The sequence below is a fragment of the Vulpes vulpes genome, chromosome 9 (assembly GCF_048418805.1).
Source record: "Vulpes vulpes isolate BD-2025 chromosome 9, VulVul3, whole genome shotgun sequence".
NCBI lineage: Eukaryota > Metazoa > Chordata > Mammalia > Carnivora > Canidae > Vulpes > Vulpes vulpes.
In genome coordinates, this window is record NC_132788.1 from 40,423,748 (window position 1) to 40,491,195 (window position 67,448).

At 44.6% G+C, this 67,448-nt stretch overlaps 3 protein-coding genes across 11 annotated transcripts; 2 read left to right on the forward strand and 1 right to left on the reverse strand.

The window, feature by feature from the left end:
• The first annotated feature begins 29,886 nt into the window (after window positions 1-29,886).
• Window positions 29,887-42,568, forward strand: GTF3A (general transcription factor IIIA). Of its 2 annotated transcripts, XM_025996588.2 has the most exons (9): window positions 29,887-30,226; window positions 32,888-32,988; window positions 37,130-37,226; window positions 37,606-37,694; window positions 38,699-38,772; window positions 39,743-39,826; window positions 40,558-40,787; window positions 42,021-42,074; window positions 42,309-42,568. In XM_025996588.2, the coding sequence occupies exons 6-9, from the start codon at window positions 39,748-39,750 to the stop codon at window positions 42,471-42,473; spliced, it is 528 nt and encodes a 175-aa protein (XP_025852373.2). In that variant the 5' UTR covers window positions 29,887-30,226; window positions 32,888-32,988; window positions 37,130-37,226; window positions 37,606-37,694; window positions 38,699-38,772; window positions 39,743-39,747; the 3' UTR covers window positions 42,474-42,568. The 2 variants fall into 2 exon arrangements, with proteins under 2 accessions (XP_025852373.2, XP_072575979.1); XM_072719878.1 differs by lacking the exon at window positions 32,888-32,988 and having other exon boundaries at window positions 29,914-30,226.
• MTIF3 (mitochondrial translational initiation factor 3) lies at window positions 41,736-56,758 on the reverse strand. 8 transcript variants are annotated; one of them, XM_025996705.2, is made up of 5 exons: window positions 56,638-56,758; window positions 50,800-50,874; window positions 46,270-46,736; window positions 43,666-43,823; window positions 41,736-42,766 (listed from the first exon to the last, which is right to left on the reverse strand). In XM_025996705.2, exons 3-5 carry the CDS (start codon window positions 46,733-46,735, stop codon window positions 42,551-42,553), a joined length of 840 nt encoding a protein of 279 aa, XP_025852490.1. In that variant the 5' UTR covers window position 46,736; window positions 50,800-50,874; window positions 56,638-56,758; the 3' UTR covers window positions 41,736-42,550. The 8 variants fall into 8 exon arrangements, with proteins under 8 accessions (XP_025852490.1, XP_025852487.1, XP_025852485.1 ...); XM_025996702.2 differs by lacking the exon at window positions 56,638-56,758 and adding an exon at window positions 56,058-56,166; XM_025996700.2 differs by lacking the exon at window positions 56,638-56,758 and adding an exon at window positions 53,648-55,720.
• Window positions 46,791-59,510, forward strand: LOC112918632 (uncharacterized). The gene is made up of 6 exons (XM_025996699.2): window positions 46,791-46,830; window positions 54,470-54,645; window positions 55,296-55,465; window positions 55,552-56,077; window positions 56,365-56,564; window positions 56,651-59,510. Exons 1-6 carry the CDS (start codon window positions 46,791-46,793, stop codon window positions 56,907-56,909), a joined length of 1,371 nt encoding a protein of 456 aa, XP_025852484.2. The 3' UTR covers window positions 56,910-59,510.
• The last annotated feature ends 7,938 nt before the right edge of the window (window positions 59,511-67,448 follow it).

Here is a 67,448-nt window from a genome sequence, read left to right on the forward strand (position 1 = left end):
AATGCAAGGAAGCCAGCCCGAGCCCCCGAGGATGCACAGGTGACCCAGTCCTGGGAAAACGGGACGTTTTAAGCAGCTATGTAAAAGCAGCGTCTATCTTAGCTTTCCTTTTAACGAGATTAGTCGTGCTTTTCCCCTCCTCTTTATTTCACTGTCTGCAGGCCACCTCTTGGCTCTCATGGTAATGTGATTAGCTGGCCTGTGGCCCACACCGAGGCCACTGTCACAAAGATCTCTGCTTACTTGACTGCACCCCTTTCCTGAATGCAACATCTTGTGTTTATAGTCGCAGGGGTATTGTTAACTCTGGGATTCCAATAGAATGGGATATTTACGACCTCCTCTTACCTCCCCCACCCCCATAAAAGTTGATTCAGGGAGACATTTAGGGAAGAAATAGACAGAAGACAGATGTGTTTCCTTCCCCAGATGCTGAGGAGCTTCAATTGTTCTGCATATGTAATGACTTTTTATGGCTCCTTGCAAATGCCTCTTTTGACTTTTAAAAAGGTGCCAAAGTCAAATATAGGTAGTTACTGAGAACATTTTAGTAATCTCACCGGACGCTCCAGCTGTCTAGAAAAGCTCTATCACAGGATATATAATAAGCATACATGCCTTTCCCGTTTGAAGAATACAACCGTGGTTTCTTTGCCTTATATTTGAAACTGGAAACATACATACAAAAAGCCACAGTGTCTTATCTGGGCACCAAATATCTTTCATAAACAGTTATGGTTCAATAACTTTTTAAAAGCACTTTCTGTAGTTACAACAAAAAGGAAATTAAATTAATGGAGAATGTAGACCTTCACTTTTTCTTTTCTTTCTTTCTTTTTTTTTTTTTACAAATATGTTATTTTCATGTTTCTGATTTTGTTTACAAAACGTTTTGATGTACAATCAGCCCATGTGATATTTACAACGACACTGTTTTGAAGAAACTTCTTTTCTTTTCATGTAAATCATTAAATCTGATCACCCCTGAAGGGGAAGTGTGGTTTTAGTGACACTGATAATTTAGGTTAAACTGAGCAGAAAATGTCCAGGATTGGGAGAATTTCTGTCCTCAGCGCGGCATTTTTATCAGCTCTTTGCTTTGCTCCTCTCACTTTAAAGATGGTCTGTTCATAGTTTAAGGCACTTGGTTTGATACCAGTGAGAGTCATCAATGTACACTTCTGACCTGATTTTGGAGGGATGTGTGTCAGAGCATTGGGTGTTCCACCCTTCAGAGCCTGGAGCTGAGAAACAAATCCATTTAAAAAAAAAAAAAAATGGCTAGAGAGAACAGAGTCCAAATATCTTCTCATCAGTGAAAGTCCTCAATATTCCCCAGTCCAAAAATTCTCTTTTCTGGGTTCTTATTTCAGTTATGTGTGCTCAGTGGTAGGCTGGCAAATGTGTGACAACAAGCTCTTTGGGGGAAAAATGAGCCCTGAATTGTAGTGTTTGTGATTACTGTGGTATAAACACTCCCACTCTGGCTGACTTTGAACCACCACTGAGATGTTACTGAATTCAGAGTTGAGATGTACCAGTTGGGCTCTTGCCCATTGGTACCCTGGCTCCAGCACACCTCTGCATGGTCTTCTGCTTTCCTGATTAAATTATAAGCTAGATGCCTGTATGTTTGTCTCTTCAGGGCAATTTATAACCATGGTAAAGGCAAAGAGAGCATCCTACAGGCTTTTTTATTTTATTTTATTTTTATATATTTATGATAGTCACACAGAGAGAGAGAGAGAGAGAGAGAGAGAGGCAGAGACACAGGCAGAGGGAGAAGCAGCCTCCATGCAGGAAGCCCGACGTGGGATTCGATTCCGAGTCTCCAGGATTGCGCCCTGGGCCAAAGGCAGGCACTAAACCGCTGCGCCACCCAGGGATCCCATCCTACAGGTTTTTTTTAAAAAAAATATTTATTTATTTGAGAGCGAGAGAGAGAGAGAGAAAGAGAGAGAGGGCACAACGAGGGGTGCAAGTGGAGGAACAGAGAGAGAAGGAGAAGCAGGCTCCCCACTGAGCAGGGAGCCCAACGTGGGGCTCAATCCCAGGACCCCAGGACCATTACCCGAACTGAAGGCAGACACTCCACCAACTGAGCCACCCAGGAGCCCCTCCTACAAGTCTTTTACATCATCCATAGTGCCTGGCACAGTGTCCCACAATAAAAACTCCCTATAAATTGTTTCTCAATTGCATCTTTACTGTTTTTATTGTTGCTGTTATTATTGTTGGTTAATATTTATTGAATATTACTCTTCTAGGAGCTTCATTTGTATTATCTCATTTGCTGATGACAAATGCAAGAATATATTAGAGACTATGGAAAACAGTATGGTGGTTCCTCAAAAAAATCAGAAATAGATTAACACTATTTAAATGTACACTTAGAAATTGTTAAGTGAGGGACGCCTGGATGGCTCAGTGGTTGAGCTTCTGCCTTCCGCTCAGGGTATGATCCTGGGGTCTGGGGATCGAGTCCCACATCAGGCTCCCCACAGGGAGCCTGCTTCTCTCTTTTTGAATGTCTCTGCCTCTCTGTGTGTGTCTCTCATGAATAAATAAAGAAAATCTTTTAAAAATTGTTAAGTGATAAATTTTATGTTATGTGGGGCTTTATTTTTTTACCACAATTAAAAATTAAAAAAAATAAAAATTTTAAAAACAGAATTACTGTATGATCCACAACGAATATTTGTATACCCATGTTCATACCAGCACTATTCATACTAGCTAAAAACTGGAAATAACCCAATTGTCTATTGACAGATGGACAAATAAAAAAAATGTGGTGTACATACAGTGGAATATTTATTATTCAGCCTTAAAAAGAGAATTCTGACATATGGTACCTCATGAATGAATCTTGAGGACATTATGCTAAGTGAAATAAGCCAGTCACAAAAGAACAAATTCTGTATGACCTCACCTATATAGGTATCTAACGCAGTCAGAAAGTAGAATGGTGGTTGCCAGGTGCTGGAGGGAGGAGAGAATGGGGACTTAGTGTTCAATAGATATGGGGTTTCATTTTGCAAGATGAGAAGAGTGCTGGAGTTGGATGGTGGTGATGGTTGCACAACAATATGAACATACATAATGCCACTGAACTGTATAGCTTAAAATGATTAGAATTTAGGAGGGTGAATTTTAGGTTATTTGTATTTTACCACAATTTTTTAAAGATTTTATTTATTTATTCATGAGAGACACAGAGAAAGAGGCAGAGACATAGGCAGAGAGAGAAGCAGGCTCTATGCAGGGAACCTGAAGTGGGACTTGATCCCAGGACTCCAGGATCACTCCCTGAGCCTAAGGGAGGTGTTCAACCGCTGAGCCACCCAGGTGTCCCTTTTACCACAAATTTTATTTATTTATTTATTTATTTATTTATTTATTTATTTATTTATTTATTTATTTATGAGACACACACACACAGAGAGAGAGAGAGAGAGAAAGAGAGAGAGAGAATGGCAGAAGCACAGGCAGAGGGAGAAGCAGGCTCCATGCAGGGAGCCTGATGTGGGATTCGATCCTGGGGCTCCAGGATCACACCCTGGGCCAAAAGTAGGCGTGCTAAAACTCTGAGCCACCCAGGGATCCCCTTACCACAAATTTTAAACAACAACAAAAAAATTTATAGAATGTACTAGAGAGAATAAATATATTTGTTGAAAGAGCTATCATCAGAAATATACTTGTTCAAAGTCTGGAGCCCAGTGCATGATGTTTATCTCCTCGTTCCTCCTCTTGCTCTTCCCCGCTCCAGGGAGCATTTCTTCCTCCCTGCTCCTTTCCTCCTCCATAGTCACTCCTCCCCTCCAGTCCTTATTTCATGTGTGTATGCACCATCATTTGCACATACTTTTCAGTCATTAGAGTGATAAAATTCTTCTTCATCTCAATTGCAATGATTAATGTCATCCCCCTGCAGAAACACATCTTTTACAGTTTCCCTTTCCAAGGAGTTAGGCGAAGCCACATAGCTGTGTCAAATAAAATCTCATAACCCTCCTGGCTTGGACTCCCGGGACAGTAGACAAAGGTAGAGTCAGTAGGGGAGTGGGGAGGGCCACCCCTCTTTCAAGCCCCCACCTACCTGTGAAGGATCTCAAAGGAGTGCCTCTGAAGCACCTCTAAGGTTCTGCAGGTGGCAAAGTGGGCAGTTTAGTGAACTGCAAGCCTGGAGACTTGGGTTATCATTTTGGCTCAACCATAGAATTGTGTAGCTTTAGACGAATCATTTCCCCTATATTCATTCAACATTTAAGAAAACCTTCCAGGGTGCCTGGGTGGTTCAATCAGTTAAGCGTCTGCCTTTGTTCGGCTCACTCAGGTCACGATCTCAGGGGCCTGGGATCCAGCTCTGTGTGGGGTTTCCTGCTGAGTGAGGAGTCTGCTTCTCCCTCTTCCTCTGTCCCTCTCACCTCTTGTGCTCTCTCTTGCTCATTCTCTCTCTTTCAAATAAATAAATATGATCTTTAAAAAAAAAGAAAACTTTCAATATCTGAATTTATTTCTCTATAAACTGGGAATCATACATTTTCTTATAGTTTTTTTTAAATTCAAATGTATGAGATTGTGTTTTAAAAGTACAAGCATGATATATACCCATGTGTGTAGAGAGTGTTAGTGCCCAATAGTATATATTTTAGACACATTGATATGAATTATTCTATTTCTTTGGACTATTAGACTGGTGATCTCATGGCTGATATAGACCTATAGGCATTTTACCATATTGACCCAAATATAAAAACATTTATTATTATTAGCACGAAAAATGTTTATTAGGGATGCCTGGGTGGCTCAGCTGTTAAGCATCTGCCTTTGGCTCAGGGTGTAATCCTGGAGTTCTGGGATTGAATCTCATATCGGGTCCCTGCATGGAACCTGCTTCTCTCTCTGCCTATGTCTCTGCCTCTCTCTCTCTCTGTGTGTGTCTCTCGTGAATAAATAAAGAAAATCTTAAAAAAAATAAAAAGAAAAATGTTTATTAAATATTTATTAAATTTACTTTTTTATTGTGTGTTGGCCCTTGTAGCCTGGGTGATTATCTGTCTTTGAAAATAGCAAAGAGCTATGTGACCAGCTATGTGACCTAATCCTACTTAGCTACACCTATTGCTAATATCTTAGGAAATGCTCTCAATTCCAGGTTCTGTAAGGTGATGGTTCACCTCACATCTCCCAGATTTCTGAATTCTGAAAAGTCACAGAAATTTCCAGTTTCCATTGAAGTTTTCTCCTGTGCTTTTATTAATCCAGGCTGTTGTTGGTATAGTGTGTAATTTTATCCTCAGAGGTGAAATCTGGCCAAAATATAGATGGGAATTTCAGTAGGAATTTTATTCCAACCACTTTAGCCATTTGTCTGTAATTATTTGGGCCATATGTTCAGAGGATTGTTTTCTACTTTAAGTTTTATTGCATTAGTAACTTCTTGTCAAATGAACGATGTTTTAGGGTTTAGCTCTGAAGTTAGTCTTGCTAGTAGGCACTGCTAGTAGACTGTTTCTTGTAGCTCCACAGCCTGGAAAGGAGTTCCAGCTTCATCCCCTCCCCCTCCTTACCCACCAGCCTCAGAATGGAACTTGGACTTCTGGTGTTTAAAAACAAACATACTCACTGTGCTCCAATATTAGACACCTGCAGAAACTCATAAAAGAGTCCTTGGTTCAAATTGCTAGTTTTACGTTCTTGGCCAGTTGTAGAACCCCACCCCCACTCCCCTCCGGGGGCACCTCCCCCTCCCGGGGCTGGAGCTGGAACTGGGGCTGGGGCTGGGGCTGGGTGAAATCCAAGAAAGAATTGAAGCAGTAGCACGTTCCAGATGAAGCATGCTCTCACACTCTGTCTTATTGGCTTTACAACCTCTCCAGGAACAGAAGGGAAGTGACCACTATGTTAAGATACCCATAAAACAGATGTGGAGATCGAGGTACAGAAGGGACAGAACTCAGATGGGTGGATACAGTGAGCCCCTGGGAGACCCCGGGTACCCTGCACTTCTGGCCCCCTGCACCCCACCCATCCTGGTCGTTAACAATAGGACACAAGTGGAGAGCTAGATTTACTAGAAAAAAGGGGACATTGAAACCTCATCAATTAAGCCCAACAAGGAATGCTTCCTCCTTCAGAAACTTAAATGCTTTTGTCGTCAAAAGACCTTTTCATTAAAGCAGTTATGTCAATACGCCATCTGGGCACAAAGAAAAGAGTTCATTTGAATGTACGTAAATGCTATTAGTGTTACAGTTATTCAAACTGTAGGTGACAGTTGTTTTAGCCAGTGCTGCCTGCATTCCTACTTCTCCAGGTGCCTCTTGGAAACCAGGTCATGTATCTCAACATAGCCATTTCCCTAATGAAAAAGGAAGTTATGAGGCCGCCTGCTCTTGTAAGGCTTCTTAGTGGAGAAGAGTTGATCTTATTTTTGCCCTGTTCAACCTATTACTATATCGGTTCTGAATAGAAGGTGCTTATAGAACAGAATTAGTTAGTATGAGTATTTAAATTTATTTTTCCTGTAATGCCTTTCAAAGAGCAGATTTTCGCATTCAAAACTCAAAGATGGCTTCCAAATTAGTGATTGTTTATTTGAGCTTTTTCTCCCCAGAAGTTCACAGATGAGTATTCTTCTGAGAAAAGAATAGTTTCGAAGTCTAGGATACTTCCTTCCTGGGATGAGGGTAGCAAGGGAAACTGGCAGCAGATCTAGAAGAGTCCCAAATGGGAGCAGGCAAGGACACAGCCTCTGCTGGGATCTGCAGGATCCTGGTTCATTTAAAAAAAAAAAGCAGGAGTGGGAGATGGAGAAATGCGTTTTTCTTGTTATCTTTTTAAACAAAAGGACCCTTTGCGAGAAACCTCTCACCATTGATGATTAGATATTGTGAAAAATAAAAGTCAAAGAATTCCACAATTGACCAATAAAGGCACAAATGATGTTTTTTCACACAAGGTAAAATGGAGCATTTTAAAGTCATTTGATAACGCATTACAAAACATAGAAGTTATACATACACATCCTTGGACATGTCCCCTGACATTGGAATTTGAGTTTTATGATCTGCCTGTAATTGAAGTTTTTGGTTAAAGTTTTTAAGGGAGAGAAAATTAAACACTTTAAAAGCCAACACCTTATTTCTCAAGACATACCCTGGGGCAGATTTTTATGGCTGCACTAGGCTTTTAGTCCCTGGCTGGCACTCTCTTCCTAATTCTCAAACTGCTCCTAGCACTTCCTCTTTATGGCGGGGGCTGGGCTTCCGGGAGGGCCGCAAGTGCAGACCTGCCTCAGCCTGGCTCCCTGTAGAAGGCCGCAGCCTGGGCCAGCCCCAGAGTGGGCACAGGCCCCTGGGTGGGGGGTGGGCGGAAGGGGCAAGCCCAGGCCTCGCTGCTGGCCGAAGTATAAATTGAGGGAAGTGAGGATGGGAAATACCATCACCGTGTCTGCAAAAATAACTATTCTTTCTTAAATCACAGCCATCCTGGTGTCTGACACTCAATGGTGTGCCAGGACGGCAGGTACTGGCTCCCGTACCAGTGATTAAACATGGCCATTATTGGTCATTACATTATGTAAAAACAAAGGTGAAAGTGTTCAAAGATGATCACAAATTTTACCTAAGGCTGCACGGAATTTTCAAATCAAGAATGCTGTATATTTTCTTATTTGTATGTTGTGGGTCACACATCTTCTACATTGATAACATTTATAATAAAGCTGAATATTAAACATATTACACACACACACACACACACACACTACCCCTGGAGCTGGTTGCTAAGTATCTACTAGCACACCAATGCATACACTGGTGCAATGTTACCCCAGACTTCTAGAACAGTGAATAGCTCGAGAAACTTTTTTGATGGCAGCCCACAGCTAAAAACCCTGGCCTACCTACTTCAAAGTTTCCATATGGCATAAAAACAGAGCTCCTCAAGTCCATTCAGCAGAATTATGAGCATTTTTGATTTAGCAATTAGGGACATGGATGGATTGCATTTGAATGTCAGAGCATTTACGTGTTTATATGTAATTACTGGGGAAGTCTAGGCAGATGCTGATATACCCCCCTGCACACAGCAGGGCTAATCAAACAACCCAAAACAAACTAAATTGACAAGAAAGAAGCGAAAGCAACAGTGAGTTATAATTTAAAAGCAAGAGAAGCACAGCGATCAGGGATCGTAAAGCATGACCAACTCAAGAGGCGCTGATAACAGTGTTCCTCCCCCAAACTGCAGGAATCCCAACTATGCTGTGTATGCCACAGGGCTAAGCCCACTGGGCAGCCTGAGCTCTGAGAAGGAACCCAAGTGGAACAGTCCGTTTATTCCAGTCTTGTACGAATTTTGGTTCTAGAATAATATAAATAAGCTGTACTGACTCCTAATGTGACTTCACTGCTTCAGTCACAAATAATTAGGCTTTAGTCAACTATTGAAATGTGTGTCTGGAAGTACCTGTCATTGACACATGAGAAAGGCAGAAAGGAAGGAAAGAAGGAAGGAAGGAAGGAAGGAAGGAAGGAAGGAAGGAAGGAAGGAAGGAAAGAACCTGGGATGCCTGGGTGGCTCAGTGGTTTAGCGCCTGCCTTCGACCCAGGGCGCGATCCTGGAGTCCCAGGATCGAATCCCGAGTTGGGCTTCCTGTGTGGAGCCTGCTTCTCCCTCTGCCTGTGTCTCTGCCTGTCTCTCTGTGTCTCTCATGAATAAATAAATAATAAAAATCTTAAAAAAAAAAAAAAAAAAAAGAAGGAAAGAACCAACTGGTCTCCTCAGTTCCCTGCTCAGCACGTGCATCCAGGTAAACCCAGGCATCCCACATCCTGGGGAGCTCCTTGTATCCCAGGTGGTTCACACATAAATGCTCTGTCCACCAAATGTGGCTCAGACTTTGGAGTCCTTGTGCTAAATAGGATCCTTGCTGGTCATGATTGACAGTGAGTGAGGCATCTTTGTGGAAGCATCAAATCCTCCAGGTCATTAGAGTCAGCCGGTGCTGGGGCCAAGCCACAGAGTGTCTGCAGTCAGCACAAGACTGCCCTCTCCTCCAGGTGGACGCAGGGGCTTCCCACGCTCTGCTCACTACAAAGGCCCAGGTCTGTACCAGGCACTTAGGCAACCAGGCCCCTATCATCCAAATGAGGGCCCAGCGGCCGGTTATCTCCGCTTGGGAAATTCTGGGTCTGCTCCATGGTGTGCTTTAAAGAGCTTATCTTTCTGTTTATTTGTTCTCCTGATGGAAACAGCATTGGTCTAGTGACAGACGGCCCCCGGAACTGACCCAGCAGGCCGACCTCCTCTGCCTCAGTCCAGGGTTGATTTGGGGGTTAAAGGTTATACTTTTTGAGAAAGGTAGTAAAACATTAATGGTGAGTAAAGTTCTCTCTCTTTTGCCTCATAAGTTTACTGGGTGATCCTGTTTGCTCTATAAAGTGAACTGTATTTGCCAAGGGTAATTTGAGCTGAGCAGCACAAATTACCTTGATTTTCTCCTGCTATTGGGCTGTTGTGTGGAGGTGAGCACTGCAAGGTGTTATCAGGCAGCTGGAAACAGCCCTGTCGTGCCTAAGACCACTCTTAATCGAGGCCCCTGGCAGGACGAATGCTATATGTTTTGGGAGAACCACACTACCCAATTTGAGATCAGAGCACCCAAAATGTTAGCAAGGCACAGACTTCCCAGAGCCTACCCATCCCTGGCAAACGCACTGACGATGCGCATTGCATACAGTGGCACACAGTGGCACACAGTGACATTGCAAGCTGAGGAGTCTGACTCATTTTCATCATCGAAGGCTCTGATTTTATTCCCATCTCTGGCCCCCAGACTCTTGGGGGACCTTGGACCATGCTTTGGATTCTACATCTAGAATGTGATGTATTTCTTTGTTCGTTGTCTTCTCACTAGAATGGAAACTCGTAAGAGCAGGACCTTGGCCTGTTTTGTTCATTGCTATCTTCCCAGAGCAGTACCTGGCACAGAGCAGGTACTCAGTACGTATTTGTCAAATGATCAGATGAATCCTATCACCTGTTCTACACCTGTTGCCTGTTGCCTTTGTGGCACTTACCATCTCCCTGGGCAGACATGGGTGTTACGTGGCACTCGTGAAACAATGAGACAACAGGCTAAGACCAGCAGAGCCAGAAGCTAACACATGGGCAAGGCTGGCACGCCTTGGCAGGAAGTCATCAGGCTCAGAGGCTCTCATGGGCGAAGGGCTGAGGTCAGGCAGGCGCCTCTATGTCTGCTGGGCAAAGATCAGGTTGGTGGGGGTAGGGACTGAGTGAGCATGGACGAGCAGAAAACACATTCTAGGTTGCCCTAAGGACATGGAGAAAACTGCTAGTTTTAAAAATAGAACTGAATTCTGTCTTAGTTGACTTCAAGAGCACGGTCAAAGTCATTTCTAGCTGATCATACCTTGTCTGGCTTAGGGTTGTTCCTTAGTGCCTGGAAACATCTATACCATGCTGGGGCTCTTACTGTTCCATTGTTTGTGGTCCAGAGACTTGGCTTTCCTAAACACAGGCCCGAAGATCTCCTCTTCCCAACATTGGGAAGGTGGCTGAGAAGTTGCCCATCAGAGGCAGCACATAGGCAAGGTAGACAAATCCTTATCAGTGAGCACATTAAAAAAAAAAAAAAAAATATATATATATATATATATATCTTGGAACACCTGGGTGGCTTAGTCGGTTAAGTGTCCAACTCTTGGTTTTGGCTCAGGTCATGATCTCAGGGTCCTGAGGTGGAGCCCCCCAGGGGGCTCTGCACTCAGCACAGAGTCTGCTTGGGATTCTCTCTCTCTCTCTCTCCCCCTGCCCTTCTCCCTCCTCTCTCTCTCTCTCTTTCTCAAATAAATAAATCTTTATAAATAATTAAATAAATAAAATTATTAAATGTCTCTCATAATAAGTATCCAAGATGGGAGCATCTTCTGAGCTTAGGCAAGAGGCCGCTTGCTTACATGGGCCTGAGGTTTAATGCAGAAAAGCACACGTACATCAGCATCACAGCTGACGACCGGACAAAACTCTTCATCGCTGCCCAGGCTGTTGATCCCAGTCCTGGAGACACAGAGGAGACTTGTAGCAGCCAGTGGCCAGGGCGGGCAGCAGCTGTTTTGCAGTCTTCGCTCCGAAAGCCTGTCCCTGATGCCCGGTATCACACTCCACGTGGCCTCAGAAGGCAGGGTATGTTCCTGCTGTTTGCAGTGTGATAAAAGCACCCCACCCCGCCCCCCGCGAAATGACAGAGGCTTCCACGAGAGGCAACAGGAATCCATGACACATACAAGCCGATATCCCATGCCTGGCATCATCTCTGACAGATTAGATTTATCCTTGGCACAGAGAGGTGGCTGCACAGCATTTGGCAGCCATCGGGCTACTTTCTTATTTTCCAAGAGCATAAAAAAATCACAACCACATCATTGAGGCAAATAACAAATCTTTCAGGATCATGATTACCCAATTTGGCTGCTTACTTAGATCAAATCACAAACTAACGATCAAATTTGGATTTGATTATGTGCCTATAAAGATAAACCAAAGATCCAGCATGAGTGACTGTCAGTCAAAGCCTTCTCAGACAATAGCTAGCGTTACAACATGTCCATTACATTTTTATCAGGTAGTTAAGATAATTACCTGTGGTAAATGTGTTAGCGGGACAAGTATAGATTGCTGTAAACATTTGCTGACCACTTTAGAATGCTGCCCGACCGTATGGGAGGAACCAAGGGTACAATAGTATGCAGATGTATTTACACCAGCTGATGTCATATAAAATCCCATAAAGTTTCTCGCCTGAGGCCTGTGTGTCTTTCTGCCACCACAAGATGGCTCTGCACTGTTTCTTCTCAGAAGCAACATGGGCTGCGGAGCTAATCAGCCTTTGGCAAGCAGCGCAAGCCCTGGGTGGGGGGCATATCTCCAAACTGGACAGGCAGCTTGAATCAGTGACCTTTAGCCCCCTTCCTGGGCAAGTGAAGCCCCTTCATCCCCCCACCTTCTCTCTCAAGTCCCTGATACCCTGGGCTTCCCTCCACATGCTGAATCGTGTTGATTCCATGTGGCATCAGCCTCCAAACTAGAGCATGCTGCCTGACATTCTCCCCCACATGCACTTTATACAATTTTAAATATACAACTCATTTCCTATGACTATGTGTATCAAGATGATCCTTTTCCCAACTTCCCCAAACTTATCTGATTCAAAACTTGCTTTCCATTGGGAATGTCAGCCGCGTTCCAATTCCTTCATCTCCTGTTCCTAGATGGTACCAATTGCTGCTGGTCCTCTTTGAAGGGAGTCTATGCATTTATCTCGTTGCTTCCAAAGCATTTTCTTTTTCTCTCAGCCTAAGAGTGGTTTTCCTGCATTTAACTGTTTTGAGTGTCTACCATGTATTATCTCATTTGTCTTCTTGATCATGCTGAATCAGTTACCAGCCAAATTTCTGCTTTGAAGTATCCAAAATTTTCTTGCCACAGTCTTATCTCTTGTTCTTTTCTTCTTCTGAGAAAATCTGCTTTTTGGGAAAATGTCCATTCAGGCTTTTTAGTAGGGTTTCAGAAGCAAGCAGTACATGCTCATACTTAGTCCGCCATATTTATTAAGAAGCCCAAAGTGAGCTCTTTGCATGTAGGCCCTCGTGTACTTATGTACTTATCACAATGCCCTGGTACTGTTGCTATCTCCATTTTTCAGATGAGGAAAATGAGACACAGAAAAGCTGAACAACTTGTTCAAGTCCACACAGCTAGGAAGTGGAGAGGGAGCTGGAATCAATTACAGGTGGCCTGATCTTGTCATTTATGTCTACTTCTGGAAGAAACAGAGGTACTGACTGATGTGTTTAAGAAGCAGTCAGGGGATCCCTGGGTGGCTCAGTGGTTTAGCACCTGCCTTTGGCCCGGGGTGTGATCCTGGAGTCCCGGGATCGAGTCCCACATCGGGCTCCCTGCATGGAGCCTGCTTCTCTCTCTGCCTGTGTCTCTGCGTCTCTTTCTCTCTGTGTATCTCTCATAAATAAATAAATAAAATATTAAAAAAAAAAAGAAGCAGTCAGACTCCAGGTACACTGTGGGTGTGCAATGCATGTATGGGCATGTGTGCGTGTGTGCATACACATACACATACAATACTTCACTGGGTACATCCTATTGGTGAGGGAGGGATCCAGGCAGGTTGTGATGGCTGAACACATGACACTTGACACTGGACAAGTGGTTGAGAGCAGTTTATTTGTCACATATATTCACTGCTTGGAAAAGGAAGACATAGTACGTCATGAAGAGCTGTATAGGGCCTGCATCCAGAGCAGAGTGAACCAGTGAAACTGTGAGGTCCAGCTTTAGAGTAACAAGAGGGTAGGATAATCCCTGATTCCCATGGGAGGATATGATTGATTTGTTTAATTCATGGGCTAGCAAGGAGGTGAAGTCAGGTTGAGGGCTGGGTGGGGTACAGCTGGGCTAGCTGTCAAGGGATCTAGTTGGATGGGGTGTCCTTCTGGCTTGGTGGAGAACATATCTGGTCAGGGTAGGGGAACTTATAGGTAGGTCTTTGGGGCCCTGTGAGGCTCTAAGATGTCAATGCTGCACGTGAAATTTTAGGTCTTACAATACATACACACAATCCTTGCTGTGGGCAGTCTCCCCTTGCCTCTTCCCATCAGAAGCTTGGAGTTACTCCCACTGAAGAGGGTAAAACATTGATGGGGATCTAGCACAGTAGAGGAAAGGGGAAACTGAGAGAAAATGTATCTAATGAGCAGGGAGATTGCCAGTCTCGTCCTCTGCAAAGCTTCTGAGCTTCTTCTAGCTGCTAGCAGCATACCATCAGCAGAAACCTGGCCCACATGATCAGCCTGAGAGGAAAGCCCTAAAAACACTGGGGTTCCCCAGTACACAGTGCAGCTCTCAGGCATCACCCATGGGCACAGGGATTCAACTGGTTTTGAATTAAATATGAGAGGGCAGCCAAGGATCGCCACGCAGCTGAAGAAACTATGTAATGGGAGACAATGCTCGACACAAAGAGAAGAAAGCAAAGTGGAGAAATGGAATCTAGGCAGGGAGGTGAAGATTTCAAAACTACTATCATTAATACCTCAAATAGATAAGAGAAGACACCACATGCACAAAACAAGAAGGATGCCAATTTTTAAAAAACAAACCTAAAGGACAAGTTTTTAAAGAATTTAAAAATGTGAAAGCAGAAAATATAAGAACATAGAGATCATGTAGAACATCAAAAAAAAAATCCTCAATAGGTAGTTTAGGAAGTTAAAGTAGGGAAATCTTCCAGAAAATAGAGCAAAAAGCAAAACAAATGAAAAACAGGAATGAAAAGATGAGCAGACGAGGGCATTGGAGGGCATCATTTAAGAAGCAGTTAAGGAGAATCTTCTTACTACAGGACACGGATTTCCAGAACACGTGAGCTCACACTGGTGAGCAGTCAAATAGGCCACACCAGGATGCAGCACTGCATATCTCAGGACACTAAGGAGAAGGGGAGGATGCTGAAAGTTTTAATATACATTTATATATATTTTTTGATATACATTTTATATACGTTTTTATATATTTTAATATACATTTTAAAAATATATATATTTTTAAAGATTTTATTTATTTATCCATGAGAGACACACAGAGAGAGAAAGAGGCAGAGACATAGGCAGAGGGAGAAGCAGGGAGCCCAATGTGGGACTCGATCCCCGGTCTCCAGGATCAGGCCCTGGGCTGAAGGTAGCACTAAACCATTGAGCCACCCAGGCTGCCCTAAAATATGTATTTTAATATGCATTTAAATTTTATATGTATATTTTATTTTATATATATATATGATTTACATATACATTTTATTTTATATACATGAATTTTATTTTATATATACATTTATATATGCATTTCATTTATATATAAACATTTATATATATAAACATTTATATATTTTATATTTATATATAAACATTTATATATAAACATTTTTGTGTATATATACATTTGTTATATATGACATATAATATATAAAGGATCAGGAATCAAACTGTCTTCAGACTTTCTAGCACAGTGTTAGAGGCTAGAAAGCAATGAGGCCATGTCTTTAAAATCCTGAGGGAAAACAGTTTCAAACTTGGAATTCTATACTCAGCCAACCAGTATAGGGTGAGGGTAGACAAAAGATATCTTTAAGTACTTCTCATGTACTCTTTGTCAGGAAGTCACAGAGAGGTCCACCAGGATGACAAGCAAACCCAGAAGGAAGAAGACTTGGAGTGAAGGGAGCCCCATGAATAACAAAGAAGGGACCCAGGACCCAATCGCAGGTCCTGGGAGCAGCCAGTGCAGCAGATGGGAGCAGGCTAGAAGCAGTCCGGGAGAAATTTCTCTGAAAAGGCAAACCTGCCCAAGTACCTGATGTGCTTGAACACACTGAGAGGACGTTTTGTTTGGTGAGAGTTTAAGTGGAATTAGAGGTAAGGGTATAAGAAACAAAAGACCATGTAAGCAAGCAAACAAAAATGATAGTTTTTAAACTCTGGATAAAATTAAAAGCTTTGCAAGGAAGGAGAAATCACAGTTTACCACCTCAGTCAGCCATTAACAGCGTTGATATAGTCATTTTAGATAAATCCTGAAGACTGGTCTAAGCCCAGCAGTATGATGAAGTGGCTGGGAGCCTGAACTCTGAAGCCAGAGTACCTCGTTTCAAATCTGTAGCCCCAATTTGTTAGTTGTGTGGTTGGGCCACTTGCTTAACCACTCTGACTGAGTTTCCTTATCTGCGAAATGAGGATCATAACAGAACCTAGGGCTTGGAGAAGTATTAAATAAGTTATACATCTGAGATGGGTAGAACAATGCCTGGCATGTAGTAAGTTAAATACAACAGTAACCTAGTGTTGTTTTATAACCGTTTAGGAGAATGGAAGAAGTGTGTGTACATGTGGCTTGTATGTATTCATCTCCATAATCTGGGACAATCAATAGAAAATGAAACAGCACCATAAAAATGTGATTCAGGGATATAAATGAACATACCAAAAAAAAAAAAGCAAAGCTAAGATGAATGTAAAATAGTTGCTTCTGGAGAAGATGAAATTGGAAGGAGTCTGGGGTGAAGGTGGGAAAGGCAGAGGCGTGCTGTTTTGCATAATAACCCTTGTCAAATGATTTGACTCTTGGTTTCCTAGCAGCAGACCCTGAAACAAGGATTCGTGTGCAGGATTTAGCAAGGGAGCACCCTCCGGGGGGAAGATAGTAGGGGAGGAGGAAGCGAGGGCCAGACTCAGCCTGACCCTGCCGCAGGCAAGGGTGCTGGGCTCACCTCTCCCATATGGCTGGCTGGGGGCCAGGAGCTCCTACAGGCCCACAGAGGAGGAGGCTCCTGTAGCCTCAGGGCATGCCTCTGGAGAGGGTCTGGGTGCGGGCACCCAGAAGGCTGGTGTCAGGCCTCAGGCCTCAGATATGTGAAAGGACCTGGGTGGTGGCCTTTAGATAGCTAAAGGTCCTAAAAATATAGTTCAAAATACTCCAGTTTATATCTCCAGCCAGACTCTTCCAGACTTCACTGGGATGGGCAATAAACCCAACTTGTTCAATGACAGGGGGTCTTAGAGGTTGAGACCATCCTCCAGCTGGAGGATGTTGAGATAACCTTCCAGGGAATTTTTTTTTCAGGTCCCTAAATACCTCAACGTATATGTTTTAGCATGAGGTAGAATTCTTCCTTGAAGGCCTGAAATCACTCCACGTAGACCACACTTTCCTTGTCAGTCTCAATGTTGAGTGGACTGCTGCTCAAGAAATGTAACCTTACTATTTTTTGTCATCCTCAAAGCAATTTAGATAGAAACAATAGTATTTAAGTAAATTTTAGTATAATTATAACATTGAAACAGCATTTTCTGGCAAATACAACCAGCAACAAAAGATTCTTAATTGCTCAAAATAGCTTTAAAAGAAAAAAAAAAAAGGCAAAACACCAGTCCTTCAATTTTCTCTCGAGGACACTGCTCTACCTTTCTTCCAGATTTACATACTTTCATTGATTGCTAAATAGAAGCTTAATAAAAAGTTCATATGTGATGACATGATTGAGATTCACAGGTTTTTTTTTCAGCAATCCTGCTGTAAACAAGGAGTGATCTCACACTAATATTTTAATATTTTTTAACCACCAAAATGGCACTGGCCCAGGCGGAAGAGTTGTCAGCTGGAAGGCTCTGTGGGACACATGCCAAAGCGTCAGGTGGAGCTGGCATAGCTTCTCACACAGAGATCCCCAATAAATACCTGAAACAACCAACCTGAAGCCATTCCGTACAGGCTCACTCCCATTATCACAGATACCGTAAACGCTTGTCGCTCTGTGGCAACCATACCATAATAAATGATAAATCTCTGTGGGAAGTGAATAAGCAAGCCACTTGTTTATTTATTGTCTCAAACTATCACACATGAGAACATGCTCCCTTCTAAGTTGACAGTGCTTCCCCTCCTGGGCTGCCCACCCTTTGGGATGTTGGAGGACACCTCTTAACTAGAGACAACCCATTCAAAATAGTCGCTAACTCTAGGATCTGTTTTAAAAAGATTTTATAGGGGGATCCCTGGGTGGCACAGTGGTTTGGCGCCTGCCTTTGGCCCAGGGCGCGATCCTGGAGACCCGGGATCGAATCCCACGTCGGGCTCTTGGTGCATGGAGCCTGCTTCTCCCTCTGCCTGTGTCTCTGCCTCTCTCTCTCTCTCTCTGTGTGACTATCATAAATAAATAAAAATTAAAAAAAAAATAAAAAATAAAAAAAAAAAGATTTTATAGGGCAGCCTGGGTGGCTCAGCAGTTTAGGGCCAACTTCAGTCCGGGGCGTGACCCTGGAGACCTGGGATTGAGTCCCACGTTGGGTTCCCTGCATGGAGCCTGCTTCTCCCTCTGCCCGTGTCTCTGCCCCTCTCTCTCTCTCTCTCTCTCTCTCTCTGTGTGTGTGTCTCTCATGAATGGATAAATAAAATCTTTAAATAATAATAAAAAGATTTTATATATTCATGATAGAGAGGCAGAGACACAGGCAGAGGGAGAGGCAGGCTCCCTGTGGGGAGCCCAATCTGGGACTTTATCCCAGGACCCTGGGATCACGTCCTGAGCTGAAGGCAGATGCTTAACCACTGAGCCACCCAGACGTCCCTAACTCTAGGATTTAAATGATGTCAACAACAACAAACAAATCAACCAAAAGATCTAAAAGTCCAAACCAAGTTGCTGTCTCCATTTTGTTTCAGATGCCCTAAGCATTACTTATAAAAAAAATATTTTTCTACTTACTCTCTGGAGCAGGAATTTTTTTTTTTTTTTTTTTTTTGAGAGAGAGAGTCTCTGCATGCACATGTGAACAGTGGGTAGGTGAGGCAGAGAGAGTGGGAGAAAGAATCTCAAGCAGGCTTCCCACCCAGCACAGATCCCATCACAGGGCTCCATCTCACAAACCTGAGACCATGACCTGAGCCAAAACCGAGAGTCTGATGCTTAATTGACTGAGCTACCCAGGCAGCCCTGGAGCAGGAATTCTTAATGTGGGGTCCAACCCCATGAGATTGCTGGACAATTTTTTTGCTCAGATATGTATTTTCTGGGGAGAAGACCCTGGAGATGACCCCCCCCCCCCACACACACACACCTTCAGTTGTAGCAGTAGGCAGGAAGGGTGACAAAGGGAGAGCTGTTGGTGTGCGGTGGAATATTGTTTGCACATTTGGTAGAGGAAATATCTCCATTGAGGGAAACAATGACAAAGGGTTGGGGAAACAGAAAAGCCAAGCAGAACTGTTTCATCCGCTTTAGCTGCAAACAGATGAAGGCATTTCTCTCTTTGTGTAGGGGCAAGGACCTCGATAGAGGGGCAGCAGCTGCTCTTACATCTGCTCAAATTCCTATTTTGGGAAGATTAACATGTAAGAGCAGCTAGCTATTTTCTCTTCTTCCTAGACAAATGAACATTAATGGAGATCCCTTTGAGATTCTAGGCCAAGTTTGTGTCATCATAGACATTGGAATATTAGTTTTCCAGGATGCATCCTACACATTCTCAAACACAGCCCCAGATGTCCCAAAGAGTACAAACTCTCCCTCTTCCCACCCCGACGTGCACAACCCTCCACCTCAAGAGGGATGGGTCCCATCTCCAAAGCTGGCCCAGAGACCAGTGAGAAGGGATCAAATGAGGTCAGCCCCATGCTTTTATCATTGACTTTTGTCTTGTACTACTGGTTGGCTCAACATAGTGGTTGGGAATACCTGAACATGAGCTTTGGAATAAGGTAAGCCCAATAGTTTGAAAGCTCCAAGAGAGAAAGAACCTGCTTCCACTTTAAAGCCCTACTCCTCAGAGGCTGGAGACTACCAGCCTCCCAGTAGTTTTGGCTGGAGAGCCTGGGCTTCCTCATCATCGCTAGGAGAGCTGCTTTGGGAAAAAAAACACCTTGTCATATCATCTTTCTATTCCTGAGGGAACCCTTTGTCTGCAGAATTTGGGGCTTTATGATTTAGGGCATTTCCAGGTAAAGCACATGCATCCAGTTGGCCCACTTCATTTATCCATCTGTCCTCCATTCTGCTTCTTTCATTAATTAGCCCAATCATGTAGCAGCTATTCAGAAAGGGCTGTGTAATAGGCCCTGCTTGACATTTTTAGCAACTGGATTATAGAATTTCCCTTTGCCAATTTCTTTCTTTCTTTTCTTTCATTTTCTTTCTTTTTTTTTTTTTTTAAGATTTTATGATTTATATGAGAGTGTGTTTGTGAGCAGGGGGAGGGGCAGAGGGAGCAAGAGAAGCAGACTCCCTGCTGAACACAGAGCCCAATGTGGGGCTCACCATGGGGCTCAATCCTAGGACCCTGAGATCATGACCTAAGGCAAAGTCAGACGCTTTCCCCCAACTGAGCCACCCGGGCACACCTCCCTTTGCCAATTTCTGACCAAGAAGAAAGACTTAGTGATGTAAAGAGAAAGGAGGCCATCAGAGTTGCATGTGACTCATGTGGCCAGGGTGAAGAAGCAGGGGCATTTGTGGAAGGTCAGATGGGCTGGAGGTCACTGTTCATATACCCTAATGAATCCGAGGAAAGTGACAATTATGATCACACAGCGGAGAAAATAAAAGCACAAAATCCTGAGTTCAGAAACACAAGAGAGAGGGACCCCTGGGTGGCCCAATGGTTGAGCATCTGCCTTCACTCAGGGCATGATCCTGGAGTTCCTGATTGAGCCTGCTTATTCCTCTGCCTATGTCTCTGCCTCTCTTTGTGTGTCTCTTATGAATAAATAAATAAAATCTTAAAAAAACAACAACACAAGAAAGAGCCTGGAGCGCTTGCCCTAGACAGAACACAGTACCCACAGCTGTGCTCATCTATCTCAGTTGTTCCCCATCTCTGTAATGGGGCCGCTCTAGCCCCTGGAACCTTACTTTCCAAGGAGATTTAATAAATATTTTTTGAGTAAATGAACATCACAAGGAATATTTTAAAAGTTGCCATGCACCTGCTCTGTACTGGGGTAAGAAGTATAAATGATTCTCTAGCCTTGGGAAGGGTGCATGCATCACTCTAAAATGTAGGTGATAAATAAACACCTCCACTGTTAGTAAGGGGACTATTTGACAGGACTGCACAGAACCCACGGGTATGGGGACAAGAAGAGATCATATGGTGTGGGGGCCGCAGCAATGAATGAGCAGGCCTGTGGCCATTAGACTGTCTGCTGATGCAGAGCCCTGAAGACATGGGGCTTCCTTATTGGTGAGTGGGAATTACAATGTCTGCCCACAAATATAGGGGTAGGGTGAATGAGATGGTACATTTAGAGTTTTATAGAAACGGGCCAAAAACTGACCTCAGTGATTGAGAAGAAAAGGGGGGAACGGTATTTCAAAGTCAATTCTTGGGATACAGGGACTCCATGAAGCATGTGAGAGAAAGTTAAAACATCATCAGCATGCTAGAAAGCGATAGTTACACCTTTTGTTCAAGGCAAAAATTCATGTCTTAGGTGAAATTCTTTTTGGACCAATAAATGTTTGAGCAAGTGAAATGTCATAAAAACTTCCACTGTTATTTCTGCTGCTGCTTGGTGGTGGTAGGAAATGTATTGATTTGACCAAGAAATATTTGTTGGCACCTACCAGGTGCCAGGCCTTGTGCTAGATCCTGGGGTTACAGTGGTGAACAATATCAACCAAACCTGCCCAACAGAACTGGCACACTGCCAAGGAAGATGAATTAAAAATTTTTGGTGAAGTGCATCCAGTGCTGAGAGTGGGGACATGCCATGTTCTGTGAGGTACGGAGCAAGCCTGCTTGGCCAACTGGAGTGGGTCTGGCAGGCTCTTCGGAGGCATTGACCCTAAGGTGCCACCTGATGGATGAGTTGACATTTGCTAGTTTTTTACATATTTTTTAAAGATTGTATTTATTTATTCATGAGAGACACAGAGAGACAGAGGCAGAGGGAGAAGCAGGCTCCATGCAGGGAGCCCGACACAGGACTCGATCCGGGGTCTCCAGGATCATGCCCTGGGCTGAAGGTGGCGCTAAACCACTGAGCCACCCAGGCTGTCCGACATTTGCTAGTTTTGAGGGACAGCAGGGAACAAGGAGAGAATGGTACAAAGCAAGGAAAGAGTTTATGGGGAGGTCTGACATATGAGATGGGTAGGTGTGAGGAATGAAGGAAGCACAGAGTGGTAGAGTGGATAGAGTGACTAGACTGAAAGTGGCAAGGAATAAGGCTGGAGATAATGCCACCTTCTCTGAGGCCTTGCAAGGGTATTACTAAGGAGTTGGGACTTGTCCTAAAGACTATGGGACACCACTGTAATCCCTGGCATTTGGGAAGGACTCCTGGGCAGTCATGCAGAGAAAAGATCGGAGAGAGAGAGCTGGGATGCAGGATGCATTTTGTGATTAGGTGAGATGATGGAGGGCTGGACCTCAATGCTGGCAGTGGAGGTGAAGGGCAAGGGATGGATTCTGCCCCTAATGGAAACCAAAACTCCATCCAGAAACAGGTGGCTGCTCATCTTTTCCAGAGGCGTGTCTGGTGGCTCAGTGGAAAAAGCTGGTGAAGGAAATGATCAAACACAAAAATCTTGAATGGGCTATGGCTGGATACTGTGTACATGCTAGCACCTGCCCTTGTTGGGTAATTAGAGGGCAATTAGGCCTTGATCTCTAGATAGAATCTGGCCACGCCAGACTAAAATGGATTTGAAGTGGGAAAGAATAACTAAGTCCAGGCCTGTGGTGGTACCCTGGTGGCGTAGTTACAGCTGCAAGAAAATGTGGTGGTCAGACCGAAGCTAGAGGAAGGCTAACTTGAAAAGCTGGGTTGGAACTGCCTGGTGAGTAGATGATCAAGAAGGGGAAGGTACTGGGTCTCAGCACTGTGCCCTGGATGATTCCAGGGGAAGTCTTGGGGAAGCATTCAAAGAACAGGTGCTGAGAGAGGGCAAGATAGCTGCTGACACGGCACAGCTGGGAGCAAGGGCAAAGATATAGGTGACAGCCTGGGGGACCTCTTTAAACTGGGCAATTAGATAATCAGTGACTCCTCAAGGCTCTTTGAGAGATGGGCCATAGAGGGAGAATGTGACCAAAGGGTGGAATCTCTCTTGCTCAATCTGAAGGCAAAGTGGAGGAAATTTGGTGTAACCATTGTCTTCCACCTCACTTTGGGCTGACCTTGGCCAGTGTAATAGTGCTCAGCCATTCATTCATTTTTTTGTTTAAGCCAACATTTGAGAACCTAGTGTCAGTAACAGTTTACAGATATAGAGCACTTCATGGTGTTCACACAGATCACAGTAATAATGGTGGCAAGAGCTAACAGTCACTGAGTAATTCCTCTGAACCATGTGTTTTGCTATGTGTTTTATGTGAGTCTTCTCATTTAATCCTCACAACCTATAAGGTAGATACTACTGTTCTAAATTGACTGATAAAGAAACTGAGGTACAGAGAGGTTAATTGATTACCAAGTTTCTACGTGATGCCCACAACTCTGTGAGGGTGGTAGGGCAAGGTCTCCTCTGTTTTATAGATGAGGCAAAGCAGTTTGGGAAGAGTTGCCCAAAGTCATACCTAAGTACTGAGTAGTGATCAGGGCCCAATCCAAAGCTCTTTCTACCACATGCCTATAAAGAAGAAAGAGCACATGGTTCTGCTTTTTTAAGTTAAAAGCGTGTTTCAGGGATGATGTCCTGGTTCCTCACCTGATTCAAAGGGCAATGGCTCTAGCTAACCACCTTGGTTGTGCCAGACCAATCCAAAAGAAGTAAACATTGGAGATAAGAGTAAAATTGGGATGAAAGGAACCACATGTTGAAGGTCCTCCAGAGCAGAACACATTTGAGCTATTTTGTCCAGTTATCACCACAGTTACACTGATTCTTGTCAGGTTGTCTGTCTTACTTGGTTAGGGAGAGTCTTGTATAATGACTGGATGCTGTGTCAGGGTCCCCTCTCCTGTCAGAACCCTCTTTGTTCAGATGCTCTCCCCTTAGTGTGAGTTCAGGACCACCAGGTCTAGAGTTACTTTGTGTAATGAAAGATTCTGACTCCGGGTGCCTGGGTGGCTCAGTTGGTTAAGTGTCTGCATTTGGCTCAGATCATGATCTCAGGGTCCTGGGATGGGGCCCCATCTTAGGCTCCTTGCTCAGTGGGGAGTCTTCTTCTTCTCTCTCTGCTCCTACCCTCTACTTATGCTTCTCTCTGTGTCTCTTTCCCTTTTTTTTTTTTTTAAGATTGTATTTATTTATTCATAGAGACAGAGAGAGAGAGGCAGAGAAAGAAGCAGGCATCATACAGAGAGCCTGACGTGGGACTCAATCCATGGTCTCCAGGATCACGCCCTGAGCTGCAGGCAGCGCTAAACCGCTGTGCCACCGGGACTGCCCTCTCTGTCTCTTTCAAATAAATAATTAAAATCTTTGAAAGATTCTGACTCTATGTATTGGTTATACTGCATAACAAATTACCCCCAAACCTAATGGATTAAACCAACACACATTTATTATCTTAAAATTTCTGTGGGTCAGAAATCTAGGCATAGCTTTACTAGGTTGCCTGCTTCAGGGTCTCTCCCCAGCTGCAATAAAGGAGTCAGCCAGGGTTGGGACCTCTTCTGAAGATTCAACTGATGAAGGATACGCTTCTAAGCCCACGTGGTTGTTGGATTCAGTTCTTATTCAGTTCTGTTGGACTGAGGGTCTCAGCTGCTACTTGGCTGTTGGCCAGAGGCTACTCTCAACTGTTTGCTGTGGGCTTCTCCACAGCAGAAGCTTGTTTCATCAAAGCGTGCAAGCCAAGAAGAGGAGGGGAGTCTGCTAGGAAGATGAGGAAGTCCCAATATTTTGTAACCTAATCATGTCCCATCCCCTTTGTCTTATTCTATGAGTTAGAAGCACCTCACAAGGTCCAGTCCACACCCGAGGAGAGGGATAATTACACAAGGACATGAATACCAGGAAGTAGTGATGGCTGGGGGCAATCACAGGAGCCTGTCAACCACAACTCTAGCTTGAGAATAAAAGGCGTAAGTCAGCAGCAAATGGGGAAAAAAATAAAGGCTACTATTTTGATTACTTATTATGTGCTGAGCCTTGCGCTGAGCACCACACAAGAATTGTCTCATATAATTCTCACAACAGCCCTGTGGCATATATGTATATTATTCCCATTGTACACATAACACAAAGTTCAGGGGGATTAAGTAATTATCTCAAGGTCAAATAGTACATAGTAGAGCCAGGTTCAATGTTAGATTTGCCAAACTACAAAGCCCATCTATCACCGAGTTGCCTTTTTAACTGTGCGTTTAAATGTCTCCTACTGGCCTCTTCCTCTCTGGCCCCACAGTCACCCCCTTGAGCCTGGACCTCCCAGGCAATACTGTTGACAATACTGTTGACAATACTGTTCCTTAGTGTGCATTTCTGACTCGAGGTCTCTCCCTTCTAATCCTACTATCTACACTCTTTTCCTTTAGTACCATATTTGTTAGTGTTAGAAGGTCTAAGTCTTACTGGAGTAACAGGAGCAGAACTGGGGAAATCTAGAGGAGTTTTGAGGAGGATAGACCTGAGCAGTATTCTCTCCACATGATTAGGAAGTGGCCTATTTGATCCTTGAACACTGCTTTTCTGATAGGACCACAGCCCCCTATAGCAACTAGAAGGATCAGGGCCTTCCTTGGGTGCAATTGGGAGAAGTTTTGAATATGCTGTGTTTTGTTTTGCTTTAAAGATTTTATTTATTTATTCATGAGAGATACAGAGAGAGAGGAGGCAGAGACACAGGCAGAGGGAGAAGCAGGCTCCACGCAGGGAGCCCCACGACATGGGACTCCATCTAGGGTCTCCAGGATCACACCCTGGGCTGAAGGTGGCGCTAAACCGCTGAGCCACCCGGGCTGCCCTGATATGCTGTGTTTGAGGGCCTGTGGGTGTTAGGTGATTTTAAGGATCTACTGTTTATTTTGCTGAGTCTTATAATAAAATGAAGATATGATTATATTATTAGAATTAGTAGTTAGAGCTAATTCTCAAAATGAGATGATGTAGGATACTGCTTAAAAATATCCTACCAAAAAAAAAAAAAAAAGCATGGGGGAGGTTGGGGATGGAGGCAGTTAGAATGACAACAAATTGATGGTTGTTGCAGGTGGGTGATGGATCCATGGGCCTTCTCTGTACTATTCACTCTATTTTTATGTAGGCTTAAAATTTTGAGGAGGATGATGAAGAAGAAGAAGATGATGATGATGATGACAATGATGACAAGAACAAGAATAGGCAAAGAGGAAGGAGAGCATAGACTATTCCTTTCAGTAACTTGGCTGGGAAGGGACGAAAAGAAACACGTGCAATGGAGAGGAGAAGCACAGGGACATAAAAGAGTTTTGTAGGATTTTTTTGTTTGGCTTGGTTTTTGTTTTAAAGATGAGATACTGGAGCATGCTTATTGGCTAAGGGAGAGCACTAGCAAAGAGAATGTACAACTAAGCCATCGCCCCAAAAGTACTGCATAATCAGCCATCCGACAACATAATAGCTCCCGACCCTTTATGGTCAAGAGTAGATAAGCAGAGGGCCAGCTGATAGTAGGCTGATTGATGCTGGGCTCAGCTAGAATGACTCAGCTTTGTTCCTCACATCTCTCTTCTCCCTAGCATAGGCTAGAGCAGAAATGTCCTCCTGGGGGCAATGACAAAAGCCTAAGAGAGCAACATACAAATTCTCTTGAGGCCTAGGCTTGGAACAAACACACCATCACTTTCAACTTACAAGGCCGATGCAAATCACACAGCTGAGCTTAGCATTAGGGAGAAAGAAATATCTCCAGCTCCCTTCATAGGAGGAACAAAGTCCCATGGCAAAGAGTGGATAAAAAGCTGAGACTAGTAAATGCAATTTTATAGCTATAAGAGGCATATTAGGGCATATTAGGCTGCTAGAAGGGCAGCCCATGTGGCTCAGTGGTTTAGTGCCGCCTTCAGCCCAGGGCCTGATCCTGGAGACCTGGGATTGAGTCCCATGTCCGGCTCCCTGCATGGAGCCTGCTTCTCCTTCTGCCTGTGTCTCTGCCTCTCTCTCTCTGTCTCTCATGAATAAATAAATAAAATCTTTTTTAAAAAAGAAGAAGAAGAGGCATTATTAGAATACTCTCAGTCTTTTTGGTTGACCTACAAAATGCATAGTCTTATCCCTTCCAGACGGTAGCTGTTTGGGCTCAAGGAAAACAGCTTGAGCCTCAGGCAGGCCCAATATTCTCTTTCAGGAGTCATTAGCCTTGGGGAGTTAAGGGGCCAGATTATGTAAAGTCAGGGCTGATTGGGCTGAGCCAAAGCCCTTGGAAAACCACCGTCACAGGGCCAGAAACTTTGTCTCTTACAAGGAGCCGATCTGCAGAGAAGAGTGGAGAAAGAGACAGGGATGATCCGAGACCTGGGACTGTGAGGGCATGAAGCCTGGGAAAGAAGCGGGGGGAAGGAAAAACACATGCATATGCAGGCACACATGCACACACACATATGACTACACACATAATATGTGCACACATGCAGGCACAGACGTACACAGGAAACAAGGACAGCAGACCTGAGTAACAACAGTCAGACTGAGAAGCTATCTGCTGATGACAGTGATCCTATGAGGCCTTAAGGCAATCAAACGCAGAGAGATTCCCTTGAGTGCTTACCCTAAATCTCTTTTCACATAGATTAGAGTGGGATTATGTTCCTTGCACAGAAAGATTCCTTGATGAAGACATTCATGTAAAACCTTTAAGGCTTCACACAGTGGTTCGTGGCTGTGCTCATTTATCTAACAAATAATGTGTGCAAGCCACCTTGCTACTGGATTCAAAGTATGATCCAGTCTCTGCCCTTATGGAGATTAAATCAAGATGGGGAAACAGGAAATTAGCTGCCTCAATAGTTAAAGATAACCCAGCACATTCTAAAAGTTACCACTCAGTGCTACAGAAGGAAAGGGCTACAGAAATTCAAAGGCAGAAGAGATGGGTGGGGGCTGCAGTAATCAGGTAAGGCTTATCTAGAAGAACTAGGACTTGTTCTGGGCTGAGTGTCCTGTCTAGAGTAGGAACGAGCCCGGTGGGACGGTGGGTGGGGCTGAGCTCAGGGCTCCCATCTCACACCCAAATGCTGTTACCTAGTTTGCAGGCGTAAGAGCCAAGAGAGCTGAAAATGCTTGGCAATTAGCAGTCTTGCACATTTAAATCTATAAAGGCTCAGGTGTTTTAAGGGAGGTGACGCTGGCAGCCGCATAAGAGTCTGTTTCAGGTGTGTAGGTCCTGAGCACAGAAAAGCTAGACAGAGCATGAGAAGGGGAATGGACGGGACAGGCATAAAAGTCAGCCAGGCCAGTGATGGGCAGAGGAAGGAGGAGGATCAGGGATTCTGATTTCACTGTAGGCCCCAGGTGTCATCATTTTCAAAAGTGACTCTTGTGTGCAGCCATGGTTGAGAACCACAGTGCTAAGATTTCACGAGTGGGAGACAGAATCCTACCACTGTTGACAGGGCAAGAGAAGGAAAGAGGGATAGCTCCATGGAGGCAGTAAGATTGATTGCTTGGTGTACAGCTTTAAAAAAAATCTACTTGTCATTTGGAAATGTGGGCATTGGAAGAACACACTGGGGTGTAAACTGCAGGGAGAAACAGGTGAAGCAATGGATGTGTTCACAGGAAAGAAAGAGAAGGAAAAAGGCATGGCTTGCATCCTATTAGCTACTTTTTCAGAGTTGCTGGGAAGATTAAGTTGGTGGTAAATGGGCCTAGCAGAGTGGCATATAATAAATGGAACTTCTGGTTCATATAATCTCATTCACTCATATAATCTCATTCATTTCAAAAAGGGCTATCACCCTGGGTATTAACAGTCCACTTGAAAGGTGAGAAAAGAGATTCAAAGAACCTTACCCAAACTCCTACAATTAATAAACTTGAAATCCAAAGTTAGGTGACAAAGTTAGGTGTAGTGGAAGGCTCTCCCACCACAATACATCATAGCAGAGGGCTGAGCCCAAAAACATGGGTACCGAGCTAAGAAGGTGGGAAGAGCAATTGGCTAAAGAGACAGGGAAAAGTGAAGAAGGCAGGAGGAGGACCACGGTGCACTGTACGGGGTCAGGAGTAAGGGAACATCTCAAAGAGATTCATGATGTACTCTTGCCATGTCCAGGGTGCAGTAGGGGTGAGGAAGAGAAAGCCAGAGCCAACACAAAGGAAACCATTTAAGACCTTTGGAGTTGTGGGTGGGGGGTTTTGTGTGTGGATTTGTCCCATGGCGGGGGGGGGGGGGGGGGGCTAGAGCAGCAACAAGAAAAGGAACAGCTGGACCCAAGTCCCAGACACCCTCTGCAGTCCCCCCGACACCCTGAGACAGGCGTTATCGTCATCATCCTCACTGTGAAGGTGAGGGGGCTGAGCCCAGGAGTGAGTCCTGTGAGGACCCCAGAGGAGGGCTGGCCAGTAAACCCTGGCTTGGTTTTGAACTTGTACTTCTCTGCAGGGGCCGGTTCATCACCCTGACAAAGACCTGCTTAATGACTTGGCAGGAGGCAGGATGCGAAAAACACACGCCTGGCGGAACATCGGACAATCCGTCCTGCCTTTGTTACCCTCACCCAAGAACATCCTTGAAACCTGTGCTCCTCCTAAACCGAGACACCGTATTCATGCAAGCCTCTGAACAGCGCTTCTCAAATTTTACCGAGAATCACAGCACCTGGAGATCGCTCCGCTTCAAGGTCTGTGGCGCTGCGGGTCCGCAACCCACACTTGGAGCGGCGAGGGCGGTGGTTCCCAAACTTTCCTGCACCTCGCAATCCCTGGAGCGTTCCCAAAACTTCTGGCTCCTATTTCCTACCTCCAGAAACTGGTTTCATTGGTCGGGGATCTGCTCTGGACTTGGAGTCTGTGAAAGATCGCCACGTGACTCCGAGGTGCAGCTACGTTTAGGAAGCACGGAGAAAGCACACGGCCAGATAGACCCCTAAAGAAGACAAACCAGTAACGTAAGGACAAGCTAGCTTAGATGATGCACGGTTAGTGCTTTGCAGAGGGTGGCGGGTGCGAGGGAGGTTGCGCGTCAGCGGTGCCTCCTGCTCGGCCGCGCGGGTTAGACCAGAGCCTCTCCCTCGGGCGGAGGGACCCGGGCCGCCAGGCCCGCCCGCGGGAGGGGCGCTGGCCCGCGAGCGGCCTCACGGAGCATGCGCGTCTGCGGCGTGGGCGGGGCCTGCGATCCGCGCGCGCGCCGGCGCTCCAGCCCCGCCCCCTGGGGTCGCGCTCCCGGAAGTGCGGCGGGGTCGCGCGTCGGGTCCTCCGGGGCCGGGGGGCGTGGGGCCGAGCGTCGGCCGCGCGCAGCCGTTCGCCGCACGTGCGTCGGCACGTGGCTGAGCGGCGGCCCCCGGCGCCCTGGAGCCGCGGGCCTCTGTCGCGGAGGCCGTGTCATCCCTCACCATCGCCGACGCCTTCACCGCGGCGGGCGAGAGCCCCGCCCCGCCGCCCTCCGCGCTCAGTAGGAGGTTCATCTGCTCGTTCCCCGACTGCAGCGCCAATTACAACAAGGCCTGGAAGCTAGACGCGCACCTGTGCAAGCACACGGGGGAGGTAACCGGGCGGCCGAGCCTCGGGACGCGGGACGCGCCGGCCCGCCCAGTGGGCACCGTCCGCGAGGCCCCGGGCGGGCGGCACTGGGCGCACATGCCTTTGCAGGACCGGGTCCGCTTTGGCGCCCTGGGCCAGAGGCCAACCAGCTCTGCCTTAGGTTAGGGAGAGGTAGACAGGTTACAAGATTGAGCCATCCTTGTCTTGGGCTCCAGACTTACTAAGCCGCTGCTGCCCCTTTGATCTTTTTTTTCTTTTTTAAGATTTTATTTACTTCTTCATGAGAGACAGAGAGAGGCAGAGACACAGGCAGAGGGAGAAGCAGGCTCCCTGCGGGGAACCTGATGTGGGACTCGATCCTAGGACCCTGGGGTCACGCCCTGAGCCAAAGGCAGAGGCTCAACCACTGAGCCACCCAGGCGCCCCTTCCCCTCTGATCTTGAGTCTTAGCCAGTCACTACCTCTGGATAATCTGAATCTCTACCTAAATAGGTACAGAGGAAGGATTCATTTACTCTCACACTCACCCCCAACAGACACCTGCCTTAAGTCCTGGCCCCCTGAAACTGGAATGGAGGGTAACTTCTAAGTACTGGAGATTTGGCAAGTAGCGCGTGTTCATTCCTGCGTAATTCAAGACCTTTCTAGCCGGGAAGAGAAGGTAGTGAGCAAAACAGACCAGGCTTCTGCTGACACCGACCTTATCCTTTAATCGGGGCAAAGGAATAAGTAGGAATGAAGTGTAGTAAATGGAGAGCTCCTGGAGGATGGTCAGGAAACGTCTCTCTTGACCTGAATGAGAAGGGAAGGATCCAGTCATGCAGACAGGAGGGAAAAACAGTCTGGGCAGAAAAATAAGTGCAAAAGGAACCTGTGATTGAGTGTGATTGAGTGTGATCGAGTTGGGGACCGTATGGGACCAGGTCTGAGAAGCAGAAGCAGAGCAGTCTGGCGGACTCATTTGTAGGCCAGGGTATAAATAGGGTTTGGAGTTTGGGTTTTATTTTGAAGGCAAAGGGAAGCCTTTGGAAGATGACCCCTGGGGAAAGGGGAGCTCAGAAAAGCCAAGGAATCTGCCCAATTTCCCAACAGTTGGCAAAGCCTGGCTTCACTCTGCCTCATCTGAAGGGGTTGAAACAATCTTTATCTTCTTTCCTTCTTTCTTAGACGTATTTATTTATTTATTTATTTATTTTCAAGAGAGACAGAGTGTGGTGGGGAGAGGGAGGGAGAATCTCAAGCAGACTCTGTGATGAGAGAGGAGCCTGATCTCATGAGCTTGAGATCATGACCTGGGCTGAAATCAAGAGGCAGATACTCAACCGACTGAGGCACCCAGGTGCCCCTGAAGGCCCTTAATTTCTTAAACCAGGGACCTGTAGCCCCTGCCTTTGCTCCTAGCACCTGCCTAACTTATGGGCCATTCCTTCATGTGTCCTCATGGCCCCTATCCTCCTTAGCCTCTCCAGCTTTGGAAGGTTAGCCATTTCCTCCAGCTCTGTCCTCTTCCTCACTGACTGTTTTCTTTGCTCCTTTCTGCCCTTGACTTTATCCATGCCACCCAGCTGTCTTGGCAGTCTTACCCAGTGACTGGCTTCGCTCAAAACATCCATTATGTTCTGCCTCCCTGTATTTTCCTTTGCCCACTCTGTCCCTCAAATTGTGGGTTCTGAAACCCGTATGTCCAAGTAGGGAAGCATGTGGTCATTTTTGTATCCCTGCTTGAGAACGACTGGGGCAGCAGAGCCCCCTCCTCCTTCTGTGGGCCACCCCCAGAGCCATAGCCCAGGGGAAGGATAGATTGTCTGTGTCCTTAGGCCTGAGGGAAGTAGCTCTGCAATCCCCTCCCTCAGCTTTGCTCTCTGAGACAATAAACTGCCCTCTCTTTAAAATGACGACAAAACAGAATTACAGGTACTGTGCAAAGTTCTGTGGATCTTCCCCCAGTAAAACAACTCTTCTGTCTTCCTGTTTGCTTTGCTACTAATACTGACATTTGAGGTCTTGGTTTCTTCCTCCTGGACTGCCCTGGGGTTATGTTCTTCATAGTTAAATAAACAAAACTGCTTATTTGGGGGATGTTTTTGACTTTTCCTGTAGGTTCAGAATGGAGACAACTCCTCCCAACCCCTGGGTCCAGTGATGGTTGCAGTTAGGCTGGGAGCTATCTGCTTTAGTCTGGCACCTGTGAACATCTTCCCGGAGATGTGCCAGGCAATCTCTTAGCACAGACCTTGGGCTTGTCCAGGATGAGACGGAACCTGCACGTTCCTCTGCCCTGGGCTTCGAATGGATAAAACACACTGTGGTGGCGGCCTGTGCACATAGGCCACGCTAATAACAGACAAGTAATCTTTAAGGGGGTTGCTGCTGAAGCCTGTCGTTAGGTTAGGTGCAGGTTAACAGTGCCATTACTGTGAAAGCTACCTCTTTATTTCCTATGCTATTTGTAGAACAAAATCTGCTGTACTGCCTTTGTGAGAAAGTTTGGCATTTGTAAAACTAAAATCTAGCCTCGATGTAAAAATCTAGCCTCGATGCCCAATACTGAGTAGAAGCCATCCCGGAAGGCAGAGTCCATGGCTTTGCCTACTGCACATATTAGGTCTTTAAATAATACCACTAGGGGAGGATTGACATGTTTTCTTCTCTCCTTCCTGCTAGAGACCATTTGTTTGTGACCGTGAAGGCTGTGGCAAAGCCTTTGTCAGGGACTACCATCTGAGCCGCCACATTCTGATTCACACTGGGGAAAAGCCATTTGTGTAAGTAAAGTACAGTTTTTAGGCCTTTGAAGTGGCTGTGTTTGGCATGTAGACCTGGTAAGAAATGGATTGTTAACTCCAGAGACCAAGAGCATGCAGCTTCTGTCCTTTGTATCTCCTGATACAAGAGGAGACGGGGGTTTGAATGTGTGGAAGAGATGTGTGGAAGAGAGGAGGGGGTTTTGTGGGTCATTTGTGTGCGATAAATTCAGGAATGCGTATATCTGAAGTTTTCTTGAGTTTGCATCCTCTCTTCTCTCCATAACATATATACTGACTGGGAAATCCACCCCCAAAAACCACTCCATTCAGACTAGATGGGTTACTGGTTCCCTGGCAGAGTCTTGGCTCCATGTGTAAGGGCCTTTGTGAACCAGTAAGCTGCTAGGTTAAGCGATAGAAGCATGAAGGAGTAGAGCTTTTAATAGTTTATCTTGTATTTCCTCAAATTAACCCCCTGCACCTCTCCCGTACCAGGCTGATTTTATTTTTTGTGGAGTTACTGATTATTTCTGAAAGGATGGAGATACTGCTTGTGTGGTAAATCAACTACTTCTTTAAAGCAGTGGAGCTCAGATTTGGGGAGCATGTGAATCACCTGGAGAGCTTATTAACACACAGAGTGCTGGATCCCGCCCCAGAGTTTCTGATTCAGTAGGCAGGAAGTGGGGCCTGAGAATTTGCATTTCTGGCAAGTTTCCAGGTGATGTTGATGCTGTGAGTCTGGCATCCACACTTCGTGAACCACTGAACAGAATGTTCATGGAAACACTTAGTTTTCAATGAAAATAATAATAATTTATTATATATCCAGGGCTACGTGTAGGGGACCATGTAGAGAACTAGCTGTATGGCAGGTTTTGGAGATATTAGAATCTGATATCATAACTGTGTTCTATGGGTCAGTTCCTAGAGCACCAAAGTTTTCTAATGATCTGAGTGGATTTCTTTTAGTTTTAAAGATGACTGTGAAGTGTCTCATGTCTCACTATGGCCCAGTCTGCGGTCATTTGTCAGTTGTTGACACAGGATCCTCTTCACGTCATTCTCCATGGGGAGCAGCCACCTCTCTGTATGACGAGCATGCTAGCCTGCGGGAATGGGACAAACTACTGAGGGGGCAGATGTCCTTATCTCAGTCCCCGTTCAAGCACACAGCACTTCATCAAAATAAATGACCCTAAGTAAAACTTATTGTATCTCAAAGTGGAGTTCAGCTAGCCCAGCAAAGAGTGAGTCGGCGTGGTCTGGAAGATAGAGCTGGAATATAGCCTTTGCCCTGGAAGTTTCGCTTTGAGGAATTTATTCCCAGATACACTTGTGCCTGTAGTAAGTGGGTATACGTGGTTACATGCTACACTGTTAGAAATAGCAGTCATGGAATCACCGCCTGCGCCCCAGTCGTCAGGAGGGACTGAAGAGTATGTCACACAGTAGAGTCCTCCACAGCTGGAAAAAAGAGTGCAGATGCTGTCTGTGAAACTGGGAGAGAATCTCCAAGGCGTATTTATTGAAAGACCAAGGTTCAGAAGAGTATGTACGGAGGGCTTGCCTTTTTGTGTGTAAAAAGGAGAAGGGAGAGCTGGACAGGAAGAAACTGTATTTATATTTGCTTCTGTCTGGTTAAAACTCTACAAGTTATTTTATAAAACCAAAAACATTGCCTGTCCTGGGAGTGGTGGGGAGTCCTGGGTGGGTAGGGGGCAAGGAAGGAAGGAAACATGCAACCGTGTCCCTTTTATGCTTTTTCTGAGCTCAGTTACTATAGACTCTTTAAAACAAAATCTCCCAGAAGAACTGGGGCTGGAATTAGAAGTGACAAATACCCACCATTTGTTTTGACGTGGATGGAACTGGAGGGTATTATGCTGAGTGAAATAAGTCAGTTGGAAAAGGACAAACATTATATGGTCTCATTCATTTGGGGAATATAAAAATTAGTGAAAGGGAATAAAGGGAAGGAGAGAAAATGAGTGGGAAATATCAGAGAGGGGGACAGGAGAGACTCCTAACTGTGGGTAACGAACAAGGGATAGTGGAAGGGGAGGTGGGCGGGGGGATGGGGTGACTGGTGACGGGCATTGAGGAGGGCACTTGGCGGGATGAGCACTGGGTGTTATGCTATATGTTGGCAAATTGAACTCCAATTTAAAAAATTTTTTTAAAAGAAAAAATAATAATAGAAAAAAAAAGAACTGGGGCTGGATATAGATGCACAGGGTAAATGGGAAAGCTTCTCTTGGGAACAAGGCAGCTCTGTGGCAGTCCCTGCTGGCTCTCTCTTCAGCTGGACCTGTCCTCCACTCTAGGTCCCCAGCGGACGCTGTCACTCGCTGTCTCTCTGGCTCCTTAAATTCCCTGTGGCCTACACCGCTACAGTCCTGTCTGAGTTCTGCTTCCGTTTGTCATATCTCTCGTTCTTGTCAGGTGGCATCCCTGTCCACCTGATGACCCGAAGCAAAGGCAGGGCAGCTCCCCTAGATGCCTCAACCTCTCAGGCAGCCCCTACAGCGGGCGGGTCATCCCATCTGTTACTCATCCCTTAGCCCCTGTCCCTCCTCTGGCTGCCACGGTCATATTCTAGGCTCTCACTCCCACTTGAATGGTGTTTTCTTTGCCTCCAGACTGCTTCCTTTCTTAAAGCTGGGCATGGGTTTGAAGTGTCACTTTCATAACAAAGTCTAGGATCTTATGGTGTTTAAATGACCTTTGTGATCTGGCCTTTTTATGATCGTGCTTGATTCTCAGACATGAAATTGTGGTCCAGCTGTGCTTAACTGACCAGCAGCACTGCCCTGCAACTTTCCCTACATCTTCTGGGCCCCTGCTATTCGCTTCCTGTCAGGACCTTTCTGGGCCTTGTCCTCTTGCCCCAACCTTGTGTTGGGTTAGACGCCTGTGTCAGGACTGAAGTCCAGAGTGACAGCAAACCCGCCACACCAGAGGCTTAAATAAGACAGTCTCTGCTTTTCTTGCTTAATTGAAAAGCAGAAGTGCAGAGGTGGACAGTTGGGTGTTCCCACAGTCAGTAGGATGTGGGCTCCTTGTAACTTGTCTCTGACGTCCTCATCTTGAGGCTTTGACATCATGGTCCAAGATGACTGCTGGAGGAGCTCCAGCTGCCACATAGGCATTCTAGCCACCAGGGTGGATGAAAGAGCAAAAAGAGGTGTGCTTCCTTTTTAGAAACTTGGCAGTTGTTGAACAGGATGGGCCAGAAATATCCATGTAGCCACCCCTAATTGCAGAGGAGGCTAGAAAAAGCTCTATTTCTGTTGACCTCGTACCTAGCTAAAACTCTGTACTCTGTTCCTGAGGTCAGAAACAACACCTGTTGGAATTCGCAGTGGGCTCTTCTACAGTGCCCCTCCCGTGTGCTTCCAGTGGCCTACCTCCCACTGCCCCTGCACACTGTCAGCTTGTGTGTCTGTCTCTGCCTGTCCCTGTAGCTAGCACAGTGCCTGACAGGAGTATTATCCAGTGTTTATCAGTGGATGATAGCTGAGATTAGGGCTGTCAAGGAAGTCCTGCTTCATCCATCAGGTTTAGGAGAACTCATCACAAGAAGAGCACACATTAAAAAAATGCAACTCCACAAAGAATTTAGATAATTCAAGGGCAAGATATAGAAACGCTCATTAAGGGGGACTGGAGTGGCTTGCTGTTATTACAGAGGGCATAGTGGTTTGTGGTTTTGCCCTAAATACATTTTTATCTCTGATGGTAGGCTGAAACTAGTGTTTTTGAGGTTTTTTTGGAAATGCAGTTTATTATTTGACATTTCAAGCAAAATTAAGGTTATGAGATTCTAAATCGAGAACAATTTAACTTGAACACAATTTAAGCCTAAGGAGGGTTTGGGCTTTGGAATTTGTGTTTTCCACTTTCCCTCTGCCGAGTTCATAAAGGATGTCTGATGCAGTGTGCTCGATTTCAGAGGCCTGACATGAAAATGCATCGCATTACATGGCGATCATTTCAGAGTTGAGAGGCTGGCACTTTGACTTAACACTTCGCAATTTGTTAAAGACTATTTTATACTATACTTTGGAAAGTAGCTTTACAGAGTTGGAGGATATATGTATCTTAGAAATTCTCTCCTTTGTCTCGTTAATATTTTGGTCTATACACTTTCTTACAGTTGTACAGCTAGTGGCTGCGATCAGAAATTCAACACAAAATCAAACTTGAACAAACATTTTGAACGCAAACACGAAAATCAGCAAAAACAATATGTAGTAAGTATGAATGATTTTCTTGGCTTAAATTTTCTAAATATTTTTATGCTTACTGTCTACATTTCTAAAATGCTCATCAGCCAGATTTTTCTGCCAAAAACCTGAATTTAGCCCAACTACTAGCCATCCTAATAATGGCTTATTTTGAAAGCAAACACTTTTGTGCTAATGAAGTTTATTATTGGTAGACTGCCCCAGAACGAAACACTTTTCCTATTTCAAATGTGTTCATCTGTAAAGCTTCCTGCCTAGAATTTGATGGTAACCCTGTGGGAGCAGGTAGCAAGTATGAAGTCTTCACAATATTTTGATCTTGAGGGAATTCTCTTGTGAATAGTTCTTTGATTTTTCTCCAGACTAACGAACCTTTCTTAAACAGTGCACTTTTGAAGGTTGTAAGGAGGCTTTCAGGAAACACCAGCAGCTGAGAATCCATCAGTGCCAGCACACCAGTGAGCCGCTCTTCAAGTAGGTGCTTCTCTGGCTGAGATCCCACATTTCAGGTGGGAGTGAGAGTGAAATGCAAAGACTGGATACAAGTGTTCTGAAACCACTTCTTCATCAGCATTTTTCTATACCATGAATGCCCATTTATATACTAGGGCATTTCAGAAGTTTAACTTTGCTTTTCTTTTCTAACAGAAATAGTTAATGTGTTTCTGAATGATGTGTGAGATCAGTATAATTGTGACTAAGCTTGAAAAGCTAAGAATTTAGTATTCTACTAGAACCCATTTAATTGTGTGAAATGTCATCATACAGACAACGAAGTATTCTTTGCTCACAGAGCAAAAGTCGCCAGGCTTAGCGTGCATTAGAGCGGCCTTCCCAAGGAGCAGGAAGGGTGCCTGGACACCCAGGGGTGGACTTGGCCCAGGGTGTCAGAGAGCCCTGGCCACCTGCTCTGAGGAACATCTTGAAGGGCACTAGCTGGCGGCTGTGCGTGCAGCCGTCCTGCTGAGTTGAGTGCCTTCCTGGGGTCACTGCAGGGCTGGGGCCTGTCCTTGCTGGCTGGCCTACCACCTCCTGTGCCGCTGGGGCCTGTCGCAGGGAAGCAGGGAAGCAGGGAAGCGGCCTGTGCCCCTGCGTGGCTCCCACTTGCTTTCCATGCTGCAGTCCCCAGGGGGCAGCACTCAATCCAGCAGAGACCTTCAAAGTGCCTCAGGGGTTTACCTCAGCCATTTTTTTGTAGCCAGGAAAACAGTCCATTTTCAGAAGTATAAAGATGAAAAGTCTAATTTGATCACACACGCAAAAAAAAAAAAAAAAAAGTCCTTCTTTTCTGTTTTGTCTCAAGGCTGGTCAAGTAACTTGAATTTCACTTGTGATTCAGTCTCAACTTTAAATCTTTTCCTGATTGGTTTGGTTGTGGGGACAGAGGCTTTGGTAGCAGAAAGGGAGAGAGTGACATTCACCCTAAGCAGATGCTCCACAGGAATGGATTGACTCATCGTCCCCTGTCGTTAACCTAGGTGTGCCCATGAAGGCTGTGGGAAACACTTCACCTCACCCAGCAGGCTGAAGCGACACGGGAAGGTCCACGAGGGTATGTCTGGTGATTCCCGGGGGTGCTGCTTTGAGTAGGCCCCAGTAGAGGGTGTGTGTGTGTGTCTAATTCTTTGACCGTAAGGTGCTAACTCTTCTATTCCGTGGTCACACAAAGAAATCAGACACTGGGTATGCAGGGGCAGCCTGTGCTGCTCATTCAGGTTTCATACTTGGCCAGAGGCACTGCACATTCTTTTCTGTTTCTCCACTCCTCTGTCGTCACTCTTCAAAGCAAATGTTTTATTGTCTGCCACAAGTGCCTGCTGGTGCTTTATGCTTCTCAGTGTTAGTGCTCCAGCCAAGGTTGGCTTTTCCACCACTGTTTAAACCTCTTTACTACCTGTGTCTTTCTTCTCCTTATTGGCACGGAGAATAGTTTGGATAATATTTTCAGGTTTTGGGGTAATCAGATTGCCACTTTTTCAAGAAGACTCAATAAATATTTGAATCCATTCTCTGTTTCCATGAGGGTTTTTTTTTTTAATACCTGTATTCCAATTTCCTAAGTGTAGAATATATGGAGCTTTTGTTTTAATAAGAGACTCGTAGCCGAAGAATGAGAGGTAGCCTTGTTCCTTTTAGTTTCTCTCTGCTATTTAGTTGGTGAAACACAAGTTAGCACAGGACCCTATAACGCAGGGAGGGGATGGGGCTGTGAGCCACGGAGGCAGGGAGACAGTAGCTAAGAGACCACGTGCAGTGTACGTAGCTCACTGGGCACAGCGGGAGAGGGGACTACGTGCTTCTGGGAAGTCTGCTGACATAAGACCCCATGTGGAATACCATGCTGTGCGACTACTTGGTTTCCCTGTACAACAAACTTAGTTTCTATTCCCACCTCTAAAGACTAACAGATTATTGGGAGGTAGGAGAAAAATTATATAGGTTTGTTTCCTTTCTAATTACGATTGGTGTGTACACAGAATATTCATGAGAAGCAATGCACCAATGTATTTTTTTCTAAACAGGCTATATGTGTCAAAAAGACAAATGTTCCTTTGTGGCCAAAACATGGACAGAGCTTCTAAAACATGTGAAAGAAACCCATAAAGGTAAGGAAGACGTGTGGCACAGTGTAAATCTTTGTCGCTATAGAACTGCTTTTAAAGAATGAAATGTTACATATGAGCCCTAAAATAATAACCTTACTGTGTGATGTTTTATGACGTGCTGGGTCCCTCAGCTGTTTGACAAATGAGCAGAGCGAGCTGTGGTCCCAGGTTCAGGAGAGGCTATGCCAGGAGCTGCTGTGCAGTTGTTTTTTTTTTTTTTTTTTAAGGTGTTATTTATGTATTTGAGAGAACGTGCACAGAGGGGTGGAGGGAGAGGGAGAAGCAGACTCCCTGCTGAGCAGGGAGCTCACTCTCAGGATCCCAGGATCATGACCTGAGCCGCAGGCGCACACTTCATGACTGAGGCATCCAGGTGCCCCACAGTTGGTAGTTTTAAAGGCTCTGGCAAGTAAAGAACCTAGGGAGGCACTGGTGTTCTGTGGGGCAGCGTGGGAACCAGTGCCTTAGGTATTGGATGACAGGGAAGGAAGCTGGTCTTAAACTTCCCTTGCCCACAGCCACCGTGCTGAGAACCCCTGTTCCCCCGGTAAGAGAGTGTGCCTCTACGTGATACAGAAACATGGGAAAACGGAGACAAACTTCCAATTGATAAAGATTGGAGTTAGTTTTCTCATTTACAATAATCATATTTTGGGCAACATTCCTTACATATTCAAATTAACTTCTTGTGTATGGTGATGCCTGAGGAAGTTGTCTGTGTACTCCACCAGAGGACATAAAATGCGAAGTATGCCAGAAGACATTTAAGCGCAAGGATTACCTTAAGCAGCACATGAAAACCCACGCCCCAGAAAGGGACGTGTGCCGGTGTCCAAGAGAAGGCTGTAGCAGAACCTACACGACTGTGTTCAATCTCCAGAGCCACATCCTCTCTTTCCACGAGGAGAGGCGCCCATTCACTTGTGAACAGGAAGGCTGTGGTAAAACATTTGCAATGAAAGTAAGTACTCAGCCTCCAAATGCAGTCCTCTGGGTCTGTGGCTTCCCAGCCAGGTTCCTGGGAGCCCTAGGTTTCCAGATGCTGCCCCAGGGCCGAGAGATGGGGAGCATGGGTGCTCTGGACCGTTCACTCTTGCTTCACTTAGAGTGGTTCTTAACTCAGGTTTGCAAAACAGCCAGATTTGCCTTTGCCTATAGTTCTCAAAGCATGGCCCTGCATCAGGAGCATCAGCATTACCTGAGAACTTGCTAGAGATGCATATCCATAGGCCCACCACTGAATGAGAAACTCTGGGGATGGGGCCTGGTAACTTGGGCTCTAACAAACCGTCCAGGCGATGTTGTCTAACTTTGAGAACCATGGCCTGTGGTACTACATGCTCATTAATTGTAAGAGTATGCTGATACTTGGGTGTTCTTTTAGACTGTTGTCATCTAGGGATTGAGAGACGTGGGCAACAAGGACATGGGGGACCACAGCACTTGAGACTCTAGTCTGGGTCTTGGTGTGATTTGACTAAGACTGTGACACTAAATGGAGGGCCTGTGCAGTCCTGCAGACTCTCAGTCTGGCAGATGCTCTTCCAAGTATGTACCAGGAGTTGTAACTACGACTGAAGAGACAAGTGAGGCAGCCTCAGCATGCATCCTGGCCATCAGAAAACAACCTGGGGCTGATGGTGCTCAGCATTATCAAGGACAGCAAGACCTTGGTCAGATATCCCACTGGTGTTTGGAAATGCTGCCGACATCACTTCAGTTAAAAGAATCTTCTTCAGCTTGGAATATCTCACTCAAAACTGGTTTCCCCTCCTCTTACTTACGAAATAAGTAGGTTGAGACTATAAATTCCTCACCTGGGTCTTTGGGAAAGGCCTAGGATTTGAGGAAAAATTCTATTTTGGGTAGAGGCCACACTCTCAATGGTATATAATAGAAAGGTTGATAGTTTATTTATTTATTAAAGATTTTTATTTATTTATTCATGAGAAACACACAGAGAGAGAGAGAGAGGCACAGGCAGGCAGAGGGAGAAGCAGGCTCCATGCAGGAGCCTGACGTGGGCCCGAGTCCCCAGGATCATGCCCTGGGCTGAAGGCAGGGCTAAACCGCTGAGCCACCCGGGCTGCCTGTTGACAGTTAATTTAAATAACTCATGGAGTTTTCATATTAATAGACACCAAAATGGCAGGGTTTTTAAAATATAACTGTTTTTTTTTTTCCTTCATTGTAGCAAAGTCTCACTAGGCATGCTGTTGTGCATGACCCTGACAAGAAGAAGCTCAAAGTAAGTTGAATCAGGCAGGCTGTTGATTTTAAACATCAGTTACCTCAGCCAGATGCAATCTAGAATGTTTTTGGCTCCTTATTACTGTGTGAGTCTGCACTGCTATGGAAGGGATGGCATGGCCTTCATTTTCTTGTAGAGTGTGGTAGGCTTGTTGGGGGGTACAGCTATTAGAAGACCAGTTTACAAAGTTTGATTATGAATTCTCATTGTCTTGTTTTCTTATTTCCAAAGGTAAAACGATCTCGTGAAAAACGGAGTTTGGCCTCTCGTCTCAGTGGCTATATTCCTCCTAAAAAGAAGCAAGAACAAGGCTTATCTGTGCCTAAGAATGGAGAGACCCTGAACTATACTGAAGACAAGGTGCTCTCGACAGTTGCAATCCTTACCCTCAGCTAAACCTCACATTGCTTTGTTTAAACAACTACACACGAGCGAGCTATTTCCTCTCAGAACCACGTTTTTCTTTATTAAAATCACTGATGCACATCTGATTCTCTATTGTCTCTGTTTTCTTTGTCCAAAGACTCTCTTTTCTGGGTTTCTTGAGTTTCTCTATATGCATTCTCTTCCTTTTTGCTCAAATGACGAAGAACACATGTTACAGCTTTTCCTCCTCTAACAGGTTGTGGCCGGGATAAGAAGGTAGCTATCCCCGGCATAGTCTGGAGTATTTTATTACAGATATCCTCCTAAAAGGGAAAACAGCCAAAAATTAATTTAAAACCAATGTTGATTCATTCTCGTGTTAATACAGTAATACACATAAAAATCAGCATTCCTGGATTGCTGTTTGCTGTTCTTACGTGAGCAGCTAAATCAAATTATGCCTCTCTGGTTAAGCTGACTGAAACCGATGAAAACAGGCAGTTTTATGAACTCTATGGAACTAAACGAATGCACTAAAGGTTGACAGCTTTAAATCCCCACACCGTCATGGCAGATACCCTCTCAGAAAAAAGCAGTGGGCTTAGGCATTGGCAGAGGACTCTCTTATCCGCTCCCCCACCCCCCAAGTCTACTGCAGTTCGGAACAGCCGCTAACAGAGTCACTGGAGTGATTAGAAAAATACACCTAGTTGTAGAGATTCTGGATCAGCCGGGCTAAAACCTAGGCCTAAGTGGTTCTAACCTGGAATGAGGGTAGAAACCACCAGACTAATGCTGCCTTTGAGCTGCTAAGGCCTCAGACTCTAAAAGGAAAATAGATATTCTACAAACTTATGCTGGGAGTGTAAACTGATACTGGCAGTGCTTCTCAGGGGCATTTATAAACAGGAGATAGACTTTAAAAAATGAATCTCTGTTTTTAAGTGACAGATATTGCACAATTTGTTAAACAGAATAGTACATAGCCGTGAAATTCTGAAGTGCAGTGTTCTCGTGATAAAACACGCTTCGATGGAAAAAGGGATGGATACAGAGTATGCTTGCATTTTGAAAAATGAATTGGAAAGCCACTGCCATCACTGGGTGGAATTACCAGTTGCTTTCCTTTGCCTTTACATTATCTAGATTTTCTACAATTGTACCTTTAGCTCAGAAAACAAGAACCACGCACGAGTGGTTACTCATACCTGCTTTTACTTACCATCTTATGTTCGGGCTCCTCTACATTCTTCCCTTTCTTTATAGTAATTTGAACTTTGTATTTTTTCTCAATCCACTGCTGAATCTGTTTACTCTTTGTGTCCAGATCATGTTGTCCAATATTTGAAGAAAGAGTGAGTTCCTTAGTCAGGACAGGTCCTAGTTTGAAACAGACTGGGTTCTAGGACCGTTTACTGGTCTCTTCATGAAACCTGAGCTGTATCACACATGCTTCGAGAGGTCAGCTTGCCACAGGGCCCCGAAGGCTCCACTCTTAGTTTCACAGGCCAGTAAACACTTTTTTAAACAAGGGAGATGGGCTAACATAAAACTGCCAATTTTTTTTTTTTTTTTTACCTGCCAAGTAAGAGTATTTATGTCTTGGACTTTTAAAAGCAGAATAGATTTCTGTAATATATGAAACGCTTCCAGTTACCATCACCCACATATGATGAAACAACAAAAGAATGGTCCTTTAAAAGGAACGAGTCTAGCTTTAGGATAAACTTGACCTTATTTTTCCTTCTGATTGGAGCAGCATCTGGGAAGTATTCATCTCATCTGACTCCTTTTCTGATGCCCTCCTAGTAACAGTGGGGTCATCTAGACTGCATCAGACAAGAGAGAGCTCCTAGGTCCTTTACTCCAGAAATGGAAATCCTGACTATCCGAAAATTATCTTACATGGAAGGAACAGACTACTGAAAGCATTGAGACAATTCAGAGTTTTCATATGGGGGGAGAAATTACATCTCAACCCACGTGACAATCTCCCCACGAGGACTGATTAAATGTGAGAAGATACAACTTTAAAGCAGAAGAAAAAAAGTGCATGTTTGTGACCTCAGGATAGGAGAAGGATTTTGTTAAGAAAAAGCCTGAGAACTTCCTATATCAAAACATTACTGGGGAACTTAAAAAGACCAAAGAAAAAAATCTAACTGGAACAAGGTTTTCGGCATCACACAGAATAGAGAACCCTATAAATTGGGGTGGGGGTGGGGGAACCATGCAAATAGAAAAACAAGGAATATGAATAGGCGATTCAGAGAGGAGGCAACTCACATGGTGAAAGGAAACATAAATAATAAAGATAGGCTTTCTCACCCATCAGGATGACCAAAATGAGGTAAGAGTACCAAGTGTGGGCGAGATGTGGAGAAAGAAATCTCATACACTGCTGATGATATGCCCCACAGATTCTGGAGACACTGACAGATATGCTTGCTCATTGTTCCTCACAGTGAAAGACTGGAAACGAGCCCAATGTCCATGGAAAGGCACTAACAAAGCCACGGTAGTATACGGTATATCCTTAGGATTCCATTTAGTAATTATAATAAATTAGGGCTGTTCTATAAACATGGCTCTTGCAAACTGTGTGACATAATTTTAAGTATATAAAATCATGCCATATACTGTTTATATATAACAAGTTTAACCACACAGACTACACCCCGAGTCCGTAGTGGGGGTGGAGGGGGAGGGAGCACAGGCACTTCAACTTCTCTGTAAGGTTTTGTTTAAAAATCTGAAGCACAACAATGTTAATCCTTGCTCATCTGGATGGTGGGTAACAGGTGTTTATATTTTTCTGTATGTTTTCTAATTCCCAAAAGTTTTCAAAAAAAAAAAAAAAAGTCCTTTTATTAACACCCCCTTGCTTCCTTCTAGCCCCTGCAGCTGATCCTAGGTCTCATCCAGAATAAAATAATGCCTTTAACATCCTAGCCCTTCAACTATCTCGGACAACAGCGACTCGTCTTCTCTAAGCTTCTCTGGGCAGTTCAACTATATTTTTGTAATAGTTTAGTGTCTTTATCATCCTAGCTGGGCTCCCCGAATATTCTGCTTTCCAGTCAACATCTTTGTGGAGTGTGCTGTTACAGAACTGAGCCACAGAGAGTGTGTGATTTTCTTAAGACTTGTAATCTCGCTGCAGTAGCCGCAGGACCAAGTTCCTGGGCCCTGGTTCAGGGTGTTGTCCAGAAAATGATCTTCCAGAACGATCAGCACTTAGTAGGAATCGTAAAAAATCTTTACTATCCACTTCATAGTTCCATGAATGTATGAATGACCAGGGCACCATAAGGTGACTGGCAAAGTGTGTAAGTGAGCATTATTTAGCAATATTGAAACAAAACACGGGGCTGTGAAAGCTCTGTGAATCACCTTGGAGATTCACTAAGCAATGAACTGAGCCCTTGTACTTTAGAGATGAGGAAGAAAGGGGCTAAGGGTGGCCCAGCCTAGGAACAGGGACTCCAATCCGCCTCTTCTGAGTGTCATTTCCTTCCTGGGGTCCCCAATGACTGCCACCTGGGACCAGAGACAGAGCCAAGGACCCATCACTCTGGGGTGTTTACCTTATCTTCCCTTTATTTTACACAGGCTGAAAGGAAGAGATGCTGACCACAGGGCATCGGGGGAGAAAGACGAGGAACAGACACAAGTAAGAGGGTTGGAGAAAGCTGGGCTAAGGTGCTGAGAGGGAACGTCCCCCGCTTCTCCCATCCCCGTAGGCCCAGGGCTCTTTGGCCCAGGCCACGGTTGGCCGCAGAAGTGGGGTCCCAAGGCGTTGGGGAGCAGGAGGCACGACACCTACCAGGCTTCGGGTGGGCCTTCTCCATCTCCCGAAGTCGCAGCCGCTCCTCGTGAATCTGCAGCCCCGAGAGGAGCTGGTACTGTGCAGGCTCCGAACCGCTGTCCCTCTTCACGAGCCTCAGGTCCCGCTCAGCCATGAGCCGGATCACCTCGGCGCGGTGCATGCTCCCCAAATCATTGCCTGCCTCGTCCAGCACGTGTATGACTCGCTCGTGAATTTTTCTTCCGATGTTGCTAAAAGCTGGGTCATTCTTTGTTTTCTTCTTCCTGCTGTCCTGGGTGTCTGCCACGGTACCAGAGGCTCTGGCATGCATCAGGGAGGATAGTCTTGGGACAGGAGCAACGAGGGGCAGCCGCGCCGGGATGGTCGGCGGCAGGATGTAGGTACCAAAACATCTTCTAGTGCAATTTCCTGCCGTCTTCTTTAGGGTTTGTAACGTTAGCCTCTTTAGAAAAAGGGCAGCCATCCTAAAAAAGCAGGGAGAAAGAGCTGTTACAGTTCAGTTAGTTCATCCCCGGGCTATGGTGCTGTGGTACATGAAGGCTGTGAGTGAGACTGCAGGTATGTCATCTGCAGGAATGTTACAGGTCCGGGCCTAGGGAAGTGACACCCATGACGCAGACTGTCAGGTGACTGTGGTCACACTAACCCGTGGTGGTACCATCCCCAGTGCAAGTTATTGTCAGAATAAACCATATATGCCCAGTGCTTTTGTTTCCCAGTATTTCTTCCCCCAATACTATCTCATCTGACCCTATTTCCCAAGGATCTTATAGTGCCAACTCCATAAGCAAGTATCATCCTAAAGGTTTGTTTAGGAGAACACAGCATATAAAATCCTTGGTGATTCATAAATGCCAATTCATAAACTTTGAGTACAATCAACTGCTAACAATTTATCCATACATCCAATGGTATACAGAAGACAAGAGCACTCTTCTGGGAAAGAGGACTCCCCATGAGGAATCTGACCCATGGGAACATCACTGAGACTTTCAAGAAATGCCCTGGCGTGAATCAGTGTGGACCTCAGAAACTGTACAGATGACTCACAAGGCAAGGCATGACGACCAAATGTTAACTAAGCATGAGGCACACATGGTGATAACTGGGGCTCTTATATCTGGCATTTTGCTTTTGTACTTGCTTCTCTCCCCAGTGGCCTTCTCCTTACATTCACACGTGAGGGGTGCAGGCTGGAGGAGCAATGAGAGGACCCAAGTGTGTAATCTGGGGTCTGCTTAGCAACACAACTCAAGGAGCTGGGCCTGTCCACGACTAAAGAGGAAGGGATGAGGGGCCTTCAGCAGTGCTTCTCAAAGAATGGTCCCTGGGTCACCTGCAGGAGAGTCACCTGGAGTGTTTGCTAAAACTGGAAATGCCCTCTGGTCCCTGGCTTTGATCCCACCAGGCTGTACAACCACTGATCCTACCCCCATCACCACTCCTCCTTTATGCCTCTAGTGACGACTGCTATGGAAAACAAAACAAAACACAGGACACAGTAAATTGAATGGGAAGTGATGGGAGGCACATATTCTCACTTCTGTCCTCACCTAGCTAGATAACACCCATATTTATCATTCTGGCTCCAGCCTCTCCCCTGAATCCCAAACTTGTAGAGTTGACTGCTGAACAACCTGTCCACTTAGATATCCAGTGCCACCCACAGTGAACCCCCACTGAGCTCTCAATCTTCAACCCTCCGCTCACTCCTCTCTCATATAAAGACCACAACCCTTCCAGCTGCTCAGGCCCCAAACAGCAAAGTTATCCTTCATTCTCCTTTTTCTCTTAGCAACTTAGCAGTGCATCTGGCTGTCCAACCTCTAAAAACATCCACGATCCAACCACTCCTTACCTTCTCCATTGCTATCACCCCACTCCAAAAATACCATCCTCTCTCACCTGGTTTACAGTCACTGCCTCCTGAGTGCCCTCCTGCTTCTGCCCCGACCCCCTATAATTTATCACCACATGGCACACACATTGACCCTTTAAACATGTACATGGCAGATGATGTCCCTCCTGTGCTCAGAACCCTCCACTAGCCTTCATCGCACTTGAGGTAAAAGCCAAGCCTATGAAGTGGCTCATAGTACCCCCCTCCCCGACAGCACCTACCCCACTCTCCCAGCTCTGTTCAACCTCACTGGCTTCTGGGCTGTTCCCTGACAATACTGAACACAGTCTTCCTCTGGGTCCTTCTACCCAGTAGTTCCCTTCCCTCAGATAGCCGAGTGGTTCATTTACCTCAGACCTCGGCTCAAGTGTTACTGCTCAGCGAGACCTCCCCATCCACTTGAGAATACCATACACCCCATCACTTTCGAATCCATTACCTTGCCTTTTGAAAAAATCCACTGCCTGACATATATTTATTTGCATACATATTCATAATCTCTCTCTAGAATGCAAGCTTCCCAAGATGATGTAATTATCCATTTTGTTCACTGCTATGTTCTAACACCAGAGCCCAGAGCCTGGCCCAGCTGAGTGACATGCTAGTGAAACGTCTGAGCCAAAGGCAATAGCCAGGACCAAAGTCAGCATCTGCTGGCACCTGACCCCTAGGTCCTCAGATGCGTCATTCCCTAGCAATATACACAAATGCTGGTAACCCACACTCTTCCCATTCTGGCTACCATTTCAAATGTCCACTGACCCTAGTGAGATCTATGGCCAAATGTTCCACCCCCAGTGAATGAGATTAATTCACTTATAGTCCTTACCTGGTTGGGGACTCCAGCTGTACATGTGGTAAAAGCTCTAAAATAGGAGCAAACTGGATTTTAAATAGCTGAGATACTACTGCTTAACCAAAAAAGCCAGGTATTTGTTGGTAGAGGAAGACCCTAAACCAAAAAAAGCAGGAAAGCCTGAAGAGACCAGAGAAGACTTTTTTTTCCATTTATCATCAGAAAGATAGCAGCAGTGCCAAATTTCACTGTGAGTCAGGATGGCACTAGCAATGGATGAAAGCTACTGTGTCCTGGGTAACAAATTCTCAACACGTTAAATCAGATATTATTATTTCAAAATGTAGGATTTTTTTTCAAAATGTAGGATTTGTATTTATTTATTTTTAAAAGTTTTTTTTACTTATTTATGAGAGACAGAGAGAGAGGCAGAGACATAGGCAGAGAGAGAAGCAGGCTCCATGCAGGGAACCCAGTGCGGGACTCCATCCCAGGACCCTGGGATCATGACCTGAGCCGAAGGCAGATGCTCAACCACTGAGCCACCCAGGTGCCCCCAAAATGTAGGATTTTTAAAAGCAAGTAAGCATATAAACAGCGGAGGCATAGGAAAAAGATGAAAAGAAATTTATGAAAAAACCTTGGTTGTTTGTGGTTAAGGACACAAGTGATTTTTCCCTCCTTCCTAATTATCATTTTTTTCCTCAATCTTTTACATGGAAGAAATATTTTTTATACTAGCAAATAAATTACATTTAGTTACAAAATAAAGACAATATATTTCAGGAGAACAACGTAGAGATTATTTTAAAGCTTTAAAAACACCTTCCAGGAAGAAAAAAATTTAAAGAGTAGAAAAATACTATATTTTTCTTTAAATTCTGTACCATTATTTAAATTTTAAAACATTTTAAATTTCCTTGACTTACAGAGCAAATAAGCTCCAATACTAGCTAAATTTTGGCTTTGTGTCAGCAAAGCTGAACATATACTTATTTCTTCAAAATACGTGCTTCACGGATAAAAGTATGAATACAATGTTAAGAAACAAAGCTGTGACATTACTAAATTTGAATCACAAATACCTACTTAAATTCAAATAATTAAAAAGCTTTTTTTAAAAAAAGATTTTATTTATTTGAGAGCGAATGCAGGTGTGCACAAGTGGGGGGGATGGGCAGAAGGAGAGGGAGCAGCAGACTCACTGCTGAGCAGCTGACTCTGAGATTTGACCTGGGCTGAAGGCAGATGTCTTCAGCATCCCATTGAGCCACCCAGGCGCCCCGAAAAAGCTTTTTATTAGGAAAAGTTTCAAACATGTACAGGAAGAATAGTATAATAAAGCCCTAAGCACCCATCACACAGCTTCTTAATAGCATGTAGCCAAACCCGCTTCCTCTCTGCCTCAACTACTCTCCTGCATCCTCAGCCACCCATGGACTATTTCAAGGTAAATCCTATCGCGCCAGCAAATTCTTCTGTATGTCATCTCTGAGAGGTGAGGACTCTTGTCTTTTTAATAAGCATAATAACATTACTCCAACTAATAAACATTCCTTTATGTTATCGTATATCCAGTTTCCGGATTTCCCCCACAGTATTACAATTCCATTTGTTTATGTTTCATTCACATGTCGGTAGCATGGATAGACGCCCATTGGCCAAATGCACAGCAATTTCAACATTAAAGAACTGTGGCTGAAAGTTGTTTCAACACATGGAATATGCAAAAACCTATAAAAAAGATCATTTACCAGAACCATACATGACTACTACCTCAACTCCCAACTGTGAAAATTGGTAAAGAAAAAGGACTAAGCGCTCATCCTACCTTTTTAGAAAGAACTGCAATCAGCAATCATCTCCAGTTGGTGAAGAAAAGCTCTTTGTTAGAAGAGAATGTCAGCTAAAAAATAAGTGGAGAAGAAAAGTAATTTAGAAATCACTATTTTGCTACCTGCAATCAAATCACAGATTCAGGCAAGGGTGGATGTAAAAATTATTAGGGAAAAAGCTAATGAGGAAATAAGATATTCATATGGTGCCAAAGGGTGACTCAAAGATTACTTGCAAATTGAAATGGGAAAAACACACTTTGGCCGTCACCCTCCTTAACCTAAGGTCAGACACAGCATTCCAGCGATGGGACAAGCTGACATCCTAGTGCACACCTCCTTGTGACACGCCAGGTGTACGGTGCCTTCTGTGAAACAGTCCTGCCAAAAAAGGTTTAACCTGAATTTGGTCCAGCCTCCAGACCTGGCTTCCATTTTCCAAGGAATACAAGGACCAGATTCAGGAACAGGTCAGGCATCACCACAAGGAAACAATCTGACAAATACAGACTGTGGGACCTCTGGCTTGGTGTCAAAAAAAGTCAATTTATGGGAAACGGAAAGGGAGTGGGGCGATTCTTGAATAAAAAGGCAGAGGAGACATAACTATAAAATGCAATGTGTCTGAAAAAAAGCAACAAAAAAGTGATGTTGAGATACAGGGAACAAGGGGAATATGGACGAGATTGCTGCTGGACCGGGTGCCCTCCGAGAAGTACTGTGAACTGAACTGTCTCAGGCGGGAAAATGCCATTCTTGGGACTCTGAAGTATTCAGAGTTCTAGAAGACCATGACATCTGCCACTTACTCTGACAGGATTTGGCAGAAAATATGTGTGCGGCATGGCAATATTTGCTCAATCTACGTTATGGTTACACAGATGTTTGGTTATTAGCCTTACGACTGTTCTGTATGTTTAATTTTGTTCCATAATTAAGTTAAAAGAAAAGCAAGAGCCCACAGGAAGGAAAAAGTTCAATAGTCATGCCAATATGAGTGTTCCAATCTGAATAAACTATGTATGCCACTATAATTTAATAAATTGGTATGCTAGCTTTATGTATCTTTTAAAAATGTTCTCTTCATTAGTTTCAAGGCTATACCTAAATGAAGCCTATGTCTAGGGAAATTTACAGATTTCAAAGTCTGAATTGTTTGGGAATGCAAGTTGCCTTTTTCTTCAACTAGTTTTCATCAAAGCGGTCTAAAAGTGTCTCACCATCATAAACAAAGATGGTTTCAATTTGAAGTAGAACTTGTGCAATGTTCGGCTAATAGTTCAAAGTTAACATGTTTTGGAGTAGCGGTTCCCAGAAACTGGAGGCCTACCAGCATCATCTGGGGATGCTTTTTCAAAATACAACATGTTTCCTTGTTCCTCTCTTTTTAAGTACCACTGGGTCAGGACCCACTTCAGAAAAGAAGACACAAGAAAATAAATGACAAAACATTATAAGGTAAGTGGGTTCAAGTAGTTTAGGTTACCTGGGATTACAAGAGCAAAGGTTAAGGAAAGGTTAAGAAAGTTTTCAGGGTGGACGCAAAATAGGAGGCCTTGCTCTCTCATGAAATTCTGATTTAACGTCGATACCTCTGTCAAACAAGTAGTGGGCTGAATGAAACAGCAGTCTAAATAGAAACAAAAATGCTTATGTTCTTAGGACAACTTGGGTGGCTTTAGTCACTTACTTCCACAGCTATCCCTTCTGAGACATCCAGAACTATCTGAAAAGTCAATAATCTTAAAGTCATTTACTTAAAGTGCACAAATTGTATAGTACGAGATATCCATGTTTGGTTTCACCGTAATTCAGACCTTATCAAGATCATCCTGTGCTGCAGGAATCTGTATACCTGGTGGGAGTTTTAAATTCTGTAGCTGATTCCACATTGTAGGGAAAAAACATGTAATTTCCTTGTTGTTCTTTGTTTATCTGAGACTGGATCACTGAAAAAAAATCTGTATCCTGCAAGCACTGGGGGGTAAACTGACAAGTGCCCTCAAGGCCCTTTCACTCTTTTGTCTTAGAAATTCCTAATTTCAGTCCTCACTCCTCTGGTTGGACCTCTTCAACACCATCACTACCTTGCCTGGGACTATGTAAGAAAAATAACTGCATCATTCCAAATGTATACAACACAGAGTAATTTTAATGTTTGATCCACATATTTCCTAAGAAATTGAAAGAATTTTAAATGGTAAGCCACAGAGCGGGAAATTATGAAATAAATATATGGCTTCGTCCTTACAGTGTACTTCATGAGAGCTTACGGCTGTATTCTTTATACTTTCATATTAAGTCTGCAGTTGATTTTTATATTATTTTTAAAAAAGATTTTATTTTTATTTATTTGAGAGAGTGAGAGTATGAGAAGGGGGAGGGTCAGAGAGAGAAGCAGATTCCCTGCTGAGCAGGGAGTCCAGGGGGTCGATCTTGGGACTCTGGGATTGACCTGAGCCAAAGGCAGATGCTTAACCAACTGAGCCACCCAGGGAACCCTCTGCAGTTGTTTAAAATGAACAATAATCTTTGAGAACTAGTTCCCAGACTTTTATTATGGAAATGTTTAAACATACAGAAAAGTTGAAAGACTGTACAGTGAATGATACCCACTCATCTAGATTCTACATGTTTCTATCTTTGCTTTATCCATCTATTTATTCTTCTCTCTATCCATTTCATTTGTCTTGATGCATTTCAAAGTAGCTGCAGACATTGGTACATTTCATCCTCCAATACTTCAGCATGCGTTCAATTAACTCGTGTTCAATATTTGTTTATGAATCTTTCCATTTCGAGGCAAAATTTACATACAATGAAATGTACAAATCTTAAACATACCCTTTCATTAGTTTTGACAGGTACAAACACCTCTGTAACCAAAACTTCTGTCAACATGTAGAATATTACCATCCCTCCAGAAAGTTCTCTCATGCCTCTTCCAAGTCAGTCTCCATCCTCATCCCCATCCAGAGGCAACTGCTGTTCTGATATTTTTCCATCACAGTCTGTTCTCAGATTTCATACAAATGGAATCAAGCAGTATGTATTCTTTGTTGTAAGGAATCTTAGAGTGTTTTTGCTGCATGGATCGTTAGTTTGTTCCTTTCTATTTCTGAGAACTGTCCCAGTATACGAATATACTACAAAGTTTAAATCCAGTTTTCTGGTGATGATGAACAGTTTAGAATGTTCCTAGTTTTTGGCAATTATGAATAAAGTTGCTATGAACATTCTTGTACAAGAAAAAAAAAAGTGATCAAATGATTACTGCTCCCAAGGACAGCTGCAATCCCCTTATGATACGTTATTTTGAAGGAAAAAAAAAAGATACATTATTTTGCATTACCTGTTATAGTACCTCTTCAGGAGGTACTGATAGTGTATTTGTAATGAAACTTCTTGGAAAAAAAAAAAAAAACTTCTTGGAATATGATTTAAATATGTGGTTATGAGGGAGTCCTATCCTATAAGAAATTAAATTGCTTGCACGTTCACCACTCTTCTTTCCTTTATCGCTCATGTTCACAAGCTCATACTTACTGTTATTTGTGGTTCCCAAGGGGGTTGGATCAAAGTTACATAGATTCTAGCGGACTAAATATTTGTGAAACTAATTTTGCCAGTTCCTAGGACTTAAGAATCCTCTCTCACACCTTTCAGAGCGGTTTCACAAGGTCCTTGCTTCTGCCCACCACTCGCCAGGGGCTCATCTGCCCGCTCGCTGCAGTGCGCTCCGCAGCCTCAACAGCAGCGCACGGAACCGCGAACCGCGGGCACGGAGCCTTGGTGCTGCTTGCTCTCGCTGGGCTCCGGTTTTGCTCTTCCCCCCACAGGGGGTACAGATACTCTCCATTCTCAGGTTGGCCTTTTATAAAAATTCTAACTTATTTTATATTTTAGCTATTTTACTGAAATAGCTTAATGACTGTCCAGGAAATATTAAAAAAAAAAAAAGGCTTCTAAATCCAGAGCTACAGACTGAATATCAACGTTGGAGTCATTCCTGCACGTCAACCTTCCACGCCGTCATTTGCTCTTCTAGAATTTGCTATCTCGGTGCCTCGCACCACAGCCGGTGCAAACACCCCTGCGTTTCTGCTCTCCGTCACCCTCCTCGCTAACCCAACACCACGTCTCATGAATTGTACTTTCTAATTCCTCTCAAATCCAAAGAGGCCGCCCCATCCCCACGGCTGCCGCCACCCCGGCCGAAGACGCTCCGCTGCGGCTCCCCGCCTCTCCCCTCCCTAAAACTGCCCTCGGGTAGGCGCCGGCATCTTCCACGGAGCCCAGAGGCTCGCGCCACCTCTGCAGGCTCCGGACTCGAACGCTCCTCCCTCGGGCGGGGGACGCGCCAGGCGGCGGCCTCGGGCTCCCTTTCCCCCGGCATTCTTGGTGCAATGAGCCGAGCCTCGCCTCCTTCCCCGACCCGCTCCCCAGTGTGCTGAGCTCGGCATTAACGCTCGAACACCCCATGCTCACGCAGGCTCGCTTTCCCACTAGCACCTACAACTACAGGCCTGTGGTTATCGCGCTGCCCCTCCGCCGGCGGCGAGCTGAGGCTGCGAACGCCTCCGAGGTGCCCCTCACGGCACCGTCCCACGCACGGCACAGCCGTCGCCTGGTCGGACGCCCCTGCACTCTGCCCTCCCTGAGGCCGAAGCCTTTCATCACACGGACGTGGAACTGCGGCTTTTCAGTAGCAAAGGTTATTTACTCCTATCGAGGGTCTTACGCCACAGGAGCCTACGCAGGGAAAAAGGAAACCCCGCCATCATCGAGCAACCTTGCCCGCTGCACACGCCCCGCCCCGCGATGCTCCCTCCGGGGACCCGGTCCGCGAGGAGCCGCGGCCACGCCCACACCGGGAAGCAGGAAGCGGACCCCGCGCGCCTCGGCCAGAGGGGGCGTGGGACGCCGGCGTGCGTGCGTGTCCCTGCGTACGCCGCGACGGCGGGGCGGGGCGGGGCGCGCAGGGTCACGGGGGACCGGCGCCCGGCTAGGGCCCGCGGTTCCCGGCGGCACCGGCAGCATCGCGGACTCACGGACGGCTCGAGAGCCCGCCGAAGCCCCGACCCCGCGGCAGGGTCTGCGGCACCCCTCCGCGCTCCGGCCGGCGCCAGGGCGGCACTGCCCTTCCAGGGACTCAGCCGAGCGCGAAGCCGCTTTCTCGCAGGCCTGTGCCTAAGCCCACGTCTTCCCGCCGCAGGCGCCCTCTTCCCTGGGCACCCCTCGCCTTTAGCTTTACCTGTGCCGGGCCGGCGACTGGTAAGGTCTGGCGGAAGAGGCCACGGATCGGCCCCCGCCGCAGCCCCCTTCGCTCTCCGTAGTGGGCGGGGCTTCGGCCCGCGTGCTTTAAAGGAAAGGTGACGCAGGGCGGGGCGCCGTCCAGCTGGAAGGCGGAAGTCCTCCGACAGAAAGTGCGGAGGCCCGGGTGTGTGTGGGGGGCCTGGTTCTTGTGGGCTCTCGCTTTTAGTGTAATGTTGAGTAAAGTAGTTCATACACGTTCTTATAGTTCACGGTGGTTTAAGGAGCCAAACTGCTCCGGTTTGCAGGTGAGCAAACAGCCAGGCCGCCCTGGGTTCCCGAGCGTGGGGTCCCCGGAGGCCGATCCGGAGATGGGCTCCGGCGTCCCCGATCCCAGCAGTGTCGTCCCTGGGAGAGCCTCCAGCAGGCCGTCAGTGTCGCGAAGGCGAAACCGACCTGTGGCGGCTCAGTGGCTTGTCCGGAGACCGCAGGGCAGCTGCAGAGCCCGGTACCCCCCCGCCCCCCGCGCTGTCACCCCTGCCGCGAGGCCCCCGCGCCGCCTCAGTCACCTGACCTCTCACCTCGGCTCCACAGGAAATTCCTCAAGACCCGGTGGGAATCTGCTGTGGTGACGCAGCGAAGACACCTAATGAGAGAGTTCACCAGACCAGAGGAAACAGTACGTGCAGCGGAGCCCTGCCGAACACATTGCTTCATTCTCCTTAAATCCTCCTTGCTTTATTACAGATGCAATCTCTGGATCAGCCTTCGGAGCTCCTTGAGAGCAAAGGCCCAGGGTTCTATTTCTTTGTCACATCCCAGCGTCTGGCACATGAGGTGCTCGTTACGTTGAAATAGTGAACTGGTAAACCCAGAAACAACTGGTGTGTGTGTGCGCCCAAAGTCCAGGGTGGGCATGCGTGTTGGCCATTTCCCGTTACACAGGAATTAGGCCAGCAAAATTCTTCCCTAATACCAAGATGTAAGTTTGTTGAGATGCAGGAATAGAGTGACTAGGATGCCTTGGGGATGGTAGGTGCTCGGCAATTACAAATACTCGAATTTTCAGTGTTTACCTATGGGCCTGCCGGGCACCCTTCTAAGTACTTTATTTTTATCAAGTCATTTAATCCTCAGGACAGGCTTCTTACCCTATTTCACAGAGGAGGGAACTGAAGCCTAAAGTTCAGTAATTTGCCCAAGGTCAGGCAACTAACAGCAGAATCCAGAATAAAGAAATGCAGGCAGCATGGAGCCAGAGTGGGTGTTCTTGATGCTAAATCTTCCTTAGGCTGCTAGACTAAATAAAGTAACTAGGGAAGCAGTAGAGTTTCAAGTCTGTGAGGATATTCAGTGAAACGTGTGAAGTTGAAGAGGTTTATTTATTTTTAAAGATGTTATTTATTTATCCATGAAAGAGAGGCAGAGACAGGCAGAGGGAGAAGCAGGCTCCCTGCAGGACTCGATCCCAGGACCCCCGGATCACGACCTGAGCCGAAGGTAGATGTTCAACCACTGAGCCACCCAGGTGTCCCAAAGGGGTTTAATACCCAAACTAAAGACCTGAAATTTGCTAAGATTGTAATTTGAATGAATTAACTTCCAAGTGATTGTTGGTAACTGGAGCTACTGTCAGCACCCCTTTGGTGGCCCCTCCTGGGGCATATGTGTCCCGGCTAGGTGATTTGGGAAGTTTTCTAGATTGCCATCATCAGGTATCTCAGGAAGGAGATGAGCAGAGAAACATGCACGTTGCAGATGTGCCCTCAGAGAGAAGCCTTTTTTTTTTTTTTTGAATCTCTTATCTTGAGCTCTGCTCTGACCTCCAGCTGAAATGGGACATGGCAGTTTTTAAAAGAGTCATTGAGAGTCTTACATTCAGCTCCGTTGTGATGGACTTTGAATACCCTTGAATAAAGATAGTAAAGCAGGCAACTGGCTCTTCCAGGTTCTCTTCCTGTATTTATGGCCAACTTCTTAGTTTTGGGGAAATATTATTACTATGCCAAATCCTCTGTAAACTGATTGAATATGGGTATAGAGTAGGACTCTTGGAAATTTACACAGCTTTCCCAACTGTTGTTATTTCTATTCATAATTTACAAAAACAAAAACCTAAAATAAAAAAGTGTGATTCAATAAGACTCAAATCCAGGTGACTAAAACCTCTACATTTTCCTCCACAGAGGAAATTCCGTGTTAATTTCTGTGGTTGGCCCCCCGAATCACGTGGTTCCTCACATAATGCATATACTGGTGTTTTGCTCTGCTGAAGGATTAAAGGAAATATTCTGTCCTCTGCCTTGCCTTTTCGCTTCCAAAGTCCCCTCTCCCCACAGCATGGAGGAAACCTTTGCAACAGGGAGGCCCCTAAGACTGTGTTTCAGCCTGAGGTCAGCAAGGTGCAATGTATCTGTTCCACAAAGTAAGTGTTCCATGGGTGCTTTCTTTATACAGTTATTAACACTAGGCTGTGTCTTCATGATGCCACAGTCACTACAACAATTACTTTAAGAGGCTAATCTTAAACTCATCAAACCCTGTGTTCATTTTGAGGTTACATAGATGAGTCAAAGCCTGTGTGGCTTCACATATTCAACATATTCTTCAACAACTGGTTGTTAACAGCTTATAGCTAGTTTATATATGCTCTCCAACATGAGATTGTAAGCTCTTATCAGGACAGTTTTGCTAAAATAGGGGAATTGAAATCTGTTATATGTGAGATCCTGTGTGGTACCAACTAAATCTAGCCGACAGCAGTTGTCTTAAATGACAGCAACTTGCTCATTTCAGTGCCTTAACGGCTGAGAGGGTCCACGCTCTCCTTAGTCTATGTTTACAAGCTTGTCAGGGACAGGAAAGCAAGGTGTGTGAGGGGCTATGGCAGAGTGTGAGATAACTCGTCCAAAACATCCTGAAGATACCCTCAGCCGAATACCGAGTGTCCATTATGACAGGGGAAAGCTGGAAGCCTTGTGGAATCTCTTCTGTTTGCCCTCAGGCAGAAGTGTGATTAATCTATTCCAAACACATAAACATCCACACGCTTAAGAAAGAAAAAAGTCTCGGCAGGGAGATTTAGCATTCCCTGAATAGTCTATTTCGATGTTTTGAAAGACTGAGGGAATCTCTTTCATTAACCTAAATCCATCATGTGGCTGCTTGCACCAATTCCCAAGAAGAGCTGGAAGACATCTGGTGACCACATCTGTGTTAAAACCCTCCATGTCCTCTCAAACTATTATTAGATTCAGGATAATTTGCCATGTGCAGAATTTCCCATAATTTTGGACTCCAGACTAATCATTCCTCTTGGCAAAAAATGATGGCACCAATTTTTAGAACATGACGGTTGTGAATGAGCAAAATAAATTCATCTAAAATTAATGACATATTGTAATACATTTTTTGGAAAGTTTTCATGTGTGCTAAATAAAAGAGTAGTTACATATGGAAGGTCCATTTATCTTCTGTAAAAAGTCTCATGGAACCGAACAAAGCAGAAAATAGGTCCTAAGTCTCCATTGGAAAAACAACAGAGCCATGTGTTTCCATTCTAAAGGGTATTAAATTTGGGGGTGACTCAGTTAACTTTGGTCATTTTGGTTTTTTTTTTTTTTTTAATTTTTATTTATTTATGATAGTCACAGAGAGAGAGAGAGAGAGGCAGAGACATAGGCAGAGGGAGAAGCAGGCTCCATGCACCGGGAGCCCGACGTGGGATTCGATCCCGGGTCTAACTTTGGTCATTTTGAAACACTTGATGAAAATCATTTCCATCACCGTCGCCGGACACCCTGCAGAAATACAAAGAGCTAGTAAAGGAAACCTTAAAATATGTACAATGTGTACTGCGTAAATCAGAGCAAAACAGGATTAAGTTATTAGCATTTCACATTGTACGTAAAACCCAATGACATTTTTAACCATGTGAGATCTAGTTATAAGACCCTTTGTGGAAGGCAGGACTGAATAAATAGAATGTTAGCCATAAAACAAATGTGTGATCTCAGCATTGAGAAGCTCCTCAAGTGTGGAGTTGTACATGTTTACTGTATCAGGAAGACTTTCCACTGTATGGCTCTGTCATTGTTTGGCTTCTTCTGCCCCCTCCCCGAAAGTTGCTTGGTTCTGCTGCAAAGATTTTCAAGGCTGTTTTGTTGGCAGCTTAGGACACATCCATGACCTTACCAAAGTGTAAGCAAAAGCTCTCAGTTTTACTTCTTTCTCACTTTCTTTTTCTTTTTCTTTCTTTTTTTTTTTTTTTTTTGCAACAGTAAATCTATTAATTTTACAGTCAGTTGAACAGCAATAGATTAATTTGTTTAAAGTCTTGTGTTCACAAAACCTGAACTGCAGTGGCTTGAATGCTTGAAACTGCAGTGTGGTGGCTGAAGGGTAGACACTCTTACAACTTGCTTGGGAAGGGTGGCGGGCCGTCCACTGTCACCTGCTTCTCTGCACAGGTGCTGACCCCTCGGTCGATCTGGGGCCTCCTGGCAGGGTAGCAGGAAGGCTGGGCCTTTTGTGTGCTACAGAGAACGCTTTTCCAAGGACCGGGCCCGTTTTCTCCAGCAGCCACAGGAAGCAGAAGAAAGAAGAGGTTAAGGGCCACCACGAGGGTCAGGATGGGTTAAATTTAGTTAACATCAGAGGTTATAGCTTTTAACAAGAGCTTCAAGAAAACTTATTCGAAGATGCAATTTGTTTCTTCTTTGTCAACTGTTATTTTTCTCTTTTTGGTCCTATTGATAGTGACAGCTTAACAAAGTTTTTACATGCTGGAGGTTTTCATCCTTTAGAGAATAAGGGATTGTGTTCCTAAAAAGAGATGCAGGTGGAGGACTTTATAAAGCTTCCATGATTTTCAATTTGGGAGCTTTAAAATAGGCTCCCTGCTTGGCTAAGTCAAAAATAATCTGTGAGGGATGTTGAAAAAAAAAATCCCCAATAGAAATGGAGGAATGCTTCAGCAGTCAGATGCAAGGGCTCAAATTTCTAGAAGCTTCTTTGTACTTTACTTTTAACCATCCTAGCATAGCTTTCTCAGTTGTTTTTCAAAATTACCAGAGGCCCCCTCTTAAGTTCCCATACACATGTTTCTTTAAATTTAGAGCCTCGTACAGACCATAACTAGTGTAGTGTTTCTCTGTGCAAGCAAAGAAACATGGCTATAGGTTTCTGCCTATGTCCTTCACCCTCTTACCATTCTAGTATCCACATTTTCTGTTCAAGGACCCAACTCTTGGTGTTTGGAAAGAGGGTCATGTGAAGAGGGTCATGTGAACTCTAGCCTTTCAGTTGGAAACTCAAACCTTTCAGTAGGTATGAATTACCTAGAACTGATGTTAAGTGTCTTGCTGATCACATGAAGGCCTCAGGTATTAATGAGCTGCATTTCTATGATGAATAAGAGGCTTGACTTTTTGAATGAGTTTCATACATTCATGTGGTTGAGGCTGTAGAATGCTGAACTTGGGTCTCCAGAGCCATGGTTTCTATCTTCCGGTCGGAAGGGTAAGTGTAATCTACACATCTAAGAGCTGTGCGATAGCGTGCATTTTACAACACGGTTGCCTCAGATACAGTGAGGACTCATTTAATTATTATTTGGGAAATAAAATGTTTTGTATAAGAGTCTCTTCCAGATACCTAAGGATACGTCTCAAATGAACACAAAACTCTTACCATTTTGAATAAAAGTATCTTATATAATGTGTTACAAAGTGTTGCATTCTGAAACATGGTATAATGAATTTTTTTAAGAACAAGGGTATTATTATGACTACACGTTATTATATGGTGCTATATGATACAGTCACACCTGTATCAAATGCCACTCCACGTTCTGAACGGCAGTTGTTTTTGAATTTGCGATTTCTACCTGTCATAGGTTTTCTTACTCTTCTCTTGCCATTATACTGCCAACTCCCCCTTGTTGCTATAATTGCTTACCTGGCTTTACAGTTCGCCCCCACTTTATAACATTCTGCCCAAAGTTCAGTCTCACCTGGCCTAATGCAGGGGTTGCTTAGGGGACTTCTGCTCTCCATCTGTCCTTACTCCAAATCAGCCCTCACACTGCAGTCAGACTAACCTTGTTTTATTTATTTATTTTTTCTTTAAAGATTCCATTCATTTATGTGAGAGAGAGAGAGACAGGCAGAACCAGGCTCCATGTAGGGAGCCCCACATGGGACTCGATCCCGGGACTCCAGGATCATACCCTGGGCCGAAGGCAGGCACCAAACCACTGAGCCACCCAGGGATCCCCAGACTAACCTTATTTTAGTAAAACTCCACCCACATGATTTCCTTCTGGCGGTTTTCCTTGTCCCACTTGCTGAGTTGGATCCTGAGCTGCTGCTTTAGCACTTAACTTAATCCTCTGCAATGGATCCATAACCTGTTGGTGTTGACAATTAGTTTGCCTGCTCGGCCCAGCCCCTTCCTCAGCCCCCGACAGGGGAGCCTTACAGAGCAAAAGTCCTGTCATTCCTTCATCCTGCTCACAGCTGTTGGACCTGAGGAGAAGCCTGTCCTACAGGAATCCAGTCCACAGACTGTGACAACCTGCACGTTCCAACTGGGAGATTTGCTGGATGTCAGAGGGCACTTGTGGCAGAGCTATTAATTGGATATTTATCCTGCTCTTTCCCAGGTTTTAGCTGGGCACGTAGCTGCACAGAGTAAGGATGGTATGTGCAGCCTCTGTGACAGGTCACGGCCTGATAGAGTTCTGGCTGGTGGAATATATGGAGATATAGTAGGTATATGAAATATACCTACTCCCATGTGACTTATCTTCTAGGTCCTGGGGAGTCCTCATTTACACCTATTATCCCAGTGTAATTACTAATAGCATCCTCATTCACTCTTACATGGTATATCACATGGTCACACTAAGTAAGCAGCTGTGGTATGTGCAATTTCCAGAAAGTTCTCTTAGAAGGAGTGTGTACTCTTGTCCCCTTCCTCTTTTCTGCCGGCTAAAAGGTGGACATGATGGCTGGAGCTTGGATGGCATCCTGGAGCATGAGGGGCTCATGGAATGGAAACCGTGCATGGCAGAGTGATGAGATAGGAGGAATCTGGGCCCTGACACACCAGCACAATGTGCTGCTGGATTTATTGTCTCTGCGAGAGAAACAAGTCTTTATATTGCAGCTGAACCTACCCCTGACAACAGGTCACTCAGACAAAAAGTCTGATAAAGTTTATTTCATGAGTCGGGCTAACGCCATGTGCCATGTGCGCCATGAGTTCCTCATGCAGATGAGTTGGTCTGCAGAGAGGAGCAGGAGAATAGAACAGACATGAGGAAGGGACCTTGCAGAAAAATAGGAGATCATGAGGGCACCGTGAGAAAGGGGATAGAAGCCTTCATGTCTAACTTTCTAATTCCAGTCTCCACGGAGTCCACTGGTTGGCCTTTCCAACCTGTAGATATCTCTCAGGTGGATTTTCTCACAATAACTTTGTGTTCAGTGCAACCAGACATCATTATATCTTTAACTCTCTCTTCACCCACCACTACCGAGCAGCTAATTGACTACTTGCTGTTCCATAACCATAGTTGGTGCTGTTCTGCCCTTGTACCTCTTCGTTCCCTGCCTTCTGCTTGGAACACAGAGCCATCTTTCCAGCCCTAGCCCAAATGCCACCTCTTCCATGAAGGCTTCCCTTAACCTAACCGGGTGGATTTTTCCTTCTTTGGACCCCTGTCATTTTATGTATGCTTATTCTGTGGTATTTATTTTTCTCCACCTCTCAATATAGTTGCTTCAATATTTGGCATTTCCTGCCTTCAACATAGCGAGTTCCTTAGTGGCAGGGACTGCACCCTTGCCAAGTTGGCTCGAGCACCAGCCTAACACCTACATACCTTTAGTGTATATTAAGTATTTGCTGAAATGTTGTGGGCTGTAAAACACACAACTAAACCTTTTCTAATGGTCTCTGATATAAGAGAAAGCAGACTCTCTTGGATAAAGTGTATAAGCTTTGGTGTAGGACTTTGTGTCTTATAGAGGCTTCCCTTCCCATTTTTTTTTTCTGGCTTTGAGTTGAGAGCATATAATAAGAGACCATTAGGTATTTTATTACGGTTTTAGGAGGAATCTTTCTAAATTACTACGGGAGGCTCTGCTGAGGTCAGCATCTTTTATAGAAACAAATGTCCTTGGCTAAGTAGTATGCTTACTACTCTAGAGATTTACATTCTGAATTAGAAGCACAGAAAGTCTAAACAATTTATGAAAACTATCACAGAGAAAGTCTGTCTCATAAAGGAGTAACAATGTGGTCTTTGGATTTCCTTGTATTAGTTACTACGTTATGGACTCTACAATTGTAACCTACATCCCATATTATCATCATCATCATTTTCAAAAAGATTATCAGATGATCACGCATGTGTAACATTGGGCTGAGCTTGCTACCTCTAAGGCAGAAAGTTCACAGCACAGTAAAAAAATCCAGTCTAACCATTTCTTTAATTTTCCATGCATAATTGTTGGATTTTATGACTGAATTGGTCAAAGGTTTTGGTATTAACACTCACAGTAAAAAAAACCCTGACATCATAAAATGGATCCATGGTAATTATAACTGCAATTTTATATAGTCTGGAAGGATGCATCATAAATATGAGACATGCAACAGAATAATGTGGGATAATGAAGAAAAACGTATTTGTGCCTCACATTTATGATGCATCACTTATAGACTATAATTGATAGCCTTTGACATTCATAATACATTCAACCATCATGTCATGACACACCAGTATACGTAAGTTTATATTAATAATAGCATAAGTCAGAGAAGTCGGCACTGATTCCACTCATTTAATATTATTTTTTACCAATTAGAATAGATTTGAAATAATTCTTTTTATAACTGGCCCCTAGCTCATTTGCTTTCTTGAATGGGGGAGAGAGCTGCTGAGTGATAGTTGGTATACTGGCAGCTTCATCTTAGCCCAAGCCTGGGTATGCCAGGCCCCCCAGGCTTCCTGGACACCTGAATGTGGCCAGAGGGCTTGTACACGAGCTTTGGGCAAAAGTGATGACAGGATGAAAGGATAAAATGGATTGAGAAATACATTCATGCTGTTCATGCAACAAAGCAACAGAGAATTAATTCTACGTGTGTAAGGATTTTTGGAGAGCCACTGGCCAACTGCTGGTTGCCCATAAGGCTCAGCAGCAGGAGCGCCAACTGGAGCCAGTGACTTAGGTCCCGCTGGTTTGGCCACTGTGTGTCTCTGCTCAGGTTATTTACCTTATAAAGCTGTTTTATCATCTGTTACGTGGGGATAGAAAAAGTATTTTCCATGTGGACTCGTTAACATTTTAAAAATACACACAAGTGTGAAAACATGTTCAATTCCTGGCACTTAGAAGTGCCTGATGAATAGTAGCCATTAAAGTAACTTATAGGATACAGACTTATGAAAAATAAATGTGTCATTCACAAAAAAGACAAGCCTTCTGGGAATAGCAGTAGATTAGATGGCATTGGCTGAATTTTTCTTTCACCACAAACCAATCTTTCTCTATCACCTTTTTATTTTTTTAATCCTCTAATATGATTTAAAACTGGGTTATAAAAGTAATCTTCCTCACTTTCTTTCATTTGAATCCATTTTTCTTAATACCTTGAGCCTGTTGTAGCATGGCTTTGCTTTCCTAGGCTTCTCTGATTGACTGAATCTTGATTACAAGTAGCCTCAGGATTTTTACAGTTTTTAGTTATCACCATTTCAAGGTGACAGAGTCATTGACTTCAAAATGGAAGTGTGATCACAAAAAAGCATTAATAAAAAGTTTTCACTGTTGACAATGGATGAATTTAAAGATTTTAAAAATTGAAAGAGAAATACAAATCAAAACCACAAGGAGATCCCACTTCTCACCCACTGGAATGGCTAGAATTAAAAAGAAAATGATACCAAGTATCGACAAGGATATGGAGAAATTGGTACCCTTATAAATTGCTGGTGGTGCGACTATTTTGGAAAAGAGTTTAGGAGTTTTTTAAAAAGTTAAACATAGACTTACCATTAAATCCCAAAATTTCATTAGTTAGATATCTAAGCAAATTAAAATACATGTCCACGCAAAGACTTGTACGTGAATGTTCATAGCAGCATTATTCAAAATAGCCCAAGTGTGGAAACAACCTAAATACCCATCAATTACAGAATGGTTAAACAGAATGTGGCATACCATATGTGGAATACCATTGGACCATTCAAAGGAAGAGAGTACTGATCCATGCTACAACACGGGTGAACCTCAAAAACATTACAGTCAGTGCAAGAAGCCAGACACAACAGTTAACATTTGTCCACTTACATGAATTATCCTAAAAGAGCATATATAGAAACCAAAAGTCGATTAATGGTTGCTTAGGGCAGGGGATGAGAATGGAGAATAATTATCAATAGAAAAGGTTGTTTTTTTTTTTTTAGGGTAATAGAAATGGTCTAAAATTAAATTGCGGTGATGGTCGCACAACTCTGTCTTTTTACTAAAACTCATTGAATTATACACTTAAAATAGACTGATTTTGTAGTATGTAAGTATTATGGCATGCATCAATAGTATGTATCAATAAGGTTATTTAAAAAAAAAAAGAAAAAGCAAAGAAGGGTGCCTGGGTGGCTCAGTTGATTAAATGTCTGACTCTTTTTTTTTTTAAAGATTTTATTTATTTATTCATAAGAGACATACAGAGAGAAGAGAGGCAGAGAGAGAAGCAGGCTCCATGCAGGGAGCCTGATACAGGACTCGATTCTGGGACTCCAGGATCACACCCTGGGCTGAAGGCAGGCGCTAAACGGCTAAGCCATCCAGGCATCCCTAAATGTTTGACTCTTGATCCCAGCTCAGGTCTTGGTTTCAGGGCCAGGAATTTAAGCCCTGCATTGGGCTCTACACTGGGTGTGGAGCTACTTAAAATGAAAAAAAAAAATATATATATATATATACTATTTTAATAATAAAGTAATAAAAACACTTTTAGGAAAATCTTATATAATAAGATTCTCACCTTACCAAATTTCTATTCTCAGTATTGCATTTATTTTGTCTCAGTGAATACTTATTGGGATATTAAATATGAACAACATTTCTACTTTCTAAAATTATTATTGTGCAAAATGCCATTTGTATTTATCTCAATTATGTGGTAGTAGGTAGAAATGTATTTTTCCCAGTGTGTCAGTATCTCATGGGATTGAGGGCACTCAGATTTCATACTTTGCCTTAGTAATTAAAAAATGCAGGGGCACCTGGATGGCTCAGGTAAATGTCTGCCTTTGGTCAGGGAGTGATCCCAAGGTCCTGGGATCAAGTCCTCCATCGAGATCCCTGCGGGGAGT

What these genes read in the sequence shown, in the direction of transcription:
- GTF3A (XM_025996588.2), top strand. Translation starts at nt 39,748, where the DNA reads ATGTGTCAAAAAGACAAATGTTCCTTTGTGGCCAAAACATGGACAGAG. An exon ending in GTAAAACATTTGCAATGAAA is followed by an intron (nt 40,788 to 42,020) that starts GTAAGTACTCAG and finishes CCTTCATTGTAG; the next exon opens with CAAAGTCTCACTAGGCATGC. An exon ending in CTGACAAGAAGAAGCTCAAA is followed by an intron (nt 42,075 to 42,308) that starts GTAAGTTGAATC and finishes TTATTTCCAAAG; the next exon opens with GTAAAACGATCTCGTGAAAA.
- MTIF3 (XM_025996705.2), bottom strand. Translation starts at nt 46,735, where the DNA reads ATGGCTGCCCTTTTTCTAAAGAGGCTAACGTTACAAACCCTAAAGAAG. An exon ending in GAAGGCCCACCCGAAGCCTG is followed by an intron (nt 43,824 to 46,269) that starts GTAGGTGTCGTG and finishes GTTTCAAACTAG; the next exon opens with GACCTGTCCTGACTAAGGAA. An exon ending in AGGAGCCCGAACATAAGATG is followed by an intron (nt 42,767 to 43,665) that starts GTAAGTAAAAGC and finishes TTTCCCTTTTAG; the next exon opens with GAGGATATCTGTAATAAAAT.
- LOC112918632 (XM_025996699.2), top strand. Translation starts at nt 46,791, where the DNA reads ATGGTGCTGTGGTACATGAAGGCTGTGAGTGAGACTGCAG. An exon ending in TGCTCTTCCCCCCACAGGGG is followed by an intron (nt 54,646 to 55,295) that starts GTACAGATACTC and finishes ATGCTCACGCAG; the next exon opens with GCTCGCTTTCCCACTAGCAC. An exon ending in CTGTGCCGGGCCGGCGACTG is followed by an intron (nt 56,078 to 56,364) that starts GTAAGGTCTGGC and finishes TCCGGTTTGCAG; the next exon opens with GTGAGCAAACAGCCAGGCCG.